This window comes from Nelumbo nucifera, chromosome 1 (genome assembly GCF_055504915.1).
Source record: "Nelumbo nucifera cultivar China Antique chromosome 1, China Antique-T2T, whole genome shotgun sequence".
Classification (NCBI taxonomy): Eukaryota; Viridiplantae; Streptophyta; class Magnoliopsida; order Proteales; family Nelumbonaceae; genus Nelumbo; species Nelumbo nucifera.
In genome coordinates this window covers 205,400,950-205,473,038 of record NC_142649.1, presented here as the reverse complement: position 1 = coordinate 205,473,038, position 72,089 = coordinate 205,400,950, and the positions used below count along the sequence as shown (strand labels likewise).

Below are 72,089 nucleotides of genomic sequence, written 5' to 3'. Positions count from 1 at the left end.
TATGCTTCGAGTTCGCGACATCCAACAATGAAGCAGAGTACGAAGCGTTGATAGCCGGGCTAGCTCTAGCCAAAGAAGTGAAAGCCAAGCACATCGTCATCTGCAGCGATTCCTAGTTCATGGTCAATCAAATCACAGGCGAATACAAAGCTCACGAACTGACTATGATAGCCTACTTAGCCAAAGTAAGAGAGGCTCTGCTCAACTTCGAGTAACACTTCATCAGACAAGTCCCGAGGTCGGAGAACGCTGAGGCCGACGCCCTGTCCCAGTTAGCCAGCACCAGTGATAACACCATGAGAAACATGTACATAAAGAACCTACCTCGGCCTAGCATTCTCGGGGGGGCAGAGGAGGTCGTTCATGTTAGTTAAGTAGAGCCGATCTGGATTGGCCCGCTCGCGAGCTTCCTGCTACACGAGACCCTGCTTGCAGATCGCAATGCCGCTAGAAGGGTAGAGCGTCAGGCGGCCAAATACGTCATGATAGACGAACGGCTGTACCAAAGATCCTACACGCTCCCCTACATGCGCTGTTTGCGACCTTCCAAAGCTGAGCTCGTACTCCGCAACACTCATGAGGGCTTGTGCGGCGGACACTTGGGGGGTAGGGCCCTTGCCAATATCCACCATCAGCCCGCTATCGACCTCAAGTATCTCACCAGCCCGTGGCCTTCCGCACAATGGGGCATCGATATACTCAGACCGTTTCCACCAGCATCCGGCCAGAGGAAGTTCCTAGTGGTAGCAGTGGATTATTTCACCAAGTGGGTAGAAGTTGAAGGATCCGACAGAACTTCACTTTCGTCGCACACCCTCAAACAAACGGTCTAGCAGAGGTCACAAATAGAGCTATCCTCCGCGGACTGAAGGCCCAGATAGACCGAGCTAAAGGACTATGGGCGGACGAGCTACCATTGTCCTATGGGCCTACCGAGCCACAGAGAAGACCACCACAGGAGAGACTCCCTTCAACCTCACCTACGACACCGAAGTATTTATCCCTGCTGAGATCGAGGTTCCCTCGCTACGACTGGAAGCATATGACGACAAGGCAAATGAAGACGAGCTACGTACCAACCTCGACCTACTCGACGAAGTAAGGAACCTCGCATATATCAGGACCGCAGCTTACCAACAAAGAGTAGCTCGGTACTATAATGCCAGGGTCAAGAAGCAGAACCTCCGCGTCGGTGACCTGGTCCTTCGTAAAGTTATGGTACCTGAGCCCGGCATTGGCAAGTCGGATCGAATTGGGAAGGACCCTACCGAGTGAAACGGGTGCTCGGAGAAGGAACCTACGAGCTCGAAACCCTTGAAGGGAAACAAGTACCTCGGGCATGGAATATTGTCAACTTAAGTCAGTATTACCTGTAACTACTGAGTAGACCATGTGTCACTCTCAGAGCCTAAGGGCCAAAATGCCGAGCTAACACGACCTCGACGCAATAAGACCCAGTTGCCTCTATGGTATGAGCGAACTACTGAGTAGACCATGTGTCACTCTCAGAGCCTAAGGGCCAAAATGCCAAGCTAACACGACCTCGGTGCAATAAGACCCAGTTGCTTCCATTACACAAACAAACTCCAAGGGTAGACTATAAGTCACCCCCTCAGCCTAAGGGCTAAAACATCGAGCTAACTAAGACCTCGGCACTGTGAAAGACTTAGTCGCTTCATTGGTAAAGGCGAAGTATGAAGTACCAGAGACGTAAGCAGCTCGGATCTGAACCCTACGAAGCGTAGCTTGTCTCAGTACATCGGTTGAACCAAAAAAGGAACAACTTACAAACATACAGTTCGGGCATACACGGTAACTACTTCGCGGTATACTATAAAAATGCCTCGAAACACTAAGGGATAGCTCGGGGTAATAATTACCGAAAAATCCTATTTCGGGTATGTAGCTCTAATAGCTCGAGTGATGAGATCGCTTTGGCAAAAAATAAAAGAGCACACCATACTTAGCAGAAAAAGGAAAAATTTCATTACTATTTCATAAATAAAAACCGAGCTAAAAAGCTCGGGAAAGTTCAAGAAGAAGTAAAAAAAGGCACAACTGCCCAAGAAGAAGATTTTTGAAAACCGGGTTTTGGCACCCAGAAACCACCAGAAGTCAATCAGAAGAATAGAAAAATAGAAGAGCCGCCAGTCTCAAGGGTCCACCTCCTCCACCTCATCCTCGTCCTCCAGGAGTTAGGCTCCTCCTCCTCTGCCTGGTCCGCCGTCTCGGGAGCCAGGCCCTTCATTGATGTCGTCGAGGTTGAGCCCAAAGAACTTGTTTCGGACCAACCAACGGCAGAGCTTGAATCTGGAGCGGTACGAGCTCGAGCCATACTCCACTTGGAGGTCGTGATACTCCTGGGAGTCCTTGAAGTCCCAGACCGCCTTAGCCCACTCGGCCTCCACCATGGTGTCGAAGTTCCGAGTTCGGTCCAGAAGTGTAGACTCCAAGTCCCAAACCTGCTGGCGAAGGAACTCCCTCTCAGCTGCCACCCTCAACGACTCCTCCCTGTAGCGCGCACTCTCCTCAGAAAGCCTGGCGATCTGCTCCTCCTGGTCACGAGCAAGCAGCTCCTGGGCCTGGTCGAGCTCGCCCTGGAGCTTCTGGACATTGGCCCTCTCTGATTGCAAGCGTTGCCGAAGTGGATGTTGGTCTGGAGGGCCATGGCGTGGATGGCGGAGTTCATCTGCCAACAAGAGACTAAGGTAAGAAAATAGGAAAAGAAAGGAAAGAACGAGAAGAAAGAGAAAAGACCATTTACCACCATATAGTGAGAAGTGACGAGCGCCTTGGGCTCCATCTTCCCCCACCTAGCGATCTCCTCGTGGTAGATCGCCCTTCGGCTCTTCCACCCAGCCACGAGGTAGTCATTGACACCCTCCCAGTTCCCCACCAGGAACTGCGGGTAGGGGAATGGGTGGGAAGGCCCAGGAGGAAACACCCCTTGCCTCGGGAGCTCAACCTCCTCGAGGCCGCCTTCTCCGGCAACTCCTTCAGATGGGACCGGTGGAACCTCAGGCGATGGAGAAACAAAGTCTGGCTCAACAGACTTGAACTCAGTGCCCCCAGAAGTGGAAGCTCGGTCAGGACGCGACCTCTTCGCCGTACGCTTCTGGTTGCTGGAAAGACGGCGGCGCGCGTCAACACCAGACATGATGGCTGCCAAAAAACCACAAGGTATTAGTCTAGTATATATATATATATATATATATTTGTACAAGGCACTACGCGACATAAAGGGCAACCTACCCGGACTCAGGCCAGCCTGCGCAAGCTTTTCCTCGGTCAAGTAGTTTGAACAATGAAGGCCTACTGCTGCCCAGGACTGCAGCATTTTTTGAACTTCAGGATCCAACTCAACCCTCGAATCCTGGATGGCAGCCCTCCAGGTAGTTGGGAAGGGCCACCCCTCGGGGTTACGGACCACAAAATAATCCCACTTCCAAGTCGGGACCCTGTTCAGCAGCTCGTGCAAGAGCTTGAAGCCGCGGTGAGGAGAAAAGTAGTAGGAACGCCTTTCCGGGAGAAGATTCTTGATGCAGAGAATGGTAGAGAAGATATCAAGATCAAGGGGAAGACAATACTCATAGCATAGAGAAATAGTCCAAACTACATTCCGGATGGCGTTGGGGTGGAGCTGGTCAGTGGTGAGGTTGAAATGATTCAACACCTCCACTATTAGAGGGTGCAAAGGAAGACGCAGGCCAACCTCGAGCTGTTCCTGAAAAATCACTATGTCATTGGGACCATGCTCCTAGGGAAAGTTACTAGAGGGGAGACTGTAGATGAGGTCCCCAGGAAGGTTAAAATAGTGAACTAGAGATCTAAGTCTCTCCATCGTCATAGAGGAGGGACCGAAGGTGTCGGGCTCTCTGCCCCAAGAAGTAGAAGCCACCTCGCCGGAGGCCCCCCGAGCCTCCGAAGCCTGCTCCCAAGCTCTCCCTGAGCTCGAGGGGGCGTCGTCCTGGTTACTGTCTCGGGGATAAACGTGGTAGGGATACCCAGACATGATTGACAGAATGATTAGACTCACCGGAAAAGATGACACAGTGTGAATAGGAGAAGAGCTCGGATAGACTAAATGGATGCGCGACCTCAGAATCTGAAGACAAAGCAAGTTAGCATGAAAGAAAATGAGGCCTAGGGGGCCCTCCTATTTATAGCCACTGTGCCCCCAGTTCGTAGTCAAGCTGACCGCACGTCTTCTGAAATCGAAATGTGACTGGCTGCACGTCTCCCATGAATGAGGTAATGATGGCTGCATGACATCCGGAGTTAAGAGCCGCTTCGGTGCGTTTCTCGGCATTCGGAAAGTCAGAAATCCCCTGGTTCCCGTGCACATTTAATGCAGGCAGTCAATCAAGTTTGAACTTCGGTCAAATCCACCCATCACACTTCATGAACTCCTCACGCTAAGGTAGCACTCTTAGCCCGAGGAGTGGGGGGCAATTGATGGAGGGTGATTTGACCCGACCCCTTGAGACGATGACACGTGGACATGACTCAGCACGAACAACAACTCAGCACCACAGCCTGACCGCGGCTAAGTAATGAGCCCGCAGGATAGCTCGCTACGTCATAACTCACTATAGGGGGAGCTCGCTACAACGCGAGCTCAAGGTCCCCCGAGCTACTAAAAGGGAATACTCCAAGACTATCCCAGCTCGCGAGCTAGGGTAACCAGCTCGCTCCAACACTTAGGCAGAAAGACTGCCCTGGAGACAATCTTGAGAAGGGTCACCTTGAAGTACCCCTAGGAGTTCGCTACGAAGTAGCTCGTGACAGGATGGCTCTTTACGCGACAAGATAGCTCGCGACTAAGTAACAAGACGCTCTCAGGAAGCTTCTATCTAACAAGATCATACCCGTCAGACTGCGCCATGTCTCCAGGCTGACGGCGCAGTCCCTGCCCATTGAACAGACTACACCCACGTCTCTCGACAGATGGTGGCATGCCTGTCTTTCCGGGACGTGTCACTCACCCGATTGGGTAGTATCCTGCAACGGTTACCTGCGTAACCCTGGCAGATAACGGCTGCGACAGAAGCCCAGTGGCGGTTACACCCGATTTGACAAGTATGCCTATATAAGAGCCCCTTAGTCGAAGGGGAGAGGATCTGATCTGATTTTGGATCTTGAATCATCTTACTTGCTCTCGAGCTAATCTTGAACACTCAGTGATCTAGCGCGACCTACACTCTTAGCCTTTTTACACTCTTTACTATTTTTCCCAGCATTCTAACTTAAGCATCGGAGTATTCCCATCGAGCAAGTCCCCTGGGAATTCTTCACCGTCTTCTTCTCAGGTGCCGTCCGTTGCCAGCTAGGAGCCAGTAAGCAGCTAGCTAGGAATGCCCGGATTGCGCAGCATCACCTAATTAGATGTGGTTTTGGCCCTATTTGATCTGACAAAATTCCGAGTCTGACTATGTGTAATATAATAGTATTTATTTCTTTCTGTATAATTTAAAAATAATTAACTTTTCATTTTTTTTTTATTTCAATGATAATATAATGGAGCCGAATTAAATCAGAATCTAAAATATCAAACCCAAATTGGATTGGGTTCGGATGCAGCTGAATCCGATCAAATCCGACCCGAGTACAACACTACGTACGCATCTACTTCACATCTGGTTCTGTCCGGTTGATTTAGCTTGAACTGTGTAAAAAACCAGTTCGGATGGATGGTCAGATGGTATTTTGCTGATTGCCAAAACTGTCCTTGCTCTCTAAATTTATTGATAGCGCTGTCAACGGGTTGGGTATGGGTCGGGTTCAGGTAGAATCAGTTCAGAACTGATTATTAATCGCGACAATATCAATACACCCAGTCACCCAGAACCGTCTAGTTAATAGTCGGGTCTATCGGCCTTGGACCTGATAGATCTGATTATACTGAAAATTATATTTATTTATTTAAACAATAATTTAAAATTTAAAATTTGATAATGTAATCTTAATAAAAATGATAAAAAAATACTAAATTATTTATATATTAATAAATTAAACATTTTAAATTAATATTATTTTATTTATTATCTATCAAATTTATCATTTTAAATTTAAAATATAATAAAAATTATAAAAAGTTATATATTTAATAAAATAATCAGTTCTGGATCTGAATCGATTTGGGACAAACAAGAATTACAAAATCCTGAATCAGAAGCCTTATAATCGGATCGAGTTCGTTGGATAGACCCGATCCATTGACAACCCTATTTTATATTGACAACGCCTAGTTTGGTGAATGAGAAAGTGAGCCGAGCCAGAGACAGAGAGGGTAACAAGGATGGCTTTGAGAGCTGCAATTCTTCGCCACATTCGGGTCCCTGCTCGAACCCTAGCCCTAGATGGATCGAGGATGCAGGCATGGAATCTCTTCAACTCCATTCGGTCTATGTCCTCTCACGATGATCATATCGACAAGGCAGAAGTGATCGAGAGAGTTCTCTCCGTCGTCAAGAGCTTCCCCAAGGTTGATCCTTCGAAGGTCAGTTCCTTCTTCCCAAATCCTGTAATCCTAGTTTTTCTTCATCCATTTTCTGATTTGATCTTCTTTTTCTACTTTGCTCCCTTCCCATTGGTGTATCTGTTGTTTATTTCTTTCTGGGAATTAGTTGTCTTTGCTACTTAACATTTAGTTCTTGTTCAAATGCTCAGGGAAATCCCCTTGCGTTCATTTGTAATCCCTAAGTTTTGTTGGGGACGCAATTCAGCTCAGCATTTATTGCAAATTCCCTCGCAAATTTTTAACTGAAACAAACCTACTGCTTTTCTTTTATTTCTTGAGTGGATCTGTATCTTACTAGGCAACATATACATTGATTCCCAGGAACGAAACACAGTTTCTTGATTGCTCCCTGGAAAATCTGGTTCTCTTCAACTACCACTACAAACTCTGTTTTGTCTTTTCTTCAACTAAACTTTTCTTTGTCTTCTACTTGGGAATTTCACCCTTCCTCCCTTTTTGATCCGGTATATTGCTTTCTGTATCTTTATTAAGTACCAAATTTGTTTTTTTTGTTCTTCCATTCATGTATTCACTGATTCACTATTTTAAGCGTTGATTTCCTCTTCTTTTTGTTGGTTGTGAATCAAACCTTGCCAAAGGGAAAAGATGTTTTTCCCCCCTTCATCGATCTATTTCCCTTCCTTAATTATGCCTGAAGGCCTTTACTGAAACTGTACTCACCTTTTTTTTTCCTGGATATTCTTAATCTATTTTTTTTTCTTTCTTTCCATTTTTGAGTTATCTCAGAAGTATATACTATTCTTTCCACCTCAACATTTATGTGTTGTATGCTTGCTGCCTATTGTTCATCTTCTTCACCGCCGTAATTTTTGTCTGAAATATAGTTTTATTATTTGTAGATTTTTTGAACATCTTACATGATTTGCTGTATTATTTTGTTTTGGATTCATATTTCAGTTAAAGCTTTTAGTTCATATATATCATGTGCCTCCGTATCTACGTCTGTCTGTCTCTGCATTGTGATCATTCCTCCACATTCATCTCATTTAATACAAATGGCCTCAGCTTCTTCATCAATGTTTTTCTGCGCCTATATCTTAATGGGTTCATTTGCCAATTATCCACATTGTCCATCCATTTCTTTCAGCATTGCCATTTGCTTAGGGTTTATGTGCCTTATTCTTCCTAACATAATTATATATCTGCAGGTGACTCCTGATGTCCATTTCCAAAAGGATTTAGGTTTGGATAGCTTGGACAATGTTGAGATTGTAATGGCTATAGAAGAGGAGTTCAAACTGGAGATTCCAGATAAGGAGGCAGATAAGATAGACTCGTGTAAACTTGCCATTGAATACGTTTATAATCATCCAATGGTTGGCTAGTTTTCTTCAGGAGAGCGGGTTAATTTCCTTTTTTTTATCTTTGATCTCATTTCATGATTTAAGATTCCCTTTGGAACACAACAGTTGAGAAAATGCTGCTTTTTGTCTAACTTTGTTCTGTGGTTAAAATCTGATCTTTGTAATGGTAAAAATAATTTCCATCTGATTCAGCAAGAGATGTTGTTGGTCAAAGTTATTGAAAAACTGCAAGGTTTCTTAAATTTCTATGCTTCTCTGTGTAAACAAACATTCCACTCTGCTTTCTGCTTAGTTGTTGGGATTCCATGGTTTCCCTATCTAGAAGTTATATGTGGTGCTTTGGTTCCTTTTTGATTTCTAAAACTTTTAACATATCTCATATTTTCTATAGTTTTTTTTCATGAATTCCTTAGTGCACTGCTTTTCATGTTACCATCTTCACCTTGTAAGAGATTCCACTTCAGAATTTAGCTGCAGGTAGCTTTGAGGTGGGCTTACTTCTGGATCCTGCTACATGAATCCTGTTTTGCCATTATGTTCTTTAATGCCATATCCATTATTAAATTATAAGCATCTAAATCATTTCTTACTTTTCTATATATTTAAGTTTTTAATATTCATGTTTTAAAATTTTAAGGGTAAAAGACTTAAACTTCCCCTGAATTTTCACATAAATACTGAAACCTCCCCTCTCAACCAAGGTCGTATCGAAACTAGTAGATGTTCTATTTTATGTTTTCAAACGATTCCATAATTTTGAAAATTTAATGATTTAATAAGGATAAAAGAGGCTTTTTAATGCTTTCATTGGATATAACTAAGACAAGGGAATTATTAATCCATTTTAAAATGTGAGAGGAGATTTCAGTATTTTGGAGAAATTTGAAAGGAGGTTTAAGTCTTTTACCCAAATTTTAATAAATTTCTTAAAAACAAATAATCTCATGATTTAAGGTACAATTCATGATTCCATTTGATTCAACCATAATTTACGATATGATTATAATTTTCACAATACTACTATCAAGAGCCATGAACATTTTCTGAAAGAGGGGAGGTCCGAGAACTTTCCAAACACAGATAGGGTGTTGATTTAATTCATCCTTCTTACTAACAAGGGTGATAGTTAAATCTTATATGGTTTATAATGGGTGAGAGCATGGGTTCCAGCCTCCAGGCTCCGGGGATAGCTAATACTCGAAACTCTGTAATTCTGCTAGAGGAATGGCAATTACAGAGAGATTCTTCCAAATTTGCAAATTCAGGTGACAGAAATCTGCAAATTGGGTAAGCCTCCCACCAGCGAAAGAGGATAAAGCAGGAAGTTAGCAGTTCTAGAACATCACCTACCCTCTGTCAGTCTTGGGTGTTATGAGTACTAGAAAAGCTATCATATCCAGGAAAAGAAAAAAAAGGGAAAAACCATCATATCCAGAAGAAGAAAAAAAAGAGAAAAAGCCGTCATATCGATCAGTGACTGGGACGGTCGGACTGTTCTCTCTGGGAACCGTCCAGATTGGTTCTGATTCACCCTTAGCCCGTTATTTGGCTAAAAACTGTTGACTTGGTGATGGATCTATTGATCTGGGTGGTCAAACCATCAATCCATTTGACTCGGACAATGGTTTTTAGTTATTTTTTTTATTTTAATTATTTTTTAAATTTAGAATAGGTTGTCTGTTTGAATTAGACGGTTTTAAATTACTGATATTCATAATTGAATATCAGTAATTTTTAGTTATTTTTTTATTTTAATTATTTTTTAAATTACTGACTCAAAAACTAGTGGGCAAAGCGGTTCTGATTCCGATTTGATTTTTAAAACATTGATATTCATAATTGAATCATTATCCATGCTTGCAACCGGGACTCTAGGTGATTCCTTGAGAGTTCAGATTGGCACCCCACACATGTCCCACATGCACATCTCAACCTGCATTGGGAACATCTCTCATACTTGTCATGGGGAGATGTTTCCAATACATGGTTGGAATGTGCTATGGAGCACGCATTGTGGGGTACCAATGCGAATTCATCCAATGAACAGTTGGACTGACCACAACCCCAAGACTCCTGTTTCAATCATCTCAACCTCGATCAATAGTTTTTACTGTTGCTCTGCCCTAAGCTGTGCTGCAATTTAGTTCCAGTGTTCACTTGTTACTTTGGATTAATTGAACGTGATAGGGTGAAGTTGGAATAGCCGAACACAATGTTTATCTGGCCAATGACAACGCCGCATGCTAGGCATAAAATACATAGGACACAAAAAAAAAAACAAATTCAGTCTCCTGGGTTGTGGTATCAATGATTAAGCCTCATGTTAGCTATAAGACTATTCGTTTAGTGGTAAATAAGAGGGAAAAAGTTGGTCAATGGGTATCTCTTTCCCACTTATCAATTTTACAGTTTTTTTTTTTTTTTTTGCAATAAGTAATGGATCCCGTGGTAAAGAGAATTTCATTTAATTAGATTAAACTTATCCATTTCATAAGTGAAAAAGTTACTTACCCACTTGGGGGAAAACTTTATAAAACATAATGAGACAAGTTGTCCATTTTAACATCAACATTTTATGAGTAAAATGATTATTGGGTATGTATTATTTAAGAAACATTTACTAGGGTAAGTGAGAAATTTGTAAACGAATGAGGCCTAAGTATTAAGCGAGAAAATGGGTGGTTGTGGGCCATATATATTTTCTGACCCATGTGCAGTGTTAACATTGATTTCACAGCCTATTACATAACCGTTGTATTCAGCTAGGGGTGAGCATAATTCGATTAAAACTGAAAATTAGAATCGGGATTTTGGTTTTTGTTAATTGGTTCAGTTTAATCGGTTTCGGTTAACTGAAAAATCTGATTTATTTTTAAAGTTATATAAATTTTTTAATATTATTTATAATTGAACATAGAAATTGGAAGCTGCCCAACCCAATATAAGGAAACTTAAATGTGAAAGACTATAAAGTTTAACTAAATGTCTGTAGAGTCCTTTTCTTCTTGAGCATGTCAATCTCTACTCTCTAGAATCTAGTCTATACTCACTAAACTCTAACCCTCTCCTCTTCGTCTTCTTCTTCTCTTCCTCAAGCTCCTCCAGTTCCAAGCCTCAAACTCTCAAACTTTCAAAGAATTCAAGTCTCCCAAGTCCTAATCGGTTTAGAGTGATGAGTGAAGATTGCAGACAGATCATGAACGAGAGAGGTTGCAACCTGCAACCATCTTCAGAGATTGTTTGTTTTGGTTGGGGGTGGATTTCTATTTCAGTTTTTAACCAAAATAACCAAATAAAATTTTGGTTCGGTTTGATCGGTTTCAACCAATTTTGGTTTTGGTTCAGTTTTAGCCTATGATAGATCGATTGTAAAAATTTTGGTTTTCTCGATTTGGTTTTGAATCGAACAAACCGAATTCTCACCCCTACATTCAGCTATTCCAATTTTAGTTGTTATACATTATGCTCATTTTACTGTGGTCTGTAGAACCCTCCAGTGGCTCTTAATTTGCTACATATTCGCAACTCACAATTACACAAACTACATTTTGCTTTTTGTGGCCAAACAAGCAGATGTGACCTTACAATCCAGAAAGAATTCACATTCTTTTTGTGGCCAAATAGCAGAGAGCCATCTCCGCAGAGGACCTCTATCTACTACACTAATGGTTTAACCTTTAAATCATGTCAACAAACTTGGAAATTTCACTGGAAACATCAACTTGTGAGTTGATTGTTTGAGGTGAGACTGAAACCCATTAAATTCTACAATCATGGTTGATTCCATTTTCTACATGTACATAGAAACCTAATAATCTCATGAAAAGTGCAACGATGGAGGTGCTTTCACTATCAATAAGGTGCTCTCAAACATTTTCCTTCTTTCTTATTTTTTGTGACAAACTAGATTTTTCTTGTCTACTTTTCTCATGAAACTAAAGGACTGTCTTAGGCTTGGAGAAGTAATAAGATCAAATATAAATGTGTATCATCATCATCATCTAAGCATTGTCGCAATTATATGGGGTTGGCTATACAAATTCTGTTTCGCCACTCGTCTGTTATATTGTGTCATCCATGGGTGCTTATATTACTTTTTATTATTTTCACCCAAGTCATATTTGGTCCACCCCTACCTCTCCCCCTCAACAATATAAATTTAAAAAATAAAAATATAAAATAAAATAAAAAGGATTATATGTGTGTGTGTTTTAAAAGATAACCATAAACAAATTCGTGAGTTTTCCCTTTGTTTAACTTGAGTCTGAATGGTGCTCTAGCCAAGAGAAGGGACCCAAGTTCAAAACTCTCTTTTATATATTCTTATTGTTTTGATTGGAGAGATTACTATTTCAAATGTCTTCAATAGGGTTAACAGGTTTTCACCAAAGAAATTAGGGCTTATTGTAGATAATAAGTTCTTATCCAATTAAATATAAAACAAGGATGGGGAGGGCAGATTGATGGCATTATATTCTGGTCCCATAGGTGTGGGAGAGTCTCTAAGAATTGAAATTATGGCTCTATTACAAGGCTTGAGATTGGCCCAACAATGGGGATTTAAGAACTTTGAGGTAGAGGGAGATTCTAAATTGTTAATAAGATGACTATAGACAAAAATTTGGGTCTATGGACTTTTAGACAACAAATAAGGGAAATACTTAGAGGTGTAAATCAGGCTGTGTAGCCTACGACCCGACACGATTTTGAGTCGGCCTGACCCGATGGTCAATGGGTTGTGTCGCATCACAGCATGATTGTATGGGTCGTGCCGGGTTCGGGGTTTTAGGTCGATATGTCGAGCCAGCACAGCCCGCACTGTCGTGCCATGCTGCCCGTGGCCCATGGGCTGGCACAACTTGGCCTGTGCCTCGGCCTGGCCCGACATGGCCCATATATATATTTATACATAATATATATAATATTATATAAATTATAATTATATAGTAATATATAGTATATAATATATTATTAAAATAAACAATTGTTTTCAATTTTATTATACTAATTTATTTAATTATTATATTTATAAACAATTGTATACATCAAAATTCATATAAAATTTAAAATTTTAAGTTTTCTTTTCAATTCTTTTAAATAAATAGCTTTGGCCTGGTCCACAGTTAGGCCTACGGACCAGCCCGGCCTATGGCCTAGCATGGCACGACATGGGCCCGTGCGGGCTTGGGCCATGGGCCATGCTAGGCCAACCCCCCAAAATATCCCAAGGGAAGGAGGCACGACCCAAGATGCCCGTGGGCCGCATGCAAGCCATACTGTGCCAGCCCAACATGACCTGTTTTACACATCTAGAAATACTTTGCTTAGCAAGGGAGGTTGGGGTAATTTTCAAATGGGTAAGGAGGTCAACCAACTCTGTGATTGATAGTTTGGAAAGCAGGGGGTCTTCGGGGAGAACTTTTCTTGGGCCATATTGTTGATTGGGGTCAACACTCATTTTTTGAGTGGTTGATAGTGTATGATGATTAATTACTATTTTTAATGAAACTCATTGTTTCCAATAAAAAGATTAGGGTAAATTATAGATAGGTACCCTATACTTTAGGGGTAGTGACAGATAGGTACTTTGAACTTTCAATTGCAACACTTGAGTACCCTAAAGTCTTAAAAATAGACACTTGGGGTCCATCCGCTAGTATTCAATTAGTTAAACATTGCATAATGCCAAAAAATACCCATTTCATGTATTTTTGAGATCAATTTCAGGTAACCAAATGTCTCCCCACGATGACATTCTCATATGGATAGCAAATAACATATTCAAATTTTTTAATGATGGCTGATATAAGTGCATGTGGCACGCCTCGGATTGTGCCACATGGCATCGACCGAATGGGATCCTGGCCATCCATCCATAACTGCCTCCAACAACTCCATGGAAAGGTTAACTATAAAAGGGGTTGCCCAACTCAAGGTATAGATCTCTGGCTCACTATTCCTCTCCTGCATTCATGCTTTCTAGAGACCTTGTTTGAGCCCTTGAGGACTAAGCTTTGAGCCCTCGTCTCAAGCCTAGCCCGACCCCTCTTTAAGCACTTGACTAACTTGACCGTCGAAGTCTTTGCCCTTGGGATAACACCTGGGGCCTTTGATGTGTGCTCTTCTTCTACTTGTAGATTGGACACATTGGCCTCAGACGTCAGCGGAATTACCCTGTTGCCCTTGGCCTCATCCTTGGCAGCAACAATGGCATTCTCCGATGATAATTTTACTCTGTAGAATAAACTAAAAAATACATGAGAAGGTTATTTTTGACATTATATAATATTTAACTGATGGAATACTAATGGATGGACCCAAGTGTCTATTTTAAGAGTTCATGGTATCAAGTATTGCAATTAAAAGATTAGGTACCTATCTATCACTACCCCTAAAGTACAAGGTACCTATGTAATCTATCCAAAAAATTAAATATAAACAAAATGATGACTATTCTTTAATCATGAATTAAAGAAAAGAACAGAAAATACAACCGACTCACTAATTACCTCTCTATCATTACTGATAAACAACTCATGAATTAATTCAAAAATTGTTCTCCTAAACAAAGACACAAAATTAACCAACCAATATTAAATGAGCTACTAATAAATTGCTAGTTATTAAGCGTATAAACAAGCCAAAGAGCTAAATCAGCCAACTTTTCTGCAATGTCATTCTGTTTTGTCAAGGGGATCCTCCTGTTCTTCTGTCTTCTATGAACTCATCTTCATATTCTGATGGGGTGTCAAAGACTGGTGTCATATCAGAAAGAGCTCTCCCAAAACGATATTGTTTGTACTTTGTAGTGCATATATAATAACAGATTTTATGCACTTTGTAGTGCATATGTAATAAAGGGCATCTAAGTATTGTTCTATGCAGTCGTTCAAGGCATTCCTGGCATACTTATTGAACTTCTATTCCTTGAGAAGCTTCTTCACTTATGCCCTGGTATGCCTTATGGAGATCAAACCCAGTCTTCTGAAGCTGGTGGTGTAGCTACGTGGAACAGATTCTAGAGCAGCAAGACAGAATTTGTAGGACTCCTTTGGTTCATCTGGGTACTCTGAGTATTGTTTGCAGGTTTGTTCGATTAAGGCAAGACCCTTTTCAGGTTTTTCTTTATCACCATGCAAGAAGAGAGCCCGATTGAAAACAAGGAGAAATAGAGTGGGAGAGAACAGAAGTTGGCTCATGTTTACTTCAACAATCTAATTAACAGGGACTCTGAGTTGTGAACTTTGTTTGTTTTCTTTGTTTCTATTTTAAATAAGGATTCGTGCAAATTGACTTCTCCCACAAATCTCTCAACTAACTTGCTGTTTGAAGAGTCACTAGCAGGGACTCTTCTCTGCTGTTAAGTACCTGTAAACTCTGCTAAAACTTGGGATCTGTCATCTATTAATAAGAAATTGGTTAAGACAGCATCAAGATTTGAACATAACTTATTGCACCCTATTCTCTGTGAGTCGGTCTGGGTTGATGGGATTTATTGATTCTCCACTTCTCATCAAAGAGTTCCCATGCCATTCTGCTGATGAGCCCCATTTTTTTTTTCTTTTTTTTTTCACAACACACTACAGCTGCATGTTGGAAATATCACTTCATGAATGACAAGGGAGATGTTCCTGATGTGCGGCTATAATGGAATGTGGGTAGGAGATCTGCCTAAAGCTTTCTTTTGCTCTCATTTTTCTCTCTTTATAACATTCCATTTCTTTCATTATAGGCTATTAGGCCTAGAGTAGAAGGGTGCGACTTGGGTTGGGTTGGGTTGGGTTGCGAATTTGTTAAGATTTCAAGAAATCCGAACTTTATCTTTCCAACTGTTAAAGCAACCTCTGTAACTTGTTCATACCTTTATGGCTTTATCAACCTTTTAATGTGAAAAAAGAGCTGATTTGAACCAAAGTGCCCTTCAAAGAATATTTCCTAAAATCTATTCATATTCATAATTATTGTTTACTAAGATAGAGATTATCAAGTTATAAAAAAATAAAGAAAAAAAAAAACTCACTAATCACCTACCTCCAATGCTGAATCCAACCATGAAAACACTCACCCAAAGGAAAATCAAAAAAACAAAAACAAAAACAGAGATATTAAATTGCTATCGAATCACAGCAGTAAACCAAATAGCTAAACCAGCCAACTTGTTGAGAATATCATTCTGTTTTGTCAAAGGAGACCCTCCTGCCCTACTGTTCTCACTGAATCCTTCTTCACAATCTGATGGGGTGTCAAGAACTGCTGACATATAAGCATTAGCTCCACCGTAATCCTTCTTCTTGAACAACATCTTGGCATATTTTATGTTGTAAATTGCATCTGAGTATTGGTCTCTGCAGTCTTTCAACGCCATCTTCGCATATTTGTTGAACTTCTTCTTGTCCTTCAAAAGCTTCTTCACGTATGCCTTCACATGCGTCATGTTTGTCTTGGTTAGCTCCAGGGAGATTAAGCCCAGTCCTTTGAAACTCGCCTTGTAGCTCTTTTTTACGGATTCTAGAGTAGTGAGACAGAACTTCTGGGATCCATCTGGTACCCCTGGGCTCTCTGAGTATTGTTTGCAGGTTTCTTCGATGAGGGCACGTCCCTTGTGGGATTTTGCATTTGAAACATGCAAAAAGATAAGAGAGAAGGTAAAGAAAAAGAGAGGAAGAGAGAACTCGGAGAAGAATCGGTTGCTCATGGTTACTGCGACCTAATATTAATGGGGACTGTGAGTTGTTCTCTTTCTTGGTTGGTTTAAATAAGAATTCATGGGATTGGCTTCTTCCACAAATCTCTCAACAAACTTCAGTTTTCAAGAGTAAATAGTGGAGCCCTATCATCAATAAATCTTCTTTCTTAACCGTTTTAACCCATGTTAATTAAACCTTATAAACTCTGCTATCTAAAAATGGCACATGTTAAGGTCAAATTTTCAGCATAGTTAAATTAAAAATTCTCTAAGGCTCAGTTTGGAAGCAGTGCAAATGCAAATTTGTACAACGTAAATACATATGTTTTGCACTCTCTACATATTTGCATTTGTACTCAGCCTAATCTTTTTTAGCGGCTCTCACTCAAACCATGACCAGGGGTGCAACTCCGATAGGTCGAAGTTAGCATTTTACATTGTTTTGGGCTGGGTCCGACCGGACTTTTAGGGCTGCAAATAAATGGATCAATCCGATTCGAATCCGATACCGATCAATCCGTAAAGAAGCAAATTCGGATCTCCCTCTTGAACCTAATAAATCAGACCGGATCAGAAAAGCTGATCGGTTAAATTAATGGATTGGATTCGGACATTGTTTGATCCGGTCCGCTGTGACCCGACCTGATCCATTAATTATGAAATATTATATATTATATATTTTAATATATTATATTATATAATAATATAATATAATTTATATTACATATTATAAATATAATTCTAATAGAATCGGATTCAAATCGGATATCGGATAATATGTTCGAATTCAAATTCCAATCATGCTTTTGAAAATCCGACGAATCCTTATTGGATTCGGATCAGTTGAATTTTTTAACGGATCGGATTGGATATGCCTTTACCGAATCTGGTCTGATCCGTTTGCAGCCCTACAGAGGTCAGATTGAAAATGATCACCTCTACCAATAAAGAGTTAATAGTACATTCATATTCATGTATATGTATGTATGTGTATATGTAAAACAGATTATTTGAAGAATTGTTTTTCCATTTACATAGCAATGAAAAAAGGAAAGCAAAGAAGAAAAAAAGCTAAATAAATAAACAGAGAGAAGATGAATAGGGAAACTGTTGTGATTGGATCATATATCTCTCAATCGAACCCCACCCACCATTTTATAATTTATAAGACTCAGTTTGAAAGGAGTACAAATACAAATATGTATAGTACAAATGCATATAAAGTAATACAAAATGTAAGGTTTTGCACTCTATAAAGCCTAAATTGCTAGCCAAGTAGATGAATCACGGTTTATTTGATAAACGGTAAAACCAAACAGTTCTTTCATTTTGCTTCATATGCAATAAACGTCAACGGAACCAAACACATACCTGGTCTAATATGAATCCATTACAGATGAACCAGGTCTAATCCAATCCAATAAATATTTTGGACCAGTCCAATCTGTTCAAATTGGTTGTTATTTAGATTGGTTCAAACCCAAATCAGGTCCATTGACACCTGTGTTCTCTCGTCTTCTATCAATGAATGAGATATTGATTCAATCCCACCCAATCCACTGTAAATCCATTACAGATGGACCAGCTCCAATCCAGTCCAATAAATATTTTGGACCATTAAATCTGGACTGCATGTCCAATTCAATACGTCTTATTGATCTATCCAATCCCTCTAATTTGGTTTCGATTTGAATGAGTCCAACCCAAAATCGGTCCATTGACACCCCTACTTGCCAACTGTCCCATCTCACGGTCTCACCTGTATCTATGGGTCCTTTTTTGATGATCAGCCGAGGGAAAGTAAAGATATACAGATTATTCTTGTCATAAGGAACAACTGGCAAGTTATGGAGCCACAAACCCTCACTTATTTTTCCATTTTACCTTCTTGCGATCATTTAGGGCCCCTCAGTCAATATATTTTGCAATAATAAAATATATTTAGGGGGCCACAAACCCTCTAACTGTGTTTGGCATGCATTTAGAGAATTAATTTAGATGAATTTTATGATTTTAAGAATCAGTATTAGGTTTGAATTTATGAATAAAATTGCTAACATCAATTCTTTTTTCTGGGTTCAGTAATCATTATGAGAATTTATAACCTCAAAAAATTGACATAGCTACAGGAAAAAAAAATCAAATTATGATTTTTGGAATACCAAAGGGTTTTCATACATATCTGAAATTCTCAAACAACTAAATGAACCAAAATTAAGGAAACATATAAATCATCATTGTCATACAATCTCAAACCCTATATAAATGATGAATTCACGAAGAAGTATGTTATTTCCTTCGTTGGTATACAAACAATTTTTGAGAAGCAAAAGGAAAAACCCAGATCACAAACCAAACATTACTAATAGTATCTCTTATAACTCCTCTTTCAAAGTCAATTCCTTACTGACCATGTTAATGATAGATAGTGCTATTGCACATAACTGAAACATATCTTTATTTCTCTTCGTCAATGGAGAGACCCCACCTTTGGTCTCCTGAAAACCTTCCTCACAGGTTGAAGGTGCATCCATGGCGGAGCTCACCTCTACGTTGGCCTTTGAATAATCCTTTGATTTGAAAGCCTTGACCGCAGCTTTTAGCGAGTCGACAGCATCTGAGTACAGCTCCAAGCAATCCGTCAAGGGAGGCTTATCGCGAGGGTTGAGAGTTTTGCTCTTCGAGAGCTTTTTAACATATGATCTGGTGCGAGTGGCGTTGGTTTTGGCCAGCTTGATTGAAATGCGGGCAAGTGATTTGAGACTCATCGCGTTGTGGCTTTTGGGAACAGCTTCGAGGGAGGTCACACAGAATTTGTAGTTGATGTTTGGGTCTTTCTGTGCTGATTTTTTGCAAGTTTCCTGAATGAGATCGGCAGCAATTGCACCATTGAAGCAGCAACACAGAAAGAAAGAGAGAGAAAAGAGAACGAAGATGGCGAAGGGAGGAGTCATCTTTTGCCCTTTGGTTGGTGGTGTACTGGTGTGAGAGAATGTCTTTTAATCAAGGTCGGAGGTTGATTGAGAAACAATTAACAATCTTGTTTTGCTTGAAAGCTCATCCACGACTGTATCCTAGCTTTGCCATCAAACATACACAATGGGTCAATGAATAATGACAAATGATTTAAGTGCCCATGATGCTGCTGCAAAATGGGTCAATTGGTCAGGTTTAGCTCAACCCAAATCTGGTTTTTAGTAATTCCTATCTGACCCGGCTAAATAAAGAAGGGTATCAAATTTGACCTGACCCGTCCCGTCCAGTACATATACACCTGTACCCAATCAAGTCTATGTATACAGTTATATATCTCAATGCTGCAATTAATGTCAATAAATCCCGTTTAACATGGATTCACCTCAACCCAAACCTAAAACCCGATTAAGGCTAACCCATGACTCCATGAGGGTTTACCACTTAATCCAATTCCAACCCACTGATGTCCCAAGATGTGGGCTCACATTTAGAGTCCATATATTAAACGAGAATTAATATATATAACCAGGTAATAAAAAAAAATCAAAACCAACGAAAAGGCATCATTTGATTAATACAGCTTAACTAAAAGAATTGATGATCAAATATGGTATTATGCCATATTCATATGTGTTATTATGTAATTCTGTGTCTTACCATATATCTATCTAAATATATCATTCTTGACCTGTTCTTAGGGGAAACCGAAAAATCGAATCGAATGGAGAAAATTGAAGGATCGGTTCGGTTTTTGATTAACCTATAAAAAAATTGACGGTTAATTAAACTGACTGATATATATATTTTTAATATATGTTACATATTTTTTATATATTATATATAAATATATTTATTATATATATAAATATATACTTATATTATATCTATAATGATCTATTTATAAATATATTATATATATTATATATATTTCAAATATTTATAATATATTATATATCATTTATTATTTATTATATAATATTATAAATATATTTGTATAATATATTATAAATATAAAAAACCAAAAAACCGAAGAACAGTATCGGTCAAAAATCAAAACCGACAGATCGGTTTGGAAAATTGGAAAAACCGGTACCACTGGCTTGGTTTACAAAAAAGTACCCTGGTTCGGTTAACCAAACCGTGGACACCCCTACCTGCTCTTAATCAATCATGAATGAATATGCCAGTATTGGTAGGGGTGTCAGTGGACCTATTTTGGGTTGGACTCCATTCAAATCAAAATCAATTTGGACGAATTTGATAGACCAATAAGACATTGAATTTGGACGTACGAACTGGATGGACCAATACAACATATTGGATAGAGCCAATATCTTGTCCATTGATAGAAAATAAAAACATAGGTGTCAATAGACCAGGTTTGAGTTGAACTTGAAACCAATCTAAATTAACAAGAATTTGAACAGACTGAACAGTCTCTAGACCAGTCCAAAATAGTCCAAAATATTCATTGGACTGAATTGGACCGGGTCCATTTGTAATGGACTCACATTAGACTGGATCGAATTGGACTAAATCCACTCCAATTGACACCCCTAATTATGAGATCCATATGTGGGTTTTTTATACACGTATGTATTTGTAGAAAATCCAGACGTCACTGTAAATCTACGTAACAAATATGAGAATGATTTTGGAGGCCAAGGTTAATTAATTTGAGCTTTAGATTTTATGTTCAAGTCACAACTTTTTTAAAAAGGTTTTAAAATTTCCTTTTCAACTCTAGGGATGTTAATGGATCGGGCATACCCAACAGATTCAAACCATACCGGTCCAATTATAGGGGTTCTGGGTCTGCAGTATGCGTCCCGACTCCCGATCATAATGATCGAGTTTGGATCTGGTTTCAAATTCGGGTACGAGAATTTAAGTACGAATTTTCCACCTAGCTAATTTTTCCTGTACTCCAATTTCTCTTTCAGTCTTGTCCATCTCAAACAAGACATGATTCTTAATAGCTTTACATATTGGTTAATTGGTTTGGAAGCCTAATCTATGATATTAACCGCAGATCATAATAACCTCAATTCAGATCCATCATGTCTGTTTATAACATCATATCTTATTGGGCCTTATAATCCAGGCCCAGGCCCAGGCCATACGCATTTAATAAATTGGCCTTAAATCTAAGCCCATCCCAGAATTCTCACTATCGTATATTGTAAATTTAGGGGTGTTAATTGGACTGGATTTGGTCCAATCCAATCCAGTCCAATGTAAGTCCATTACAAATGGACCTGGTTCAGTCCAGTTCAATGAATATTTTGGACCATTTTAGATCGGTCTAATTCAATGTTTGGATTATTCAATTTGTTCAAATTCGTTTTAATTTAGACTGGTTTTAACCCAAACCCGATCCATTGACACTTATATTCTTATCTTATATCAATGGACCAGATATTGGCTTAATCCAATCCAATCCAATATAAATTTATGATGGACAGACCAGGTCCAGTTCAATCTAATAAATATTTTGGACCGGATTGATCCAATCCAATATGTCTTATTGGTCCATCCAATCCGTCCAAATTGATTTTGGACGGTTAGGGAACATTTTTGTATATACCAAATTACTGGATATACCTCAACTACTTCGCTATTCTTCTCTCCAACTAATTTAGAGCAGATTATTATTATTAATATTATTTTTTTTTGAGAGAAGAGAACAAAAAAGCAAGTCCGTTAGATGGACCATGTCCAACTCAATGTTGTTCACTCCAATATGAGTCCATGATAGATGGACCAGGTCCAATCCAATCTGATGAATACTTTGGACAATTTTGGACTAAGCCCAAGTCAATGTCTAGATCATTCAATCCAAGTTTTTTCAACCCATCATTGACCTGCCCAATTTAACCATTCAAACCGTCACCCAGGCAAAAAAGCAAGTCCGTTTCATCCTAAACCCGATATTTGAGAGAAAACCGTTGACTTGGGCAGTTAACCGGTAAACTGCTTGAACTGTTTGCGGGTTGTGGTCTATTCAGCCCAAAACATGATGTCTAAGTGCTTATGTTAAAAATAAGTGCTTATTAAAATAAACACTTATTTGCATCGACACCCAACTTTTTCAAGTGCTTATTTTAAAAGACAAGCACTTATTTCATATTAGGAGTTTGGTTAGTCTTTTTCTCCAATAAGCACTTAAATAAACGTTTGTAACTATTTTGTCCATTTTGTTTTAAATTTTACGAAAACACTCTTATGGAAGTACTTTTGTGAAGACACTTTTATGAAAGCACTTTTATAAATGTACTTTTATGAGAGCACTTTAATAAAAACACTTTTATGAAAGTATTTTTATAAAAGTAATTTTACAGAAGTACTTTTATAAAAGTATTTTTACAAAAGCAATGTTATGAAAGCACTTTAATAAAAACACATTTACGAAAATACTTTTATAAAAACACTTTTAAGAAGATGGCTGTATTCATAATAATCTAATAATTATATTTGCCCACCACTGTAGATTTGTTGTCACTACCGATAGAATACGAGGGGTGTTGCCGGCGTGAGTTGGGCAGAAATGTCTCTAAGCATGAAGATACTTGGCTGTTGCTGCTTCTCTCTTTTGTCCTTTGCTCCTGCTCCATGAAGATACGAGGTGTTGTCCTACTACAATTGTAACTATCGAAGAAGCCATTCTGTTAGCTTCTGGCTGTGGCCTTCCTCCCTCCCACCTTTGTTAATCTCTTTCTCCCTTCGATCTCCCTTCTCTTCCCCTCATGTTTTTCTTATATATTCAGCAAACCTAGCTAGATCGAGAGGATGATATTCAATGTTCCTAATCTAATGGTTATAACATAATTGCATGTTGAACCATCGATCCAGATGGTTGGACCGTTGATCCATGATCCGGAGGGAAAGATGGTTCCATTTCCGGATTAGGTTTTAAAACACTGATTCAATTTGTTTAAATTGGTTTTAATTTAGATTGATTCCAATACAAACCTAGTCAACCGACATTTGTATTCTTATCTTGTATGAATAGATCAGGTATTGGTAAAATTCAACCCAATCTAATATAAATTCATTATAGATGAATCGGATTCAATCTAATTCAATCCAATAAATACTTTCGATCATTAAGCCTAAACTGGTCCAATTTATTATGTCTTATTGGGCCGTTGACATCCCTAATCACAGCAGGTTTAGAAGTTCAACATTGTTAACTACCTGACGCACGCTTTTCTCATCTCTGTCCTGCAATGGGAGATGGGGTCTTCACTCTTCACGGGTATTTGATTCTATTTTTTAGTTATCTTGTTTTAATGTAATTAAATGATTATATATTAATGTAATTAAATGATTTTAGATTCAGTAACGTTGTACGATATCAAAATAAAAAACTAGTTGCTGCTGAAACTAGATTGTGTCTGATTGCGTTTTCAATGGAAGGGATTATTGACAACCAGCTATTTATGAAAAGTCATGAAAGCAGCCGGCAAGAACTCTGTAGCTCCGAAAGCTCCTACCAATATTCTGGACTCGGAATAGACACAAAACTGTTCTGATCACTGGGTCATGGGTCCAATGTTCCGATCCATGCCCAGGTAAGATCAGGATAAGAGTCACGCATTGCCAAATGCTACTCTTATAGTCTTATTATTCCAAAACTTGGAAAAAAATGAACAAACAAAGCTATCTGAGTTTGCTGGTTTGCTCCAGCACTACAGGAAAATGGGGTTAGAGCTACGGCACTTTAGTTACGATAAAAAAACCGTAGCTAAAACATAGAATATAATCACGGACATTTTCATGTTCGTGGCAAAAAGTTGAATTTTAACTACGGACAATTTGTCCGTGGTTAAAAGTTATTCTGTCCGTGGCTAAAAGATATTTATAACCACGGTTGCAATGTATCTGTGGCCATATGTTACAAAAGCAGAAGTTCAGCTTTAGCTACGGACAATTTGTCTATAGTTAAAAGTTGAGCTTTAGCTATGGACAATTTGTCCGTGGTTAAAAGTTATTCTGTTCGTGGCTAAAAGATATTTATAATCACGGTTATAATGTATTTGTGGCTATAAGTTATAAAAGCAGAAGTTGAGATTTAGCGACAAATAATTTGTCTGTGGTCAAAAGTTATTCTGCCCTTGGCTAGAAAATATTTATAGCCACGGTTATAATGCATCTGTCGCTATAAGTTACAAAAGCAGAAGTTGAGTTTTAACTACGGATAATTTTTCCGTGGTTAAAAGTTATTTTGTCTGTGGTTAAAAGATATTTATCACTATAGCCACGGATAACTAAAAATTTCGTGGCTATAATTACGAAGTTAATCATCTTTAGCTACAATCATTTTATTCCTAGCTCATAAATAATAATCATATAATATTCATTTAAAATATTTATTATTTATTAATTACTTTTTATAGTAAATTAATAATTAAGAATTTATTAAAGTAAATAAATATAATTAATAATCATATAATATTCATTTTTTATGATTAATTAAAACTAATCATAAAAAAATAATTTAATTATTTAAGTAAATTAATAATTAATAGAAAATAATAAACTAAATATGAAAAGCACTAATAGTAAATTAATTAATTACCTATGAATGAAAATAATATTGATAATTAAACTAAATTATTTAAATTCATAAATAAATTATTAATAAAGTAATAGTTATTGATGGTGCGCGATTTGGAAGCTCCTAGCTGGAGAATTGCCTAGACGTACTCGCGTGGCGAGCTGGATCAATCTGCGAAACAGGGCTCAAAGAGACCGGGGTGGAAGACCCAGTGAGGCCGCTCCGATGCTTAAGTCATAACTCTGTCGTATTTGCGAGCTAAGTATGAATGCTAGAGAGCTTTGAGTGCAAGTAATCACGTGTACCTTTTCGTGTCATTGGGGTTGGTGCCTTTATATAGGCTTTGTTTGGCGTGGGCTTCACGCACCGCATCTGAGATTTCTGGGAGGTTGCCTAATTGGTCCGAGATCCCCGGAGGTAACTTCCACGCACATTGGCCATCCTCTGAACACTTGGTATGTGGGCCAACTTCTGAGAAACTTGGGAGTGTTAGGATATGCATACCAAATTTGTCGGCGAGCACAACTCACAAATCGCCTCCTGGATCTCAGTCAAGTCGGCAAGCCCTTGAGGGAGGTCGCTCCTCGCGTCAAGGTCACATTGGCCAGTGACGAGGTGCTACAAGTCAGCCCTAGACGAGGTGCTCCTATCTGGCCTAAGTTGTGGTCGAAGTCGCTAGGTTGGCGGTAAAGGCATGTCGCCAGGTCGGGGCAAAGACGAACTACGATCTGGGACTCCAAATCATCACCTAGGTGGCATCTGGGTGTTGTCCAGCTGTTTCGGGATGCCATGTGTCATAATGCCATTGGAGGGCCAAATCCGCCCTCATCAATTGCTCCCCACTCCCAAGTTGGGGCACGAGACTGATTCGATAATGCCATGTGTCATAATGCCATGACTGATTCGATAAGCGTGTAGTCATGATTATTGGGGCACGAGAGCGAATTCATCCGCTCGAGGAGAGGTGGAGCAGGTGCCCCGAAGACATCTACCTTATTAGGGATGAAACCGTCAAGGGGTTCTGCAATCCAACCATTACCGCAAGAGCAAAATTTATCATGCCATCCTCAATAGGGGGTTCTGTGTGACTACTTTATCATGTCGCTCCACCTAGGTAGACTTTGACGCAGCATCCTTCGAGATGGTTCTCAAAAGAGTAGCCAGCGAGTTCGATGTGGAGCCTGAAATCGAGGTGGAGGTCTACTATGAAGAGATCGACTAAGTTTGTGTTTGTCATGGTGCTGAAAGCGAACTATTCTTTCCTTTGTTCTCTTTCTTGTGCTGAATGCGAACTGCTTTTTATTTTGCCCATGCAAAAGAGGCGACTAGGTCTTATGTGGTGCCGAGGTCTTTTATCAGCTCGACACCTTAGCCCTTAGGCTCTGGGAGTGACTCGCGGTCCACTCTCCTTATCATTGATTTTGCCCATGCTGAAGAGGCGAGTAGGTCTTAGCACGCCTATGCCGAAGAGGCGACTAGGACTTATCTGCCCATGCCGAAGAGGCAATTGCATCTTGTATTGTGTCGAGGTCTTTTGTCAGCTCAACACCATAGCCCTTAGGCTCAGGGAGTGACTTATAGTCCTCTCTCCTTATCCTTAGTCTTGCCCATGTTGAAGAAGTGATTGGGTCTTATGTGGTGCCGATGTCTTTTATCAGCTCGACACTTTAGCTTAAGTTCTGGGAGCGACTCGTAGTCCACTCTCCTTATCCTTATTTAGCCGACATGTGGCCTGACCTTTCCGCCTAAGTAGGTGGTCATTCTATAGTCTTCTCATATGGTTGCTTGTACGTCATCCCATGGGATTATCTTCTTGGATGAATGCTTACAAGACCACGACGTACATGTTCTACCCCCCCCCCCCCCCCCTTGTGAGGGCATAATGTTGTTGTCGGTGTGAGTCAGAAGTTCAAGGCCACGGCTGCGCTGCATCAACCTCGTAATGATGCTGGTCGTCCACTCCTACGAGAAGCCATAGGGAGCTCAACCTATGGGGGCAGCTCTACTAATTGTAGGTTGCCAACTCGCTTGGGAGCCTTGAGGGTTCAATCTATAGGTTGCCAACAGACTAAGCAGCTCGACCTGCAAGGGCGTTCACATAGTTCGTAGGCCGCTAACTCCTGTGGAAGCCGGAAAGGGTTCAATCTATAGGGAGACCTCGCGAAGAGGACTGATGAGGTTTATCCGGGCTAAAATAAAGTCGGTAGAGCTGCTTAGTCTGTTGGCCATCAACTTCCTGTGGGAACCATGACTAGCTCGACTTGCGGGGGCAGCCTTTCTCCGAGGTGCTTGTCACCAGATTGTTGGTTGTTAAGGTCGTTCTACTGCTGCCTATTCTGCATCAACATGAATACGTCGAGCTGCTCCCATGCTCACATATGGAAATTCATGCTTCATCTCATGGAACGTCCGCGCTTTGATCCGGCGGGAACTGCTAATGGCTCTTCCGCGGGGAGAGGGGCGTTAACATGCAGTAACAGGGTATTTATCTGGGGCACTGGGGATGCTGAGTTCGGCCTGAACTTATTTGATTGTCATAGGGGAGTTATCCAGGTTCATCACAGATGCTTTTGCCCCCCAGTAATTGGTATTCGTTCTGAGTGTTGATGCTGCTCAAAAGTTCCTTTGAGTTCATAAAAATGGAAATTAGAAAGTGAGAACCTTAATTTCTAAAATGTGAGATCTTTAGTTTTTTGGAAGATGAGGACTTAGCCTTTTAGAAGGTGAGAACTTAGCTTCTTGTAGCGTTTCCCACGGACGGCGCCAATTGATGGTGTGTGATCTGGAAGCTCCTAGCTGGAGAATTGCCTGGACGTACTCGCGTGGCGAGCTGCATCAATCTACGAAATAGGGATCAGAGAGACCGGGGTGGAAGACCCGGTGAGGCCGCTCCGATGCTTAAGTCAATACTCTATTGTGTTTGCGAGCTAAGTATGAATGCTAGAGAGCCTGAGTGCAAGCAATCACGCGTACCTAACCGGTTCGAGATCCCCGGAGGTAACCGCCACGCACATTGGCCATCCTCCGGAACACTTGGTACGTGGGCCAACTTCTGAGAAACTTGAGAGTGTTGGGATATGCATACCAAATTTGTCGACGAGCACAACTCATAGGTTGCCTCCTGACCTCAGTCAGGTTGGCAAGCCCTCGAGGGAGGTAGCACCATTGACGAGGTGCTACAGGTGGGCCCTAGACGAGGTGCTCCTAGCCGGCCTAAGTTGTGGTCGAAGTCGCTAAGTTGGCGGTAAAGGCAGGTCGCCAGGTTAGGGTGAAGACAAACTACGATATGAGACTCCAAATCATCGCCTAGGTGGCGTCTGGGTGTCGTCCAGCTGTTTCGGGATGCCATGTGTCACAATGTCATTGGAGGGCCAAATCCTCCCTCATTAGTTATAAAATTATAGATAAATAATTATTAATTAAATAATAACTATTTTTTTTGCCTCAAAGTGTAATTTTTAACTTTTTTTATTTGTGAAAGATGAATAACTAAAATAAAATATAAATATATATATATATATATATATCTACATATTTCAAAACAACATTATTTATTCTATATATAATAAAACATATCACTAACCAATGTTTAGAAAGTTGGACGAGACCAGTTAGTTAGATTATTGTTAAACCATGACCCAACCCTTAACCAATTCAATCATACACCTAACCCTATTTACTCCAAAAAATAGCCAAAACCATCCATCAAACTGGTCTAACCCAATAACTAATGAATTGGTCTTGTGTAACTTTTTTGCTACCTATGTGTTTTAAAGTATTGAAGGCACCTTACCCTGCTATTTTTGTTATAAAACAAGGGTGATCATTTTAGTGAGTTGGAAAATTTCGCTCTTGGACCTAGATTTTGTGTTTAAGCCCTGGTCGAGGCCCAGACCCTCATTAGAGACCCAAATTTTAGGGTTGGGCATAGGCCTAATACTTTAAACCCGTCTAGGGCTAAACTTGACCCACATATATTTAACTATATGTATATTATAGATAATATATATGTTATTTTATATTACAAAGAAATAGGGCATTCAATGGGTTGGGTTTGACCCGACGAACCCAATGTTCATGAATTGATGATTAGGTTGGTTATGGTTATAGGAATTGGAACCAATGAGTTGACTTTGGTTCCAGATATATTGTCCCGATTATTATTAGTTTGGAATTGGGACCCAATAGTCAGATTTCTTCTCTTATCCCCAACTTGAGCCTGACCCAGCTGGTTGAAGCCCTGGGTAGCCCGAGACCAATCCGACCCAGTTTCAGCCCACCCCAACTTTATTAATATATTCTAACTCAAAATTGGGATTTTTTTTAACAAAGCTCGTGCATTGTACGAGTCCCACTATTATTAATAAATAATGCTGTTTTTTTGTGTATAAACGAAAGATAAAGGTCACGAAATCATCCCTTATCCAATTCCTGTGTTAATCATATATAAATATCAGAATATCTTACCCATTTCAAATGATCATGATTAAACAAATTAATCAGTCATAATTTAGTTAATTGGCATTTGGCAAGCATCTTTGCATTCATTACAGGCCAATTTGTTTATATTTAATACAAGCCCAGGAGAGCTGATACAGTACGATGGAGACAGAAAGATGAGTCTCTAATATCATTAACCCATTCAAGCTTCAAAACTAATTAAGTATTTGGATCTCAATGGAAAGCGCTGCAAACTAAGTTAAAACTAAAACAACAAGTCTTTATAATACTGAAAATAATAATGAATTTTATAGCGAGTTTTTTTATTTTATTTTTAATAAAAAGAAAGAGTTGACTTGTACATTATAAAAATGAAGTCATTCATGAGATGAGAAGGGATGGAATGAGATAGGAAAATTTGTTTTCTCATTTTTGGCATTTCAGTGTTTGATTTCTAAGAAAACTTTTTGCTTGATTTCTTCTATTTTGGCATTCCTCTCTCTCTCTCTCTCTCTCTTCTTTTTCCCTCTTCTTCTTCATCTTCTTCTTTAGTCGAGTATGTCCTCCCGTTTTCCTTGGTTTTTTTTTTTTTCCACCAGTCATCTTTGTTAAAAATACATCAACCACACTTGGAAACACTATAAATACTAAGATACACATAGATACACTTGGAAACACTATAAATACTTCAATAAATCATAAAAATACATCAACAACACTAAATATAAGACCTCAAAGAGGTGCATATACATTAAATTAATATATTTTAATAGTTTTATGAAGAAATATATTGTAGTTAATTATAATTTCATTAGAAATCGTATGCTTAACTATAATTTATAAATTATAATTCTTAAGTTTTAATTATACTTTTTCAGTTTTTGGCCGTATCTTTTTCGTCGATACGCAATCGAGACACCCCGATACACCTCCAACATGCTCCGATATGCCTATGATACATTCCCGATACGGGTCCAATATGCATGAAAAAAGATGATACGCACGATTTCTATGCGTATCCTGTATTTATTTTTAAAAGATACGATACGATACGCCCCATATCGGGCATATCGTTACAAAATTTTAAATCTTGAAATAAAGTTTGAGAATGAGAGTGAGATTTGAGAAGCTGTCGGTTGAGAGAGTTTATAAGAGAGAAGAAGAAGAAGAAGAAGAAGAAGGAAGAAGAGGAGGAGGTCACTTGTAGTGGCGACGACGACGGTGATGATGAACTACGACAGCAACAGCGGTGGCGATGGTGGGAAACTGACAATGAAAGTACATCTGAGATTTCTCTCAGATCTCATTCACTCTTTCTCGAGTTTGTCGTCTAGACTGTTCTCCCAGATCTCTAAGATCTCTCTCACACATCTATCAACTGATCTTTCTCTCTAGTAGATCTTAGATCTGAGAGATCTTCTCTTTTCGTTGTTGTCATTAGTAATAAACTTTGAACCATTCACTGGGTCAAACGGTTCATCGATCAAACCACTCGGACTAACGACCAGGAATCGAGTTTGGAGTAAAACGGAACCGATTGCTAAGATGGTTTCCGTTCTGAATGGTCTGACCGTCCAGGTCAACACGGTTCAAAAACATTGAAATATATTGACTTGCCTCACTCAAAGAAAGGGGTATGTGTGGGATGGGTCTATTTAATTTCCTAATGGATCAAGTTACAAAATTGACTTATATCCCTTAATATACAAATCAAATTTAATTTTTGTTTCCTGAAATAAAAGTCCAGGTAAAATCATTGAGAATTTACACGGCCTGGGTCCTATTCTCTTAGATAGAGTAGTGAATTATCTAATTGAACAAAAGAGAAATTAATTGGTTCTTTTGTCACCCACCAATAATAACACAAATGAATGATGAAATTTACTTCTTGAACAATTTCCATCTTAGTGCAAGGCAATTAGTTTGTAAGGGAACAGACAGCCTATGGGTCAGTGCATGCTCGGCCCAAACCCAACCAAACTCCGGGTAAGCTAGGCATAGAGCAAACCCAATCAGATAAGTTATCAGGCTGAGACTACGCTGACGTAGATCCAGGCCTCCACTTTCTCTCTGTGCCATGGGCCCCTAGCAGGTGGTAGCACAAAGGTTTTTCGTGAACAAAAAGCTTTTAGAATCTCAAATGAAGAATTATCCATACTTTCAACCATAACAAGAAGGTGAAATCCAAACACTGCACTCTTACGTTCTGACCAACAGAACAAAAAATACATACACATTAATCATTAACCAACAAGAACAGAGAAAAAAAAAAGATGTAATTAGTTGATAGTAGTTCACCATTTCGGTTTTGGTGATCATAATTATTCAAGCGCTAGCATTTGAAACAGAAAGACTACGTGGACGAAAGCAATATCACTCCAGTCACATGATGCTACAAGCCTCGGCGCCTATCGCAATAATAACATCAACAGCAGATCCGATGGCAGATTGCGCTGTTTCCTCGGTAAGAGCTCCGACAGCTTCAGTAAAAGCAGATAGGGTGGTATCTTCATCAAGCATTTGCAAGGAATCTCCAGCTGCTTCGGCATCAAATGGAACAACGGTTTCCCTGTCAGGCATTTCAGTAGAAGCTTCGGCATCTTCCTCGACAAGCTCAATTGTTTCGATAGCTTCCAACGCTTCCACATCTTCAGCAGTACTAAATTGCGCTTTATCTCCATTATTCGCCATTTGGTTGTCTGCTTTTAAAGCTCTGGAAGCAATTTGGACAATACCTCTGTTAGGGGTTCCGTTGGGGGTAATGCTCGTGGACTCCCTCAGTATTTGGAGCATTGCATAATTATCGACAAGAAGTTGGTGCTCAGTGCTTCGTTTACCGGAGCGAAAACAGGCGGAGCAGAGATTGTAGGTGTCGCGGCTTCTATCTTGGAAGCATTCGACGCAAGTAAAATACAAACCCTCCACAAATGATCCGCACTCAACACAAAATACTGCCCTCCATTTAATAATATAAAAGAAGACAATCGCTTCACTGAAATCAATAAGACCATTACCGTCTTCGTCCAGCTCAGTGAATAAGCTTGGTTTGAAATTGTAACTGCGGCATTCTGTGCTCCTCCTCAGGAAATCTTGAAACTCCTGAACACTGACCTTCCCATCTCCGTTGTAGTCCATGGCTTTGAAGAATTTCATAGCCATCTGCTTTACCTCATCTGAACTACCACCGTAGTAAGCCAGGGCAGCCTCACGTATCTGCTGCATCTCTCTCTCTCCCTCTCTGTCTTTGTCTCTACCTAGGTGTAGGCGTTTATGTGCTTGTGAGGGTGCGTGCAAATCTCTTAATATAGAGTACGTCCAGACTCCAGAGAGCTGAAGAGATAATTGATTAGTTAAGGTGCATGACGAAGATGGAATCGTTTCGTACGATTCTGATCCACTAGCGCTAATTTAAAGAAAATTGCAACTGAGTCAAGACAACAACTTGCTTTTATTAGGGTAAAATATAAAAATCTCCCTTGGTGTTTTTTTGACAATCATAAAAACTTTTATTGAGATTTCCTTTTTTCCAAAATTAAAACACTTTTTTTTATTATTATGAAAAGATCTGCAGTCAATTCTCCTTTGTATACCTGCCAAAAAGTTGACCCAACCCGTGAATCCGATTTAACGTAACCCAAAAAAACAGGGTTAGGGTCTCATATTTAGCTACCTGAATATGAGAATGACCCGACCCGACCCAACCTGGGAAAAATTGGGTTGGGTCGAGTCATGGGTCAACCTGCTAACCTAATTGTCAAGTCTAATTGGGACTATTTATGCATTGTTAGTAGTTTCCCCTCTTTAATGTTTCTATTTAGTCTTTACTCTATTGTTTACTCTTTAAATTGTTAAATGTACAAGTTTTTTTATTTTATATTTGAAATTTTAAGGTTAATTCCTTTAATTTTAGCATTTTTCATATAGTTTTTCTTTATTTTTCTTTTAAATTTTAGTTATTTTTTGGAATGACCCAAATTGATCCATGAGTCAACCCTAACCCAAACATTTAGGGATAGGGTCTAGCATTTGATAACCCAACCCGAAATTCTACCCGATCCAAAATCAACCCGAAGTGTCTTGACCCAATCCGAACCCAACCCACCCAACCCAATTGTCAGGTATACTCTGTTATTGTCTTGGATAAAAAACATTGGCATAATGCATTAATTTTCCAAAAGTACCTATTTTACCCTTACATATATTTTATCAATTCGGATAAAAATTTATTAAAATACCCTCAAAAGAACGTTAAACTTTTAATTAAAAGAAATTTCTTAAATCAGATTGAAACAAGTAGTAAAGTAACTTTACTCTACAATTAAACATGTTAGTTCTAGTGAAGTCTGGAAGTAACATTTTGAATTGTATTGAAAGATGTCCTAATAAGTTGTTAGGGGTTTTTATATGATTGTCCAAAACTTTAGAGGAGGTATTTATATTTTGCCCCCTATATTATTAAGTCATTGGGTACCAGGCAGAATCCAATTATTTGGACAATAAGACAATTTAGTTGTTAATTCAGTTATAGTTGTAAGATGCTAACCTAACGCATATAAAATGATTTACAGTAGATGCTCCTTGTCGTTTGGAAATCCAATTAAGGGCGTTTGGTGAGAATCATTTAGAGTAGATTTAGATTTTCCTTGCTGTCTCCAGTTCATTGGCCCTGCCTGTTCCCTACTAACTACTAACATATTGCCTTAACTAAAGAAGAAATATAGGCTTAACAAGTAATTAAATAAACTTTATCATATATAACTCATTAATTTTTCTATTGAATCCATTATTAAATAATTACAAGTCTTCCAATAGTAATTTAATCCTGATACAAAAAAAAAAGGTTTTGTAGCTCACCTACATGAACTATCAATTATAACCATGAGATTCAAGATGCATATGTCTACTAGCAAGTTCTAAAGGCAAAGAAGAAATATTGACTTAATAAGTAGACATTATGATATATCTAATCATATCGTGGATTTGGTTGAGACCGCATGGCCCCACATGCACATTTCAGCATACATTGGGAATATCTTCCATACATATCTTGGGGCGATATTAACATTTTCCTTGTCCTCCACGGCATGATGTTCCCCTATATAGCTGCAACGGCCGTTGGGATTAGATTTTGATTAGGGCTGTTCATAAGAAGGCCCAATCCGATTAAACCGACTAACCCAGACCGATCCAAACTAAGTCGGCCGAGTTTTCATCAACATGGGTCGGTTTCGGGTTGTGCAAATTTCTAAACCGAAGATTCGGGTCGGTTTCGGTTTACAAGAAAACCGAAACCGACCCGAACCAAACCGGCTTAGTTCCTAGTTCAAACATGGAGTTCCAAAGTCCATTAGGCCACCTAGTTTTTGAATGGTTGCAAGAAACTTTGGATTAGTGAATAGTGATTAATGAACAACTTTTGTGATTAACTTTTCATTTAAATTTCATAGGAGATGGCTGAAATGATGTTCAATTTATGATTGTTTTTAAAATTAGCAAGATTTTATCACAGGGATGAACTTAGAACCGAAACCGATCCAACCTGACTCAAACCAACCAAGTCGGTTTTGCTTAACACTGGGTCGGTTTCGGTTTCTATGTCAGGTAACCCGACCAGGTCGGGTCGGTTGGAAAAACCACAATAAACCGATCCAACCCGACCGGTGAACAGCCCTAATTTTGATGAGGGGCATTTTGGTCACTCCATGCAACTACTGACATTGGACGCTGCTGGTAAGATAGCGTCCAAGTCAGCAAGATAGTTCGATAAACCAACATGTGGCAACCGACATTAGGCATGCAGTCGAGCAGCTAGGGCGAGCTTGGTTTGCCGACAACACTAGCTTGGCGGCCAAAACCGTTCCGCGTACCACGCTCTCGTGAACACCATTACCACGACCATAGGAATAGCTCGCCAAACCGCCCGCCACAAGACCCACAGGCGACTTGTAACCGCCATGCGAATCTAGCAACTAATTATCCAATACGCCCCAAACTGTGGAAACAACTCCGCAGATGACTTAAAGACGTTGCCAGATGGCACCTGAACCTCAAATAGCTATAAAATGACCCCATGATCACTCTGAAAGGTATGCGCACAAAAGCTCTTGAATTCTCTTACGTATTCTCACTAAAATCTCTTTACTGACTTAAGCATCAGAGTGTCTTTCTGGGCAAAACCTACCTAGGCACTCTAATTCTTCTCTCTTTACAACCCTTCTCAGCTCTGACTTACAGTTTACAACTCAATAGTACAACTCGACATTGCCTGATTAGAACTTGGTTCGGGCCTAGTCACTGACACGAGGGAGTGAGCAGATAGCACATCATAAGAAGGCATTAGAAAAGGATGTACATGTGCAAAAGAACTCAAAAAATTAAGTCTGGTCTTAGAGTGGCAAAAAAGGGAAATAATGTCTCTAGCTTTATTCAGTACATGTGGCAACAGCGCCTCCATATGTTAAGTGTAACCACCTAATAACATTACATTAGTAGAGTCACCCAGGATGACTTCTCTTTTCAACATATGTTGTGCTTGAATGACAACACGTATCCCTCATCCATATCTCTCTCGGCTCATTCTTCCCCTCATTGACTCTCTCTCTCTCTCTTATCTCTCTCTCTCTCATGCACCTAAATCTAACCAATCGCCTAAACTCTCTCTCTCTCTCTGTCTTTCTCTTACTCTCTTGAAATAACCAATCACCTAAATCCTCTGTCTCTCTTTCTCTCTCTAACAAAAGAATAGGGAAGGAGAGAGAGGTAAACGATAACTAATTTCTTGGTTAATGTAACATTTAATAACTTTTTATATTCTTTTAATGGGCCGTGAGTTTACCACACATTCGAACAGGTGTGGGAACCTGTCGTGGGTTCGGCTGTGGTTTCCTTTGGTTCAGGCACTGAATGGGCTCGGTGAATCGCAAGTTTATCGTGGTTTAGCGATGCGCATTGTGAGTTCATCGTAGAACTTGTGGTGCATTATAGGTTCATCGCAGTAGGAAGGTTGACTGTGGGTTGCTCACATGCACCCTCGTGGTGTTAATTTAGTGTTTAATGTTCTCTGAGGGTCTGAGCGAACACTATATACCTACATTAGCCCCCCTGCTTATCAGTAAGTGGGAGTTTATCGATAAGCACTTTGTCTTCTCATTTTCAGGTTTTGTAGTGAGTTCGCTTGTGTGCATTGGGTCTGGGGATTTTCCCTGCTTTGTAACTTTGTATAGATCCTGCATGCCTTGTGTTTGTGGTGGTAGTTTCTTACATTCTACGGCTTAGCCCCCCTGTCTTTTGGTAATTTGCTTCTTGTCAATGGTCATTGTTGTACTCTATTTGTGTGTTTCAGCCCCCCTAACCATTGACGGAAAGGGAATTGGCAAAGGACACTAGGAGTCATCTTTGTTAACTGTTTCCTTTTTGCCAAGGGACAAACATGCATTCAGTTTATGAGTTTTAGCCCCCCTAGCTGTTGAACATAGTTGCCACTATGATGGAGCGTATAATGAACACGTCTGCTGAAGAGCTTTCCTGGTCTAACTTCGCTTTTTGGCTTGAGGCATGCGAGACTTTTGTTGCGATGGGTTTTAATATGTCCGACATCGAGCGTCGGGTCATGGTGTTGGCTCATGCATTTTGGAACGCCGGTGTAAATGTATCACAATCTGTACTATTCCATTCGATGAAGGATGTGCATCTTCATTGGAAGGTGGTTGAAGCCAGTAGTGCCAAGGTTGCAAGTAGATTTGAGGAACTCAAAATTGAGCAGTCTAGGCAACAGAGGATCCTTGCTAACTACGAGGCAGAGTTAGAAGACTCTAAGAGCTTTGAAGGGTGCAGCCAGGTTTTGGAGTCTAAAACTGTTGTTGTAAAGAAAACTGTTTAATGTAAAGAACCATTTTTTTGCTGAATTTGTCTCTCGATGTTTTCTTTGTGGTTGTGTGTCTTAGTTACTTTGCCTCTGTTACAACCGTGAGGGTAAAAAATACTTCTCATCGTGATTATTTATATTGGAGCTCCTTATGGGGAGCCTATCTTCTAGCTTACCGGAGATATACTTTATTGCAGATAAAACTCTGTCGCACAAGACTTTATCGCACATGAGAAATAGTCTAAATCTTTTGTGGTGCGATTTTCCTTTGAAAATCATGTTGTTTGTAGAACTTTGTCGTAATCCATTTCAGTGCGAATGTCAAATGGTAGTCAAATTGTTCGAAGTTACGCATTTTGTGCATTCTGTTGCAAATAAGTGCTTTGGAGTACTGTGGAGATTAATCGTGGGTGGGCACCATTGTGTCCGTAATTAGGCAGTAATCGTGCATTAATGAAAATGATATTGCTCATGTCCTTTATCTTGGAGGCTTGACGCATGTCACTAAGATTTGCGAATGTTGGAGGGCGTTGCACTAATTTTAGCACTAGCATAGTAAACTTTGTCGCAAATCGAGCAGTACTATTGCATTGCATGAGGTACTACCATGTGTGATAAGGTTACATAAAATCACAAAATATTAAACATGCTCATAAAGAGGAGTTGTCCCGATAGCGCAACATTGTCAAGTGCGAGAGGCCATGACATAGTCTACTGTAAGGTGAACATTAAGGTTCATGTTTGAAAAAAAATGTTAAGCTTCATTGCTACTCTGCCTCCGATTTCAAGGTTGAGGGTTGTCATGTATGAGGATGATGGGGACCCCTCACGGGTGATACAGTTAAGGTTGGTCGTAGTATGAATAATTGGCATAAGTCAGAGCTACTTCGCAACCATGTTGCTTTTGTGGTAAGATTTTGGCCATCGCATGAGAGGAATGTATGAGCCTTCCTATGCAAGTGAGATATTAATCGGCCAAAATTAGTGTTGCTCCTTTAGCAAAGTGTTTTCATTAATGTACTAGGTAGGTGGAGTTTATTGCCCCTTAGATCATTGCATTTATGAGTTAGACAAAGTGTCTGCATTTATAAATTGGATAGGGATCATACTTGATATTGACAAAGCCCTCCAAGGGTTGCCTGGAGGTGTGGATGTGCTTGGGGTTGCCAGATGATATAAATGCAAGCCTGGGGTTGCCAGCTAATAGGAGTACAAGCCTGGGGTTGCTAGTGATGGGAGTGCAAGCCTGGGGTTGCCAAGTGACATAAGTGTGCCTGGGGTTGGTAGGGCCTTCTCGGGGTTGCCGAGGAATGAGTGCTCCTAGGGTTGCTGGGGAATGAATGCGCTTGGGGTTGCCAGGCCTTTCCGGGGTTTATGGGGAATGAAATCGTGCTTGGGGTTGCCAGGCCTTCCTGGGGTTGCTAGGGAATGAAATCGTGCCTAGGCTACCAGGGCCTTTCTGGGGTTGTCAGGGAATGAAATCGCTCCTGGGGTTGCCAGGGCCTTCTTGGGGATACCGGGGAATGAAATCGCGCTTGGGGTTGCCAGAGCCTTCCCAGGGTTGCTGAGGAATGAAATCACGCTTGGGGTTGCCAGAGCCTTCCCAGGGTTGCTGAGGAATGAAATCACGCTTGGGGTTGCCAGGGCCATCCATCATATGGATAGCCGAACCCTACAGTCAGGTCGGGCGAAATTTAAAAAATTTCTCTCTTTCCCATATGGGAATCACATTCCCTGTTTTAGAAAACTACATTTTCAAGGATCAATCTTGAACTTAAATCGGACCAAATCTGAAACCAAAAGGTAGGAGAGGGATATACCTGATACGGAGTAACAGTAACTCCCAACGAAGGTGTTCACACCCAAGGAAAAATGCCAAAGATTGCTCCCACTGAAGATGACACAACGTAAGGTGGAGCAGAATCAGCAGGTGGTTCTTCAGCAAGAACCAAATTCTTCAACAAAAATTCGATGGAGGGTAAGTGAGCACGACTTCAGATAAGTTTTTCACCAAAAAATAATATCAAGAACACTTCTTGATTGCTCCTACAGGTGGAGAACGAACTGGCAATGGCGGCAACAACAAGAGGAGGCAAGAGCAGAAGATGGCATCAGTCTAAATGGATTTATCTTCTCTCTTGTATCTGTAATCTGATTGAGTGCTGAAGGGTTCGCCCACCTCCTCTATTTATAGCCTTAAAGAGAGGTTCTCCTAATCCCATTAGGAGTTTCCTAATCCAAATCTTGTATTTGGATCTGGACTCTCTTTAAGAGATAAAGATAATCCCTTATCTTATCTACAGATAAAGATTAGCCCTACTAATCTTATTAGGATGATCCAAATCTTATTAAGAGTTTTCTTGAATTAATGATTTAATTAAAGATCAAACCCTAGACCCATTCAAACCAAGATTGGTTCAAATTGTTTGGACCAAATCTAGGGTTCGATCAAGGCTGAAAGTCAGCCCTATTTTTTCCCACTAATGGGCATGAGGATTGATATTTAATTAAATGGTTAATTCGGCCCAACCTGTAAAGGCCCAGTTTTAAATGGTTAAAAATGCTTAAAGCCCACTCTGCGGATAAAGCTATATGGGCCGAACCCATCAACCCTAATTCGGCCCATATACCTAGATAATATTAATGGTTAATGTTATGGATTTAAAATGGGCTTCTAATGGGCTTTACAGATAATTAATTGATTGGATCAATTTATCCTTGCATGTGATGTATGGATGTGTGATGTGCTACGTACATGGGCCATAAGTACTTGGCCCATGCTCGATCGACAGTGGCTCTTGCACACACCATGGTTGAATGCACATCATTGTCATGGTGTCATTTTTTGTCATTGGATGACTTCCCTCAAGTGGTGGGCCCCACACCTCATCGAGAGGTTATGTGCGGAATCCTAGCCGATTTAGGCCCACCGGAATCTAGCTTTATGAAAGTCAGTGGGTGCCACTTTGGTTTGACCTAGATCAAACTAGGGCATAATTAACTGTTCCCTCCAGCTAATATGAGTGCATGTGATAGGGAGATTCATATGATGAACTCTCTAAAGGCCTTCCATCATTAGCATGAGGATGGGTCCTTCAGTAATGAGGAAACACACAAGAAAATGGGCTATCCATTTGTTGTTGGGCTTGTCTAAGTGTTTCATAAGACCGATGTGGGAGGGGCTTCACTAGAAAATGGGAACTCTCTCATGGTACCTTGGCGTTCACGAATATGATGGATAAACACTCACTGGACAGAAAGGTTTACCTAAAAACGGCTATGAACCTTGTCTGACAGAGGCCAAAGGGAAAACTCATATGATGAGTGCATATGATCCTTCACAGAAAGGTGGTGGGGTTATGCAGCTGAAACAGTTGGCTCCATGCACCCTATGTGATTTTCCACATTTCCAGGGACAACTCGCAGTCTCCGTCACTGAGAAAGGAGGGAAATCTCAGAGATGAATAAATGGAAATGGAATGTAGATTAAAATTCATATTTATGTAATGAACATGAATCAAATTAGGTTGTGGGCTGATGTTTGCTCTTTTATCAGAAAATGGCAAACGGACAATTTGCAAAGTTGCTTGATGACAACAAGTTGAAGGGCCCAAACTATGCCGACTGGTACAGGAACTTATGCTGGTCCTAACTTCTGAAAAGTTAGACAAAGTGGCAAAGAATCCTGCCCTGGAGCGTCCGGGTGATAGGGCTTCTGAGGCCCGTAGGAGAGACTATCAGGAATGAGAGGAGAAAAACTCCCTTGCCCGGTGTTACATCATTGCCTCCTTGGATAACCCAATATAGAAGTAGTTCGATCAGATCGAACTTTCCAAGGATATATTGGATAGTCTCAGGATGATGTATGAAGAGCAGAATCGTTCTACTCGATAGAAGGTCTTGAAACAGTTCATGACCACACAAATGTCCAAGGGCCAACAAGTTCACGACCATTGTCTTTGGATGATGGGATACATCAACGAACTGGAGGCTCTTGGATCCGGGCTGGACCTTGCGACCCAGATAGATGCTATCCTTAATTCTTTGCCTCCTTCCTTTAATCCGTTTATCATGAACTATAACATGAACAAACTGAATGTCAGCTTACAAGAGCTCAGCAATATGTTGCAAAGAGCTGAAGAACTGATTAAAAAGGATGAACCTGTAGCTATGCTTGTTGAAGCTAGGAAGATAGGAAAGAGAAAGAGGAAGGCAAAGAAGCCTCAGAAGAAAGCCACTAAGGGCAAGAAGCAGAAGAAGGACAAGGCATCAGATGCCTGTCACTTCTGCAAGAAGACCAGCCACTGGAAAAGGAACTGTCCTGCCTACCTGGAATCCAAGAAAGGTAATTTCGAAATTTGTGTTATAGAAACCAATCTGTTGGTAGCTTCTGCGTCCTGGTGTATTGACTACGGGGCTTCAACTCATGCGTGTAACTCACTGCAGGGGTTCAAGGTAATCAGAAGGCTGAGTGAAGGAGAAGTCACACTCTACTTGGGGACTACTGCAACTGTTGCAGTCGTGGCCATAGGAACCATGGAACTTTTTTTTAGAGAAGGAACTATTGTACTGAAAGATTGTCTTTCTGTACAAAATTTAAGAAGAAATTTGATTTCTGACTCAAAACTGTGTGCAGATGGCTATTCTATCTTCTTTAGTAATACGATTACTATTAAAAGAAATAACAGATTCATCGCATACGGGGAACTGGAGAACGGTCTCTATGTTCTACATCATTCTCTAGAAACTAACATAACCGAAACTACGTCGGCTGAAATCCCCAAGAAGAGAGCCCGTGATACAGTTAATCCCATGTGCCTTGGCATTACCGACTTGGCCACATCGGTGTTGACCGAATCACAAGGTTGGTAAAGGATGGTCCTTTGGATTTTTTAACTGTTGAAGATCTTCCCACTTGTGAGCCTTGCCTGCAAGGCAAGATGACGAAACGACCATTTAATGGTAAGCCTGAAAGATGTAGAGGCACACTTGACCTTATACATACTGATATATGTGGTCCCCTGAGTGTTAGGACACAGAATCAACACGTGTATTTCATCACTTTCATCGATGCTTTTTACGATATGGTTACGTGTACCTAATGAGACGCAAGTCTAAATCCTTTGAAAAGTTCAAAGAGTTCAGACAAGAGGTCAAGAAACAGTTAGGGAGAGAAATTAAAGCCCTTCGATCAGATCGAGGTGGGAAGTATCTCTCTGACGAATTCAGGGACTACTTAAAGGATAATGGGATAATATCACTGTTAGCTCTTCTTGCTACACCACAACTTAACGGTGTTTCAGAGAGGAGGAATAGGACCTTATTGGATATGGTCCGGTCGCTTCTCATACACTCAGAGTTACCCACATACTTTTGGGGATACGCATTAGAAATTGTGATTTACGTGCTGAATCAGGTTCCAACCAAATCGGTTCCGAACACTTCATATGAACTTTGAACCAGAAAGAAACCAAGTGTCAAACACTTGAAGATTTGGGGTTGTCCAGCACATGTTAAAAGAACAAGTGCAGACAAGTTGGAATCAAAGACTAGTCATTGCCTATTTGTAGGCTACCCAAAAGGCTCTGTAGGTTACTTATTCTATGACCCAAGTGAGCATAAAGTGTTCTGTAGCTGAAATGCAAAATTCTTGGAGACCGATTACATCTTGGACACCCATCGTCAAGAAGTTGTTCTTGATGAGGAGAGCTCAGGAGCAGTGGGAGATGTCCCACAAGTTCCAGGTAGTGACCAACCTAGAAGATTCACTCGGGTGTCCAGGCCACCAGTCCGTTATGGTTATGACCAGGATAGTTACCTGGTGGAAACCATGATTTGTGAGGAGGATCCCGTGACTTACGTGGAAGATATGTTGGACATAGATTCCCAGAAGTGGGTGGAGGCCATGAGAGCAGAGATGAACTCAATGGAGACCAATGGAGTTTGGACTCTGGTAGATCTGCCCTTCGGGGTAAAAGCAATTGGTTGCAAATGGATTTACAAGAGGAAGAAGGGCCCCGATGGTAGGGTTGAGACCTTCAAAGCTCGTCTAGTGGCGAAAGGGTACACTCAGAAAGAGGGCATCGATTATGAGGAAACCTTTTTGCCTGTGGCCATGCTTAAATCCATTAGGATCCTGCTAGTTGTAGCAACATACCATGATTATGAGATTTGGCAGATGGATGTCAAAACTGCATTCCTGAATGGAGATCTTACTGAAGATATCTATATGCAGCAGCTGCAAGGCTTCATTGCTGCAGGTCAGGAAAACATGACGTGTAAACTTAATAGATCCATTTATGGACTTAAGCAAGCTTTTAGAAGTTGGAACATCCGTTTTGACTCTGCTGTCAAATCGTTTGACTTCAAGCAGAATCCGGATGAACCCTGTGTTTACAGGAAGTACAGTGGAGATAAGGTTACCTTCTTGGTTCTGTATGTAGATGACATTCTACTCATTGGGAATGATGTAGGAATGTTAACTACGGTGAAAGTATGGCTTTCACAGCAATTCTCCATGAAAGATCTTGGAGAAGCCTTCTATATACTAGGTCTTCGACTCTATAGAGATAGATCGAAGCGGATAATTGGATTATCCCAATCTTTTTACAGTGACAAAATAGTCAAAAGATACAGCATGGAAAACTCCAAGAAAGGAAATGTTCCTTTCAGGCATGGAGTCACTCTCTCCAAGAAGATGTCTCCCAAGACTTCTGAGGAGATTGATGTCATGAAAGACGTTCCCTATGCCTTTGCTGTAGGAGGCATCATGTATGCCATGCTGTGCACCCGTCCTGACATTGCTCAGGCAGTGAGTGTAGTAAGCAGATTTCAGGCCAACCCAGGGTAGGAGCACTGGACAGCTGTGAAAAACATATTTAAGTACCTTCGAAGGACAAAAGAGTTTTGTCTGGTATTCGACGGTAGCTCACTACAGATCCAAGGGTATACGGATGCCGATTTCCAGTCGGATCCAGACGCTAGAAAGTCTACATCTGGATATGTTTTCACGATAGGATCGTGTGTTGTTTCTTGAATGCCAGCAAACAGGGGTCCTAAGTAGCAAATTAACAGTCCACAACCCAAGCCGAACACATTGCCGTAAGTGAGGCTGCCTTATGAATGAAGGTGTTCATTCCTGAATTTGGAATTCAACACATCACCCATTCCACTGTTGTGTGACAACAGGAGGTTGATGTTAAAGAGGTAGCATCAGCGGAGAATGTGGCAGACCCATTGACTAAGCTATTGACACAGAAAGTGTTTGAGAAACACGTGGAAAGCATGGGACTCCGGCTTGTACCTGATTGAACCTAAGTGCAAGTGGGAGCTGTTGGACAGTTTTGTATGCCCTTAGCTTCAATCAGAATGATGTACATTATGAGTTTATTGTAAATGAATAAAAGTACATATTTAATTCATGTTCCCTTGGTATGTTTCTGTGAAATACCCTTAAACTGGACACCTAATGAGACTCGTGTTAGTTTAGAATGTTCACAGCTAGTGGGCCAGTCTGGGGAGACCTATCCTGATAAGGCTGACACTGTTGTGCCACCAAGTCGGTTGGGGTGACCTGTCTCAGCTACCAGGGTGAGACCCTAGGCACATACTGTGTATGATTAATTGAATCTTTGAACTGGACCAGATTTCCAGTATTGCCCTGGACCTTGGAGATTAATGGGCAAAACTGGAAAGTTACACCCGACCCCTAGATTCGATTATGATACTGCACTAGGTGTTGGATTGGGCTGTCTTTGAAGTACCAATTAGTGAGATCCTTAGCGGGGGTCAAAACCTGGGTATGTTGGGACAGTTTGAGAATTCATCTGAGTGGGTGATCATAGTGACAGGATCAGCCCCTTTGTCGAACAAAGGTAATTATCGGGGATGCACTCTCACAGATGGAAACCAAGACTGTCGGTAGCCGATTTAATCGTTGAGATTTGTTTTGCAAAATATATTTTATATGAGATATAAAAGTATATAAGCAGAGAGTGCAACACTGTTCCTTGCAGCCGAGGGAGAGGTCGTCTCTTGTCGGGTAGTGTTTGATCATTATGGGCTGAGAGGTTAAGTGTAAGACCATTGAGGGTAATGCCTGATGGGCTAATCTTGCATCTGCCCACAGTCCCTGGGTGTTACAAGGTGGCTTGGCCCGGGGACCACTTAGGGTAAGTGTTGGGCCCATAGACCCCATTTGATGGGTTTCAGGGGGTGCATTGTCCATAGCAGTGTGTTGGGCCAGGCCTTATAACAAAGGCTGGGCCGAACCCATGTGGCTGATGTGTAGATCAATGATTGGGTCCCACACCATACAAGGAAGCCCTACTGGGCAGCAGTTAGGAAGGCTAAGTCAGGACATAAGCTTAATGGGCCTAAAGCCCATTTCGAACTAGACTAATTTAATAAGTTAAATATGGGCGAATTCTGAGATAGATCAGTAGATAGGATATGGTCTTAACCCCATCCACTCTGAGAGTCCAGATCTGAATATGATTCAGATCTAGAAACCTCCTAATGAGATTAGGAGAAGGCTGATCTAATCTGCAGATAAGATAAGGGTTTATCCTTATCACCTAAAGGGATGTCTGATCCAAATATGATTTGGTTCAGCAACTCTTAATTGGATTAGGAGCTGATCCTTTAGGGTTACAAAAGAAGGAGGGGGCGACAGCCTTTAGAAGACACACATACTCACATCCTCTTCAGAGCTGAAATCACAGAAGGAAGAATTAAGCAACCCTGTAGAATTGTTTCTTGCCGCCTCCTTGTTCTTGCCACTCAAGTTTGCCAGTTCAATCTCCAGCTGTGGGAGAAGTCAAGATTCGATCTTAACATCAGTTCTTTGTGAAAGGATTGATAGGAAGTTGTGCTCACGTGCCATCCTGATGTTTCTTGCGAAGGACAGAGTTCTTGGAGAAGAACACTGCTGATTCTGCTCCACCCTACACTGCGCCATCTTTATTGCGAGCAGTCTTTGGATCCTTCCTTGGGCGTGAACACTTTCATTGAGAGATAATATTTCTCTGTATCAGGTATACCTCTCTCCTACTCTTTTTGGTTCAGATCTGGTTCAATTTATGGTTAAAGATTGATCATTGAAAATATGATTTTCTAAATAGGGAATGCGATTCCCACTTGGGCGTCCATACGATGGATCTCTCATCCTTTCAGACGTAAGGTCTTGTAACTCTAGTAATGATCGGAGCTCATGACAATTATCTATTTGCAATTTCTGGAGGGATGTAAGAGCTTGTAACTTTGGTAATGATTGAAGCCTGTAAAAATTTATAATTCTCAAGTTTTGAAGAGAGGAAAGACCATGTAATGTTGATGGGGGCAAGGATGATACAATTTCAAAATTACCAATTGGCAAACATGATAATGAAGGGCATTGATTCATCCAATTCAATCTACTTCCATTACATTTCTTCAAATCTAATTCAGCAGTAGATGGAAACCTTGGAAGAGAAGTCAACTTATCACACCTCCAAATCTGTACTCGTTTAACAGAAGGAAGGAGAGGGGGGAGTTTGCTTAATTTGGGAAAATATCCAATAATAAGTTCTATAAAATGAGGAAATTTCGAAACATTCATGCCCCAAAGATCTAATTAATTTCTCCAACATTTGAAATCCTCTAGTATTATTATTGCTGCATCCATAAAATTTCTTATCCAAATATTTCACTTCCTTCATGTTTGCCATAACCAATTGTTTCAATGAAGGCAGACTCCCAAAAGGAGAGAGGAACTTGCACTTATTGAAATTTTGAAGTTCCACAACAGTCAGGAGATCATAGCACATGATGACTTTCGACATAATCATCCAGGTTGGAAATCTTAACCCATCATAACCCCAAAAAGACTATCCTCAAAATTCTAATGTGCAAATCACATTCTGAAAAAAAAAAAAACATTTATTTACAAACAAATCATTTGAATTCCCATATTTTTGTATTAGTACAGATTAAATTACACTTTAGCTTGGCAGCAGACTAATAGAAACAACCAAATTTAACATGCAATCAGACTTTCTACTAGATCTATATAAAAAAATACTTTGCTAGAAGGAAAATGGAGGAAGCTTACCTTGCTATAGTCTAGTCAGATCTGCAGCGAAAAAGAGTGTGAGAGAGAGTGTGTGAAATCTAATAGCAAAAAGAAATCACCCTGGTCTGGTCTGATCTGCGATAGAAAGAGAGAGAGGAGAGGAAGAAGAAGAGTACCTTGCCGTCACCAGAGCTTCAGTCCAAATCCGTTCTTCTTCAGCCACAAGGAGAGAGACAAAAGATGTGTAAGAGAGGGGTAGAAAAGTTGGAATCGGGTAATTTTGTTTTTTTGTTATTTGAAGAAACGGGAATGAGATTCCGATTCCTGGGGAGTGGGTCGGGAATGGCCATTCCCTCAAATTGGGGATTGCCATTCTGCATGGAATGAGAATTGGATTCCAATTCCATCCAACCAAACGTCTGGAATTAGAATGATCCATTCCAATTCCGATTCCGGACCACTATTCCTACAAACCAAACAGACATTTATATAGATGTGACCCAAGTTAATTGGTGTTAGAGATTAGTCAAATAAATAAATTTCAAGGAACATGTTGTGTGCTGACTATAGAAAAAAAGACAACCTAAGCGAGGTTCTTATTATCTATTTTCTAATTACCCATATTGGTTTACATGTCTCTTAGATATTCGGGTGTCAACGGGTTGAGTTCAGCACAGGTTTGCCTCAACCCTAACCGAATCCTCTAGCATCCCAACAGGGACCAACTCAACATTAAATAATAATATGTAAGATCCAAATCCAATCCATCCTTTAAATTTTACTTTTTATAACAAATTTTGACAACCTAAAAGTTATTAATTTAAGTTGAAATTTGGTTTATAGGTTCTAAGATGTCATTTTCTCCTAGATAACTAAAATAAACATTAATTGTTGAAAATTATAAAAAAAGTTACTGCAATTTATTGTTATTTAATATTTATTAAATTTTCATTGCATTTTACTGTTGTTTTCTGATTTTTAATTGTCAATTACTGAAAATTATCAAAAATTGGTGCACTTTTTGTTATTTAGTATTTAATTTTTATTGTAATTTACTGTTATTTTCTGACTTAATCATTAATTATTGAAAATTATAAAAAAATAGTATAATATATTGTTCTTTAATATTTAATTTTGTATTGTAATTTACTGTTATTTTCTGAGTTTTAATTTATTTAAAATAATAAAAAGTTAGTGTAATATATTGTTCTTTTAATACTTTATTTTTTATTGTAATTTACTGTTATTTTCTTACTTTTAATCACTATTTATTGAACATTATCAGAAGTTAGAGTAAATTTATGAAAAAGTAACAGGGACATGTATGATTGACGGGCTTTGCTAAAAAACTTTGAGACAAGAAGAGCTTGGGTGGATCCAACTTGAGCCTGACCCAGCTGGTTGAACCGTTGAAGCCCTGGGTAGCCCGAGATCAATCTGACCCAGTTTCAACCCACCCCAGTATTTTATCAATATATTCTAACTCGAATTTGGGCTACAAAACTCAATACGCATATTGAGTTAAGCTCGAGTTGAACTGCGTCGGGTTCCGGTTGGGCCTTTCCAAACTGCAGCCCAAAATTTTTTACTTCAAACTTTTTAGCAAAATTCGTACATTGCATGCGTCCCATTAGTATTAATAAATAATGCAGTTTTTTTTGGTGTGTGTAAATGAAAGATAGGTCCTGAAATCGCCCCTTATCCAATTCCTGTGTTTATCTTCTTGCTCGTTGTTGAAATTGATATTAAGTTGCGCAATGGGAGGGTAATTAATCATACCAAAATATCAGAATATCTTACCCTTTCCAAATGATCATATAAAAGATATGATTAAACAAATCAGTCATAATTTAGTTAATTGGCATTTGGCAAGCATCTTTGCATTCATTACAGGCCAATTTGTTTATATTTAATACAAGCCCATGAGAGCTGATAAAGTACGATGGAGACAGAATGATCAGTCTCCAATATCATTAACCCATTCAAGCTTCAAAACTATTTTAGTATTTGGATCTCAATGGAAAACGCTGCAAACTAAGATAAAACTAAAATAACAAATCTTTATAATACTGAAAATAACAATGAATTTAGCGAGGTTTTCTTTTTTTCTTTTTAATGAAAAGAAAGAGTTGACATGCACATTATAAAAAAGAAGTCATCCATGAAAATATAGTGGTTTGTTTAATTGTCGACAAAGAATAAGATGAGAAGGGATGGAATGTGAAGAGGGGTGATTTGGCCCAATTTGATAAATAGAGGAGGTGTGGATGCGACTTGCCAGTCAGATGATGACTCAGCACTTCCGACCACCTCGGTAGCTTGGTCACCTTGGGTGTCTCAGTCACCTCGGATTGCTCCAAGGACAGGGTACCTTGGATGCCCATATTTTTTGAGGCGACACGTAGCAGATTCTAGAAGTTCGCCAGCTGTCTCAGCCAACACGTTATCCATCTTCTGAAGCGAAACGAACTCCTACTGCTCAGTTTGAGGATATCGGAGAAGTTTCGTGAGGCTCACGGCAGCCCAGCTATATAAGGGCATCAGCCCTTTGACCTAGGTAGGCACAATTAAGTGCATTCTAACTTTCTAGATTACTGATTTCCAGCTCGCAATCTACTTAGCAAGTACTAACTAAAACATCAAAGCGACCTCACCGGGTTAGCTACCCTGGGTTCTCTGATCCTTTCTCTTGCAATTCGATCGGCCAGCTAACCACCAACGTCCGACCTGCTCTCCAGCTAAGAGCATCCAGATCGTGCACGATTAGAATGCGATAGGGAAATTCGTTTTTCCTATCTCATTGGCGATTAAAGAATAATCTCATTGGAGATTAAATCCAATGGGGTTTGATTGGTCAATTACATGAAAAAATATACCCACACACGTCTTGTAAATAGTTTTTTCTGTTACTAAAACCAGTTTTTAACTTGTCCCATATTGAAAAATTACAAGAATTGTTTTGGGTTTTTAATAGGAGCTGATTTACACATTTAATAGGAGATGATTTATACTTAGGTGTGATCAAAAGACACCATTCAAAGTTCAAATAACCCAACAGCATTTGCACCCCATTTCTCAACACGTTTTGCTTGATTTCTTCTATTTTGGCATTCCTCTCTCTCTCTTTCTCTCTCTTCTTTTTCCCTCTTCTTTTTCATCTTCTTCTTCGATCGAGTATGTCCTCTGTTTTTTGTCCACCTTTGCAACTTGAACCAGCAACGATGACATGACCTCTCTCCCTCTCGTTGTCCACCTTGGTTTTATAAATAACTTATATATTTATATACTTTAAATAAATAAAATATTTATTTTATATGTTTATTAATTACATAAAATAATTAATTGGTTAAATTCGAATTGAATAGAATATTCAAATATTTAATTGAATTTGAATTCAAATATTAAATTTCAATATCCGTCAAATATCTAATCAAATTCAGATATCAAAATTTATAATGGGATTCGAATTTGGATATTACCTGATTCTATTCGAATTCAATCTGTTTACACCCCTAGGTGAGCATGGAATGGTTTGGTTCGGTTCCATGGTCTACCCATGGAACTTGTACTTTCTTTACTCTCCCCAGTCCCCCTTCACAAAAGAAGCATCTTCCTGAAAAACTTGACTTTTAATAAATATAATATATAGTTTAAAACTTATATAGTTATATTATCTTTGTTGATTAAATTGGATAACTTAATGTGTAGATTATCTAGTTACCAAAAAAAGAACATTAGTAGATTATCATTATATGATTAAAAACTTATAAATCAAATTTAAATTTTGTAAATATTACCTTTACACTACTTATTGTACACATTCAAATATTAAAATGAAAACAAATGATCAAATCACCTAAGCAATTCAATGGTGACATGAGACCATGGCCATTATAACCATGAATGCTTAGGCTCAGGTATTCACATCCCCAAAAGTATTCTAAGGTTTATTTCAAGGCAAGTTCAGTTCCAAGGCAGGTTCCAACAAGGTCGGTTCCACCAAGGTTCACGTAGGGTAAACCCCTAGACCTTAGAACTGGCCTAGATAGGGGTCGGTTCCAAGAATTTGGAACCAGACCCTACCTTGTAACAGATTGGGTAGGGTTCAGTTCAAGGTCGGTTCCATTCGGTTTCGGTAGAACCTACCCATTTGCTCACCCCTAACAGAATCTACTAAATGGTTTTGTATTATGTAATACTAACGGGGGCATGTGCATCATCGCATGGGAAAATCTAAAAGATTGAACAATTTTATTTACTATAAAATAATTAATAAATTAATAATCAAAATTTGTTGTTAATTAACTAAAAGTATTCAAAGTTGTTGTTAATGTTTTAAATTTTAACAATTGTATTTTCATTTAATGTTGATTTACAGACAATAATTATTGTTTATTTAATATGAACAAATATTTTTTAATAAATTTAACTTTATTAATCATTTGTAGTAATTTTAATAATTGTTATTATTTTTAAATGAAATTTTGATTGACTTTAAATTAATAAAAATAATTACAAAAGCTAAAACTTTTATTTATTTCACTAATAATTAACAAATATATAGGAATGGCAACGGGGCGGGTTTCCCTATCCTTGCCCCATAGTCAAGGCAAGGCACCCACTCCCTGTTAGGGACAAGGAATCGTTAAAATTCCTCGCCGGATGAGTTCAGGGCAAGGCACTCGGGTGTCCAGGCCACCAGTCCGTTATGGTTATGACCAGGATAGTTACCTGGTGGAAACCATGATTTGTGAGGAGGATCCCGTGACTTACGTGGAAGATATGTTGGACATAGATTCCCAGAAGTGGGTGGAGGCCATGAGAGCAGAGATGAACTCAATGGAGACCAATGGAGTTTGGACTCTGGTAGATCTGCCCTTCGGGGTAAAAGCAATTGGTTGCAAATGGATTTACAAGAGGAAGAAGGGCCCCGATGGTAGGGTTGAGACCTTCAAAGCTCGTCTAGTGGCGAAAGGGTACACTCAGAAAGAGGGCATCGATTATGAGGAAACCTTTTTGGCTGTGGCCATGCTTAAATCCATTAGGATCCTGCTAGTTGTAGCAACATACCATGATTATGAGATTTGGCAAATGGATGTCAAAACTGCATTCCTGAATGGAGATCTTACTGAAGATATCTATATGCAGCAGCCGCAAGGCTTCATTGCTGCAGGTCAGGAAAACATGACATGTAAACTTAATAGATCCATTTATGGACTTAAGCAAGATTTTAGAAGTTGGAACATCCATTTTGACTCTGCTGTCAAATCGTTTGACTTCAAGCAGAATCCGGATGAACCCTGTGTTTACAGGAAGTACAGTGGAGATAAGGTTACCTTCTTGGTTCTGTATGTAGATGACATTCTACTCATTGGGAATGATGTAGAATGTTAACTACGGTGAAAGTATGGCTTTCACAGCAATTCTCCATGAAAGATTTTGGAGAAGCCTATTATATACTAGGTCTTCGACTCTATAGAGATAGATCGAAGCGGATAATTGGATTATCCCAATCTGCTTATAGTGACAAAATAGTCAAAAGATACAGCATGGAAAACTCCAAGAAAGGAAATGTTCCTTTCAGGCATGGAGTCACTCTCTCCAAGAAGATGTCTCCCAAGACTTCTGAGGAGATTGATGTCATGAAAGACGTTCCCTATGCCTCTGCTGTAGGAGGCATCATGTATGCCATGCTGTGCACCCGTCCTGACATTGCTCAGGCAGTGAGTGTAGTAAGCAGATTTCAGGCCAACCCAGGGTAGGAGCATTGGACAGCTGTGAAAAACATATTTAAGTACATTCGAAGGACAAAAGAGTTTTGTCTGGTATTCGACGGTAGCTCACTACAGATCCAAGGGTATACGGATGCCGATTTCCAATCGGATCCAGACGCTAGAAAGTCTACATCTGGATATGTTTTCACGATAGAATCGTGTGTTGTTTCTTGAATGTCAGCAAACAGGGGTCCTAAGTAGCAAATTAACAGTCCACAACCCAAGCCGAACACATTGCCGTAAGTGAGGCTGCCTTATGAATGAAGGTGTTCATTCCTGAATTTGGAATTCAGCACATCACCCATTCCACTGTTGTGTGACAACAGGAGGTTGATGTTAAAGAGGTAGCATCAGTGGAGAATGTGGCAGACCCATTGACTAAGCCATTGACACAGAAAGTGTTTGAGAAACACGTGGAAAGCATGGGACTCCGGCTTGTACCTGATTGAACCTAAGTGCAAGTGGGAGCTGTTGGACAGTTTTGTATGCCCTTAGCTTCAATCAGAATGATGTACATTATGAGTTTATTGTAAATGAATAAAAGTACATATTTGATTCATGTTCCCTTGGTATGTTTCTGTGAAATACCCTTAAACTGGACACCTAATGAGACTCGTGTTAGTTTAGAATGTTCACAGCCAGTGGGCCAGTCTGGGGAGACCTATCATGATAAGGCTAACACTATTGTGCCACCAAGTCGGTTGGGGTGACCTGTCTCAGCTACCAGGGTGAGACCCTAAGCACATATAGTGTAGGATTAATTGAATCTTTGAACTGGACCAGATTTCCAGTATTGCCCTGGACCTTGGAGATTAATGGGCAAAACTGGAAAGTTACACCTGACCCCTAGACTCGATTATGATACTGCACTAGGTGTCGGATTGGGTTGTCTTTGAAGTACCAATTAGTGAGATCCTTAGCAGGGGTCAAAACCTGGGTATGTTGGGACAGTTTGAGAATTCATCTGAGTGGGTGATCATAGTGACAGGATCAGCCCCTTTGTCGAACAAAGGTAATTATCGGGGATGCACTCTCACTGATGGAAACCAAGACTGTCGGCAGCCGATTTAATCGTTGAGATTTGTTTTGCAAAATATATTTTATATGAGATATAAAAGTATATAAGTAGAGAGTGTAACACTGTTCCTTGCAGCCGAGGGAGAGGTCGTCTCTTGTCGGGTAGTGTTTGATCATTATGGGCTGAGAGGTTAAGTGTAAGACCATTGAGGGTAATGCCTGATGGGCTAATCTTGCATTTGCCCACAGTCCCTGGGTGTTACAAGGTGGCTTGGCCCGGGGACCACTTAGGGTAAGTGTTGGGCCCATAGACCCCATTTGATGGGTTTCAAGGGGTGCATTGTCCATAGCAGTGTATTGGACCAGGCCTTGTAACAAAGGCTGGGCCGAACCCATGTGGCTGATGTGTAGATCAATGATTGGGTCCCACACCATACAAGGAAGCCCAACTGGGTAGCAGTTAGGAAGGCTAAGTCAGCACATAAGCTTAATGGGCCTAAAGCCCATTTTGAACTAGACTAATTTAATAAGTTAAATATGAGCGAATTCTGAGATAGATCAGCAGATAGGATATGGTCTTAACCCCATCCACTCAGAGAGTCCAGATCTGAATATGATTCAGATCTAGAAACCTCCTAATGAGATTAGGAGAAGGCTGATCTAATCTGCAGATAAGATAAGGGTTTATCCTTATCACCTAAAGGGATGTCTGATCCAAATATGATTTGGTTCAGCAACTCTTAATTGGATTAGGAGCTGATCCTTTAGGGTTACAAAAGAAGGAGGGGGTGACAGCCTTTAGAAGACACACATACTCACATCCTCTTCAGAGCTGAAATCATAGAAGGAAGAATTAAGCAACCCTGTAGAATTGTTTCTTGCCGCCTCCTTGTTCTTGCCGCCCAAGTTTGCCAGTTCGATCTCCAGCTGTGGGAGAAGTCAAGATTCGATCTTAACATCAGTTCTTTGTGAAAGAATTGATAGGAAGTTGTGCTCATGTGCCATCTTGATGTTTCTTGCGAAGGACAGAGTTCTTGGAGAAGAACACTGCTGATTCTGCTCCACCCTACACTGCGCCATCTTTATTGGGAGCAGTCTTTGGATCCTTCCTTGGGCGTGAACACTTTCATTGAGAGATAATATTTCTCTGTATCAGGTATACCTCTCTCCTACTCTTTTTGGTTCAGATCTGGTTCAATTTATGGTTCAAGATTGATCATTGAAAATATGATTTTCTAAATAGGGAATGCGATTCCCAGTTGAAGGGAGATCAAAATTTTTGATATTCGCCCCCTTTATTCCGCTAGACTTGAGCGTCCATACGATGGATCTCTCATCCTTTCAGACGTAAGGTCTTGTAACTCTAGTAATGATCGAAGCTCATGACAATTATCTATTTGCAATTTCTGGAGGGATGTAAGAGCTTGTAACTTTGGTAATGATTGAAGCCTGTGAAAATTTATAATTCTCAAGTTTTGAAGAGAGGAAAGACCATGTAATGTTGATGGGGGCAAGGATGATACAATTTCAAAATTACCAATTGGCAAACATGATAATGAAGGGCATTGATTCATCCAATTCAATCTACTTCCATTACATTTCTTCAAATCTAATTCAGCAGTAGATGGAAACCTTGGAAGAGAAGTCAACTTATCACACCTCCAAATCTGTACTCGTTTAACAGAAGGAAGGAGAGGGGGGAGTTTGCTTAATTTGGGAAAATATCCAATAATAAGTTCTATAAAACGAGGAAATTTCGAAACATTCATGCCCCAAAGATCTAATTAATTTCTCTAACATTTGAAATCCTCTAGTATTATTATTGCTGCATCCATAAAATTTCTTATCCAAATATTTCACTTCCTTCATGTTTGCCATAACCAATTGTTTCAATGAAGGCAGACTCCCAAAAGGAGAGAGGAACTTGCACTTATTGAAATTTTGAAGTTCCACAACAGTCAGGAGATCATAGCACATGATGACTTTCTACATAATCATCCAGGTTGGAAATCTTAACCCATCATAACCACAAAAAGACCATCCTCAAAATTCTAATGTGCAAATCACATTCTGAAAAAAAAAAAAACATTTATTTACAAACAAATCATTTGAATTCCCATATTTTTGTATTAGTACAGCTTAAATTACACTTTAGCTTGGCAGCAGACTAATAGAAACAACCAAATTTAACATGCAATCAGGCTTTCTACTAGATCTATATAAAAAAATACTTTGCTAGAAGGAAAATGGAGGAAGCTTACCTTGCTATAGTCTAGTCAGATCTGCAGCGAAAAAGAGTGTGAGAGAGAGTGTGTGAAATCTAATAGCAAAAAGAAATCACCCTGGTCTGGTCTGATCTGCGATAGAAAGAGAGAGAGAGGAGAGGAAGAAGAAGAGTACCTTGCCGTCACCAGAGCTTCAGTCCAAATCCGTTCTTCTTCAGCCGCAAGGAGAGAGACAAAAGATGTGTAAGAGAGGGGTAGAAAAGTTGGAATCGGGTAATTTTGTTTTTTTGTTATTTGAAGAAACGGGAATGAGATTCCGATTCCTGGGGGGTGGGTCGGGAATGACCATTCCCTCAAATTGGGGATTGCCATTCTGCATGGAATGAGAATTGGATTCCAATTCCATCCAACCAAACGTCTGGAATTAGAATGATCCATTCCAATTCCGATTCCAGACCACTATTCCTACAGACGAAACAGACATTTATATAGATGTGACCCAAGTTAATTGGTGTTAGAGATTAGTCAAATAAATAGATTTCAAGGAACATGTTGTGTGCTGACTATAGAAAAAAAGACAACCTAAGCGAGGTTCTTATTATCTATTTTCTAATTACCCATATTGGTTTACATGTCTCTTAGATATTCGGGTGTCAACGGGTTGAGTTCAGCACAGGTTTGCCTCAACCCTAACCGAATCCTCTAGCATCCCAACAGGGACCAACTCAACATTAGATAATAATATGTAAGATCCAAATCCAATCCATCCTTTAAATTTTACTTTTTATAACAAATTTTGACAACCTAAAAGTTATTAATTTAAGTTGAAATTTGGTTTATAGGTTCTAAGATGTCATTTTCTCCTAGATAACTAAAATAAACATTAATTGTTGAAAATTATAAAAAAAGTTACTGCAATTTATTGTTATTTAATATTTATTAAATTTTCATTGCATTTTACTGTTGTTTTCTGATTTTTAATTGTCAATTACTGAAAATTATCAAAAATTGGTGCACTTTTTGTTATTTAGTATTTAATTTTTATTGTAATTTACTGTTATTTTCTGACTTAATCATTAATTATTGAAAATTATAAAAAAATAGTATAATATATTGTTCTTTAATATTTAATTTTGTATTGTAATTTACTGTTATTTTCTGAGTTTTAATTTATTTAAAATAATAAAAAGTTAGTGTAATATATTGTTCCTTTAATACTTTATTTTTTATTGTAATTTACTGTTATTTTCTTACTTTTAATCACTATTTATTGAACATTATCAGAAGTTAGAGTAAATTTATGAAAAAGTAACAGGGACATGTATGATTGACGGGCTTTGTTAAAAAACTTTGTGACAAGAAGAGCTTGGGTGGGTCCAACTTGAGCCTGACCCAGCTGGTTGAACCGTTGAAGCCCTGGGTAGCCCGAGATCAATCTGACCCAGTTTCAACCCACCCCAGTATTTTAGCAATATATTCTAACTCGAATTTGGGCTACAAAACTCAATACGCATATTGAGTTAAGCTCGAGTTGAACTGGGTCGGGTTCCGGTTGGGCCTTTCCAAACTGCAGCCTAAAATTTTTTTACTTCAAACTTTTTAGAAAATTCGTACATTGCATGCGTCCCATTAGTATTAATAAATAATGCAGTTTTTTTTGGTGTGTGTAAATGAAAGATAGGTCCTGAAATCGCCCCTTATCCAATTCCTGTGTTTATCTTCTTGCTCGTTGTTGAATTTGATATTAAGTTGCGCAATGGGAGGGTAATTAATCATACCTAAATATCAGAATATCTTACCCTTTCCAAATGATCATATAAAAGATATGATTAAACAAATCAGTCATAATTTAGTTAATTGGCATTTGGCAAGCATCTTAGCTACCCGAATGTGAAAATGACCTGACCCGACCCAAACCAAAAAAAAAATTGGGTTGGGTTGGGTTGGGTCATGGGTCAACCCGCTGACCTGATTGTCATGCCTAATTGGGATTATTTATGCATTGTTAGAAGTTTCCATTCTTTATTTTTTTCAATTTAGTATTTATTTTTTATTGTTTACTCTTTAAATTGTTAAATGTTCAAGGTTTTTATTTTATATTTGAAATTTTCAGATTAATTCTTTTAATTTTGACATTTTTCATGTAATTTTTCTTTATTCTTTTTAAATTTCAATTATCTTTTGGGATGACCTGAATTGACCCATGGGTCAACACTAACCCGAACATTTAGGGTTAGGGTCTAGCATTTGACAACCCAACCCGAAATTCAACCCTAAGTACCTTGACCCAACCCGAACCCGAGCCACCCAACCCCATTGCCAGGTCTATTATCAACCCAATATTCAATTTGATGACAAAAATGATCAAAATGATATATTGAGTACCAACCACATGGTAAATTTCTAAAAGTACACTAAATTGTCTTTAATTTTCCAAAATGTAATTTTATGAAAATTTATTACATTTGTATAACTTTGAAAATTTATTCAAATTTATTACATTTGGTTTAAATTACAGTTTTCCCTTTACCATACTCATTTATCTTTTAATAGTTTTCAATAACTTATAATGAAAATTACATAATTTATCAATAATTTTCCAAAATCTATTAAATGCAATAAATTTTCCTAAAATTTCCAAAATATTCCAATAATTTTCAAACTCATCTACATTTGGTTATTAACTATAATAATAGAAATAACTAAAATTTTATACTTTTTGATAATTCTTAAATATAATTCTAAATTTTATAGAAATTATGAGTTTTCAATTTCTATAAAATATTGTGAATTAACTTGAATATAATAGTATTTACCCAAAATACTTTAAAAAGTCATGATGTATTAATTAATAATAATATTTATTAATTTTTGGTAATTTGCTAACTATACTTATTAACTTTTGGTAATAACATAATTTAATATTCACTGAATATGGGTTGGATAGTGTATGTAGAATAGGGGGAGAGGTTTTAGGAATTGATTGGGGAGTGGTGTAACATGATACATTCCTAATGGCTTAGAGGAGATACCTTAGGAGAGAGATTCTAAGAATACTTTTAGATAGTTGGGTTGGGAATGGTGACATGGCTTAATGGGAATGGTGAAAAAGGGAGAAGAGAGAGAGTCAACGAGAATGCAGGGTAAGGCTAATGGAGCAAAGAGAGATACTAACATGCTTATATATAGATAGATTTGCCATATAAGTAGGGATATAAATTATTAGCCCATAAGATTGTGTATGAAGTATGTAAGGAGGGTATAGCTATATTAGAACTTTAAGCTACCTGAAAATGGGAAAATGGGGTGGATGTAAATCTTTTTGATAATCTCCTCTTTCGGCCAGAAAGGAAAGTATTTGGTTAATTTGCCATTGTAGGGCTATTTTGGTCAATTTATTAACAAAAGGGTATCTTTGTCAGATTTACTATTTATAGGATCAACAATTATATGATGAACATATTGATATTTAAATCTATATACTTTGGAGGATATTTTAGGTAATATATTTCTTATATTATTGGGATATTTTAGTCAATTAATTACTTATGTATAGGGACATTTTAGGTAAGGCTATGGTGTTGGTTGTTACTCCTTGCATTTTAATTTTGATCAATTTGTAATATATTATGGGGGTATTATGCTCAATTTAACAATAAAAGGATATTTTAATCACTTAACGACTTTGACAACCCTTGCACTATTCGAAAAAACCAATTTAGACCTTAAACTTCTAAAAAAGGCCAATTATAAGCAAATAACGCTGAGTGTCAATAACGCCATTTACAATCCCTTGAATAATGATTAAAATAATAAAAAATACTGATATGATAGTATTAAACTCAAAAAATTAAAAAATTATAAATGGATTCCACTGAATAAAATAAAAATATTTAATATATAATAAATAAATATAAAAAATAATATATTAATAGGTTTTGATGCAGCGCGATCCAGGCACTCCTAGCTGGCCGGAGTTTGGCTCTTAGCTGGCGATGAAGGGTACTAGAGAAGAAGGATAAGATGAAGGATTCCCGGGGGTTTTTACACGGCGAGAACACTCCAATGCTTAAGTTAGAGTTCTGTAGGGAAGATAGAGAATATAGAAGAAGCTAAGAGTATGGAAAGCGTAGAGTTAGAGAGATTACCCTGGCCCCTTGGGGGCTATGCTTCTTTTATAACAAACCTCTACCAAATCAGGTGTAATCGCCACTGCCAGATCAGGTGCAACCGTCACTGTCCTCCTGTAACAGCCGCTTGTTTCCAAGGCTGAGGTGGCGGGCACAGGCCGTCTCTATAGGATGTGTGCCTGTCGGGTGTGAGACACGCTTCAGGGGTAGCAGGTACGGCGCCGCCTGTCACGAGGCAGGGGTGTAGTCCTCTGGTTTGGCAGGTGTTGTCAGGGAGACACTTCCTGGACCCTTGGGCTTGCTCGAGCCGAGCTGCATTCTCACAGGCTCACCGATACCGAGGTACCGGTGGTGAGCCGAGCTGCCTTGTACTTGAGGTGCGTCCTCTACGGGGCGGGGGGGGGGGGGGCAATGGCGCCGGCCCATGGTGTCCCTACTTCGGGACACTCAAGTTGGATCGGGGTGTTCCCTTCTTGGGAAGGACTTGGAGTTAAGTGGGAAGAGCTCGGGACCTAGGAGCTCGGGCCCTAAGAGGAGTTCGGGGTCCCTTACACTTGGTGGGAACCCAGGTTGGCAGGGCACTAGGCCCAAGCGAGTTGCTTAACTCGCCGAGTGGCTGAGTTGGGCTCAGCGGGTCCCTCCCGTCGAGTCGCAATCGTGCTATCAGGCCGAGCTGTTCGCCGAGCCAGGTCACATACACGTGTCTCCGTGCTACGAGGTTGGGCCAAATCACCTTCCATCAATTGCCCCCCACTCCCTGTACTGGGGGTACTGACCCAGTGCGGGGAGTTCACGGTGCGCCGGGTGGATTTGGCTCGGCACTCACGCCACCTTGTCAAGCAATGTGTTGGTCAGATCGGTTTGCCGCTCGGCTCACTCGGAAGAGAAACCCGGGCTGCGTACATCTCACCGCGGACGTCACGCGATCTAGACTTCGCGGATGCCAAAAAACGTGCTAAACTGATTTCACCTCGAGAGTCTCGTAGCCGGTTTTCTTGAGAGCCGTCAGATCGTTTCGATCTTGACCGTTGGTGCCTGGACCCAGCGGCTATAAATAGTGGGGACCTTAGCCACTTTCTCTCGCCACAAAGTGTTTTTCGTTTAACTTGAGCTCGCGTCAGGAGTCTTCAGCTCGGGTCTTCTAACTCGTCGGTCTAGTTCAGTCGCGTTCCTTCTAGGTGAGTCCCCGAGCTTCCCTTTTTCCCATTTTAATTCAGTTCATTTCATTCGATGTCTAGCGGGGACAGTCTCCTTGACGAGCCCGAGGTGGGTACCTCGGGCCAGGATAACCTTGCCATAGTCCAACCTTCACACGAGTTACGGGTGGCCTCGGGTAGGCTGGCCACTACCTCTCGTTGAGGTCGGGTGCCAGACCAGTTCGGGCCCTCCAATATGACACTAGAGGGGCTCCAACACCTTATCCAACACTTTAACCTCCCCCAAGAGTACAGGTACAGTCTCGTGGTTGAGACTATCTCCCTGTGTTTCAAATATAACCTCCTCCTAGACATAGACATTCTCTGCTCTATCTTGTCAATAAAGAAGAGCGCCTCAGGCATTCTTCCCGAGCACAAGCGGACCTACTATCTGTCCCCTCGCCCGGGTTTCAAACTATTACATAAACTCCCCAGCAAGGTCCTGACGTGGAAGCAGGACTACTTTGTAGTCCAGAGCAGCACATGGTGGCCCTTCCTTACCAACTGGAGGGCAGCTACCCAAGACCCCGGCGTTACTCTCGACGAGAAGACGAGGGATGTGCTTCACTCATGGGCTAAGGTCGGGTTCGATCACAAAGACTACATCGCCGAGGGGAAGCTCATTCAGGCCGGTTTGAGCCCAGGTAGGTCTATCTTACCTTAGCGTCTTACTTAACTTGCCAAGTGTTTTCAAGCTTACTGACGTCAAGCTATTCTGTAGGTCCCATGGAAGAAGAGAGGATCACCGGCCAGAGGCTTCTTCGCCAAATGATGAAAAGGAAGAAGCAAACCGCGAAGAAGGCACGTACGGAGCCTCCCAACATTCCCACCCCGGAGCCTGACCTTCCACAGGCCTCTCCTTCGGGGCCCGAGCTTCCTCAGGTTCCCACCTCGGAGCCTGAGCCCCTTAACCCTCCTCTAGTGATAGACTTGGAGGAGGAGTTCCCATCTCAAGGGCCCGAGGTGGCGGTGGAGCCAGTTGGGGCTGCCACCGACGTTCCCAACCCTGCCGAAGCTTCAGAAGAGTCTGCTCACTGTGCTGCTGAGACGACGGTGTCTAGCTCGAGGAGCCAGGAAGAGGAGGAGGAGAGCATCTTCATCCCCCAGTGTGGCCTTCAGAAGAGTAAGGGGGCAGTTTATCCTACAGAGGTCACAGACTGGGCCGACCTCACTCCTGGTCAGCTCGGTGCCCGAGCTGCGACTCACACCATGGTGGTAAGTTCATACTAAATCATTTTTTCTCATTCCTTCGTTCTTCTCCTTGGCATTGACCGACCTCCCTTTTCCAGGTGAACACCACCGTGCACTCCTTGATTCTTCAGTCTGACAGATACCTGAAGCGGGCCTTGGCTGCCGAGGAGTCATCTTGCGCAGCCCACACAGATCTGAGGGCAGCTCGGTGCAAGATTCACCAGTTAGAACGGGATGCTGCGACTCTGAAGAGCTTCATCGAAGTTCTGTTGTTAGAGAAGGAGGAGTTGGCCCGTGAGAGAGACAGATTGAAGGCCGAGGTGAACGGGCTCAGGGCAGGCCAGGAGGCCTTAAAGCTCGAGGTGGGGAGCCTCAAGGCGTCTCAGGAGGCTTCACAACTCGAAGTGCAGAAGCTCGAGGAGGCCAATGGGACTCTAAAGCACGAGGTGGAGTACTTAAAAGCTGATATCCAGGAGAAGACCGAGATCTTCAATCAAGCTCTCAAGGATACGAAGGTCCAGGCCGTTGCCGACTACATGAAATCATCCAGGTTTGACGATGTGATATGGTAGGTCTACCGCAGGGGTTTAAGCTCAGCAGGTGGCTGTTAAGGCAAACATACCCCGACCTTGACACGAGTGCTATCACCACCTGGAAGATCTCAGGCGACATGGCCCGCCAGGCCATGGATGACCCAGACTCCGAAGAGGAGGGCGGTGATGAGGAGACCGGCGCCACCAACCTGGCTAATGATACCCCCAAAGAGGCTCCGAGTAAAGTCAACAAGCCTTATGAGTGATTGTGTGCTCCTTGTACCCTGGGCCTGCGAGCTCAGTTTCTTTCTTCTTTTTTGGACTTGTAATGAACTTTGTACTGAACTTCTGTAATGAAATATTTTGCAATGGGAAATATTTTTTGCTAAGTGTTTGTGCAATTTATCTTTGCCGAAGTAGTTGTCTTACCCTAAGTCGTCGAGCTATCGAGCCAAATTCCCGACGTGGTTGTTCTTTAGCTACTACCATCCCGAATTGTCTCCTAGTACTTAGTAGGGGTGATTTTGTAAGGTATACCGAGGTGGGTGACATAGTAGGGTATATGCCCGACCTGTCTTCATCTGGGTTGTACCCGGGCTGCTTGCGTTTGGGGCGTTAAAGCACTTAGCTTATTCCATTGAGGCGACTAAGTCTCGTGCGGTGCTGAGGTCCTTTGTTAGCTCCGTGCTTTATCCTGGTAGGCTAGGGGAGCGGCTCATGGTCCACTCATCCTAGGGTTCTTACGGTGTCGGGCTTCTTTTATTAGTTCAACGTCTTGGCCTATAGGCTAGGAGAGTGACTTGTAGTCCACTCCTGGAGTTTGCCCATGCTGAAGAGGCGATTGGGCCTTATGGTGCCGAACTCCTTTTGCTAGCTCGGTATTTTAGCCCTTAGGTTAGGGGAGCGACCTGTGGACAACTCAGTTTGGTGGTTTATGGGTAATATTTTATTAGGTTGATAATATTCCATGCCCGAGGTACTTGTTTCCCTTCTAGGGTCTCGAGTTCGTACGTTCCTTCCCCGAGCACTCTCTTGACTCGATAGGGCCCTTCCCAGTTCGGCCCTAGCTTGCCAACACCGGGCTCAGGTACCATGACTTTACGGAGTACCAAGTCGCCGACGCGGAGGTTCCGCTTTCGGACCCTGGCGTTATAGTACCGAGCTACCTTCTGTTGGTAGGCCGCAGTCCTGATGTGTTGGACAGTTTTGTATGCCCTTAGCTTCAATTAGAATGATGTACTTTATGAGTTTATTTTAAATGAATAGGAGTGCATATTTGATTCATGTTCCCTTGGTATGTTTCTGTGTAATACGCTTAAACTGGACACTTAATGAGATTCGTATTAGTTTAGAGTGTTCACAGCCAGTGGATCGGTCTGGGGAGACATATCCTGATAAGGTTGACACTGTTGTGCCACCAAGTCGGTTGGGGTGGCTTATCTCAGCTGCCAGGGTGAGACCCTAGGCACATACAGTGTAGGATTAATTGAATCTTTGAACTGGACCAGATTTCCAGTATTGCCCTGGACCTTGGAGATTGATGGGCAAAACTGAAAAGTTAAACCCGACCCCTAGACTCGATTATGATACTGCACTAGGTGTCGGATTGGGCTATTTTTGATGTACCAATGAGTGAGATCCTTAGCGGGGGTCAAAACCTGGGTATGTTGGGACAGTTTGAGAATTCATCTGAGTGGGTGATCATAGTGACAGGATCAGCCCCTTTGTCGGACAAAGGTAATGATCGGGGATGCACTCTCATTGATGGAAACCAAGACTGCCGGCAGCCGATTTCAATCGTTGAGATTTGTTTTTGCAAAGTATATTTTATATGAGACAAAAGTATATATATTATGGTTTCTAGAAGGTTTGCAAAAAGGTTTTAATTCCCGGGAGCTTCTTTGGCAGCCTCACTTGTGGCAATGTACTCAGCCTCGGTCATGGAGTCTGCAGTGGACCCCTGTTTGCTGCTTTTCCAGCAAACAACACACGATCCTAGCGTGAAAACATATCCAGATGTAGACTTTCTATCATCTGGATCCGACTGGAAATCAGCATCTGTATATCCTTGGATTTGTAGTGAGCTACCGTCGAATACTAGACAAAACTCTTTTGTCCTTCGAAGGTACTTAAGTATGTTTTTCACAGCAGTCCAGTGCTCCTGCCCTGGGTTGGCCTGAAATCTGCTTACTACACTCACTGCCTGAGCAATGTCAGGACGAGTGCACAGCATAGCATACCTGATGCTCTCTACGGCAGAGGCATAGGGAACGTCTTTCATGCCATCAATCTCCTCAGAAGTCTTGGGAGACATCTTCTTGGAGAGAGTGACTCCATGCCTGAAAGGAACATTTCCTTTCTTGGAGTTTTCCATTCTTTATCTTTTGACTATTTTGTCAATGTAAGCAGATTGGGATAATCCTATTATCCGCTTCGATCTATCTCTATAGAGTCGATGACCCAGTATATATGAGACTTCTCCAAGGTTTTTCATGGAGAATTGCTGTGAAAGCCATACTTTCACCGTAGTTAACATTCCTACATCATTCTCAATGAGTAGAATGTCATCTACATACAGAACCAAGAAGGTAACCTTATCTCCACTGTACTTCCTGTAAACACAGGGTTCATCCGGATTCTGCTTGAAGTCAAACGATTTGATAGCAAAGTCAAAACGGATGTTCCAACTTCTAGAAGTTTGCTTAAGTCCATAAATGGATCTATTAAGTTTACATACCATGCTTTCCAGACCTGCAGCAATGAAGCCTTGCGGCTGCTGCATATAGATATCTTCAGTAAGATCTTCATTCAGGAATGTAGTTTTGACATCCATCTGCCAAATCTCAAAATCATGGAATGCTGCCAAATCTCATAATCTCATAATCCGGATTCCTGCAGCCGCTAGACATCCTGTTCGATCTCCAGTGTGGGAGAAGTCAAGATTCGATCTTGACATCAGTTCTTTGAGAAAGAATTGATAGGAAGCTGTGCTCACATGCCATTCTGCTGTTTCTTGCAAAGGACAAAATTCTTGGAGAAGAATACTGCTGATTCTGCTCCATCCTGCACTGCGTCATCTTCAGTGGGAGCAGTCTTTGGATCATTCCTTGGGCGTGAACACCTTCGTTGGGAGATACTTTTTCTCTGTATCAGGTATAATCTTCTCCTACTACTTTTGGTTCAGATTTGGTTCAGTTTATGGTTCAAGATTGATCATTGAAAATACGATTTTCTAAATAGGGAATGCGATTCCCAGTTGAAAGGTAGAGAAAAAATTTTGAAATTCGCCCCTTTATTCCGCAAGTTTTGGGCGTCCATACGATGGATCTCTCATCCCTTCAGTGGTATCCGAGCCATTGTTCAAATCTTGAACCAATTTGTTTCAGATCTGAACCTGCGCAAATGGGCAGAAGGCGTTCTACCCAATTTGCGCAGATATGGGTTTTGGGAAATTTGTTCCCAAAATTATGGGCGAATAATTTGAAATTAATTTTTATGTAAATCTGATTATTATTTAGAATTTTTCTTTATAATTTTCTTGATTTATGGGTTGTTCGTACAAGAGGAGATCGAATTCTTGATTTGCGCAGGGAACTTGCGATTTTGCAGATTATGAATTATTTTATTACTTTTGGTCTGTAAAATAATTTTTTTTTATTTTTAGACTGAATGTATAGGTATTCGATCTGATGTAATTATTAATAGAAATTAGGATTTCTATTTATTTTATTTTTTGGATCGAAGATGGCGGCGTAGAAAAGGAGATATCGCAAAGAAGGAGATTTCGCAGATGGGAGAATTACAATCTACGATTTGCAGTTTATGAAACTACAAACTGTGATCTAACCTCTGTTTAATTAAAGATCAAACCCTAGACCCATTCGAACCAAGATTGGTTCAAATTGTTTGGACCAAATCTAGGGTTCGATCTAGGCTGAAAGTCAGCCCTATTTTTTCCCACTAATGGGCCTGAGGATTGATATTTAATTAAATGGTTAATTTGGCCCAACCTGTAAAGGCCCAGTTTTAAATGGTTAAAACTGCTAAAAGCCTACTCTGCGGATAAAGCTATATGGGCCGAACCCATCAACCCTAATTCAGCCCATATACATAGATAATATTAATGGTTAATGTTATGGATTTAAAATGGGCTTCTAATGGGCTTTACAGATAATTAATTGATTAGATCAATTTATCCTTGCATGTGATGTATGGATGTGTGATGTGCTACGTACATGGGCCATAAATGCTTGGCCCATGATCAATCGACAGTTGCTCTTGCGCACACCATGGCTGAATGCACATCATTGCCATGGTGTCCCTTCTGGTCATTGGATGACCTCCTTCAGTGGTGGGCCCCACACCTCATGGAGAGGTTACGTGCGGGACCCTAGCTGATTTTAGCCCACTGAAATCTGACTTTATGAAAGTCAGTGGGAGCCACTTGGGTTTGACCTAGATCAAATTAGGGCGTAATTAACTGTTCCCTCCAGCTAATATGAGTGCATGTGATAGGGAGATTCATATGATGAATTCTCTAAAGGCCTTCCATCGTTAGCATGAGGATGGGTCCTTCATTAATGAGGGAACGCATCAGAAAATGGGCTATCCATTTGCTGTTGGGCTTGTCTGAATGTTTCATAAGATGATAGGGGCATCATAGACCGTTGTGGGAGGGCTTCACCAGAAAATGGGAACTCTCTCACGGTACCTTGGCGTTCAAGAACATGATGAGTAAGCACTCACTGGACAGAAAAGTTTACCTGAAAATGACTCTGAACCTTGTTTGACAGAGGCCAAAGGGAAAGCTCATGTGATGAGTGGATACGGGGAATAGAGGTCGACAAGGCAAAAATTGATTTGGTTGTGAGCTTACCCTACCCTACGAATGTTAGGGAGGTTCGCTCCTTTCTTGGACATGTAGGTTTTTATCGCAGGTTCATCAAGGATTTTTCAAAAATTGCCCTGCCATTGTCCAGTTTGCTGCAAAAATATGTGCATTTCGATTTTGATGATGAGTGCAAGGAAGCATTTAACAAGCTTAAAAATTTATTAACCATTGCACCCATCATTCAACCACCCGATTGGAACTTTCCCTTTGAGATCATGACTGGTGCAAGCAATTATGCAGTAGGGGCTGTTTTAGGGCAGCGAGTAGATGGGAAGAGCCATGTCATTTACTATGCTTCCAAAATGTTGAATGCTGCACAGAGCAATTACACAACCACTGAAAAAGAGCTATTAGCTATTGTGTTTGCTTTAGACAAATTTATGTCATATTTGTTTGGATCTAAAGTGATTGTATTTTCTGACCATGCAGCTTTGAAATACCTACTGGCGAAGAAGGAGTCGAAACCGAGGCTTATAAGGTGGATACTCTTGCTCTAAGAGTTTGATTTAGAGATCAAGGATCGAAAGGGAGCTGAAAACTCGGTGGCGGATCACCTAAGTAGGTTGGTGAAAGATGAGGACTCCTCACCCATCGATGAGTTGCTTCCTAATGAACAATTGTTTCACATGAGAGGTATGGATCCATGGTATGCTGACATTGTAAACTACTTGGTCACCGGAGTTTTGCCTAATGACCTTAGCAAGTCCATGAAGAACAAAATCAGGTATGAGGCAAAATATTATGTTTGGGATGAACCTTATCTATGAAATTTCTGTTATGATCAAATGATTAGGAGATGTGTCCCTGAGGATGAGCAGATGTCGATCCTAATGTTTTGTCATAATTATGCTTGTGGTGGCCATTTTGGGCCAAAGAGGACTGCTCGAAAAGTCTTGGATAGTGGGCTGTATTGGGCCACCCTATTTAGAGATGCATACTTGTTTTGTAAAAACTGTGACAAATGTCAACAAACAGGTACACCATCTCGCAGGAATGAGATGCCCCAAACCCCCATTCTTATATGTGAAATATTTGATGTTTGGGGTATTGATTTCATGTGACTCTTTCCTCCCTCTTGTGGTTTTTCTTACATACTTTTGGCAGTCGATTATGTCTCAAAATGGGTGGAAGCCAAAGCCACCAAAGCTGATGATTCTAAATGTGTTGTAGGGTTTATCAAGTCTAACATCTTCAGTAGGTTTGGCATCCCTCGAGCCATCATAAGCGATCAAGGGACCCACTTTTGCAATAGAACAGTCGAAGCCTTGTTGAGAAAATATGGGGTACATCACCGAATTGCCACTGCTTATCATCCCCAGACTAACGGGCAAGCTGTAATTTCCAATAGAGAGGTAAAGTCCATCCTGGAAAAGACGGTGAATCCGGGAAGGAAGGATTGGAGCCTACGTCTAGATGATGCTCTCTAGGCGTATCAAACAGCTTACAAGACCCCAATAGGTATGTCCCCTTACAGGTTAATTTTTGGCAAATCTTGCCACTTGCCAGTCGAAATTGAACATAGGGCCTATTGGGCAATCAAGCGATGCAACATGAATATGGAAGAAGCAGGGAAGGAAAGGAAACTCCAGTTGCAAGAGCTGGAAGAGTTGATGTTAGAGGCATATGAAAATTCAAGAATCTACAAAGAAAAGACCAAATCGTTCCATGACAATGTACTCTTAAGAAAACAATTTAAAATTGGACAAAATGTCTTATTGTATAATTCTCGACCTCAACTCATGCCAGGTAAGCTGCGTTCCAGGTGGATGGGTTCGTTAATTGTGACTAGTGTTTTTCCTTATGGTGCAGTAGAGATCAAAAGTCTTGACACAGGTAAGATCTTCAAGGTGAATGGACATCGATTGAAGTTGTTCCACGAGGATGCAATTGTCTCCTCTACAGTAGACATCTCGTTGGACATTCCACGGTATTCATTGGATTAAAGGAGCAAAAGGAGGACGTCGAGCATAACGACGTTAAACAATTGCGCTTGTGGGAGGTAACCCATTGTGATTTTTTGTTATTTTGTTTAAGTTTTGATTTTTTTTATGTGTTTAGCAAGAACCCAACAAAACAATCAGGGAAGTACCCCTGAATCCTTCTACTTTATGCATAATCACATACATTGGGGACAATGTACAACTTAAGTGTAGGGGGATTAGGGAAATCTGACAGAAAACCCTAGCATGCTTCGATCATCTCTTCTTAACCTTGCCTTTTGGAAACTCTATTCCTTAGAAGCTTATCCTTGAATGATTTCAACTTATCAAGAATCATGAGCCTAGGCTGAATAGATAGGATAGGATGCAAGCATGACTAACTGAATCATTCTTGGCTGCATATGGTACCTCATGATTTTAATCGATCAATAGGCAAGATGCATAAATATTTGTCAAACATGGTTTGATTATTCTAGAACTTACTGTGTTAGGCAGATTGAGACCACTATCAATGAATTTATGGATCAAGTGGCGAAACCCTATGATTCTTGTGCAAAAAAAAAAAAGAGAGAGAAAATAAAATTGTGACTAATGTGAGATGGAGCATAAAATGCACTCACATCTAGAAACAAAAGCAAGGGTGAGACGGAGCATAAAATGCACTCACCCTCGAACCCCAACCCCGTTCTCACCTTCAGATCCTTGGAATTCACACTAAGTGGTGGAGATGTGATACATAGCAAGCTTATGGAAATTAGCACACCTTGTTTTGATTCAAAGAAAAGTAATTGCATCTGGCTGAATTGGTTTGTTAAAAGCAATGAGCACCTGTGCAGTCTAATGAGTTTCAGCCTGGGAAGGCTTGTCTCCTTGACTATCAATTTAACTTGGGACCATGCAGAATGGTAATTTGCGATCACTCTTGGACAAGAAAAAGGGGAGGAAGAGATGAAAAGAAAAAGGTTACCAAGACTGGACAAATCATGCATTGGACCAGGTCTCGTGGAAAGAAAAAAGAAGAGAGATTCATTAGTTAAGTTCTCTTGTTTTTGCTTGAGTTTGCCTTGCCCGAGGACGGGCAAAGTTTAAGTGTGGGGGGATTTGATGAAACTGAAAAGAACCCTATTTTTGTCCCCTAATTTTCATCTTTTTACATTACTTTAACACTTAAATGAACTCACTACTCTTGCATTTCGAATCAGGGCAATAAAGAAGACAATTGGAAGAAAACAGGGCAAATCGGGTGATTATGCACAGTTTCGGCGACAGTTAGTAATCTGGGCCTAACTATAAATTCCGAATTCCGAATTGGACAATTCAAGAAGCATTAGAAATATGAAAGGAAGGACCACAACTTTTATGTTTTGGATTTTGACAGAATCGGCCCACATCGAGTATGAAAATGAGCCCGAAGTCAGAGCAAGTTCGCAGTCAGGCCCATTTCACAACTTAAGCCCAACTCGCAGAAGTACCTTGAAGCAGCCCAACTCGAATTCAAAGAGTCAAGAGTCCAACTCTCGAATGTAATCTCCAAGGAGAGAATCTTATCAGATCTAAAGTCTTGAATGTAATCCTAGAGAGATAAGAAGATTGAGATTAGATCATTAGATAAGAGATAGGATAGGATTAGTTCAAGAAGATCAAGACTCCTTAAAGATAAGATGATCTCCTAGAAGAAGTTGGAAAGCAACCCTCTGCTTTGGCTATATAAAGAGGGGGGTGAACCAGCTCTAGCATCACTCACTCTCAGATCCAAGAGATCATCAAGAA

At 40.2% G+C, this 72,089-nt stretch overlaps 3 protein-coding genes across 3 annotated transcripts; 1 reads left to right on the top strand and 2 right to left on the bottom strand.

Annotated features, from left to right (window-relative positions):
• The first annotated feature begins 6,250 nt into the window (after positions 1-6,250).
• Positions 6,251-8,169, top strand: MTACP-1 (mitochondrial acyl carrier protein 1). The gene is made up of 2 exons (XM_010276296.2): positions 6,251-6,499; positions 7,690-8,169. The coding sequence occupies exons 1-2, from the start codon at positions 6,299-6,301 to the stop codon at positions 7,864-7,866; spliced, it is 378 nt and encodes a 125-aa protein (XP_010274598.1). The 5' UTR covers positions 6,251-6,298; the 3' UTR covers positions 7,867-8,169.
• Positions 8,170-15,958: 7,789 nt separating this feature from the next.
• Positions 15,959-16,540, bottom strand: LOC104609905 (putative invertase inhibitor). The gene has a single exon (XM_010276329.1). It carries the CDS (start codon positions 16,538-16,540, stop codon positions 15,959-15,961), a length of 582 nt encoding a protein of 193 aa, XP_010274631.1.
• A 2,121-nt stretch (positions 16,541-18,661) lies between these two features.
• Positions 18,662-19,514, bottom strand: LOC104609875 (putative invertase inhibitor). The gene has a single exon (XM_010276295.3). The coding sequence runs from the start codon at positions 19,483-19,485 to the stop codon at positions 18,907-18,909; it is 579 nt and encodes a 192-aa protein (XP_010274597.1). The 5' UTR covers positions 19,486-19,514; the 3' UTR covers positions 18,662-18,906.
• Positions 19,515-72,089: the final 52,575 nt, after the last annotated feature.

Coding starts and splice junctions, on each gene's coding strand:
- MTACP-1 (XM_010276296.2), top strand. CDS start 6,299: ATGGCTTTGAGAGCTGCAATTCTTCGCCACATTCGGGTCCCTGCTCGA. Junction 6,500..7,689: donor CCAAGGTTGATCCTTCGAAG/GTCAGTTCCTTC, acceptor ATATATCTGCAG/GTGACTCCTGATGTCCATTT.
- LOC104609905 (XM_010276329.1), bottom strand. CDS start 16,540: ATGAGCAACCGATTCTTCTCCGAGTTCTCTCTTCCTCTCTTTTTCTTT.
- LOC104609875 (XM_010276295.3), bottom strand. CDS start 19,485: ATGACTCCTCCCTTCGCCATCTTCGTTCTCTTTTCTCTCTCTTTCTTT.